This window comes from Poromitra crassiceps, assembly GCF_964638095.1.
Source record: "Poromitra crassiceps genome assembly, chromosome: 27".
NCBI classification, from domain to species: Eukaryota; Metazoa; Chordata; class Actinopteri; order Beryciformes; family Melamphaidae; genus Poromitra; species Poromitra crassiceps.
This window is the reverse complement of record NC_139650.1, coordinates 5,392,566-5,459,900: the sequence shown is the minus strand read 5'-3', so window position 1 is coordinate 5,459,900 and position 67,335 is coordinate 5,392,566. Positions and strand designations below refer to the sequence as shown.

Sequence of the window (67,335 nt, the reverse complement as noted above, 5' to 3'; positions counted from 1 at the left end):
ATGCCCAGTGGCTCATGGCAACTAGAACTTCCAAAGCGTTCACTGCACCTGTAACACCAAGAGAAAACCTATGAGTCTGTTTCACACTGTCTGCGCTGACAAACCTGCTATCAGTGTTGTAGTCCCATGCAGCACCCATGACTTGGACTTGACCACTGATGACTCGGACTCTGACTTGGACTCGAGGATATGCATTCAGACAGACCCAGAGTCAGGAGTTGGAGACGGGGACTCAGACTTGTTAATTGATAAAGACTGTTTTTTTTTGGTTAATGTTTTTTGTAATAGGCTCTAATAATCTAGCATAAGATATTGATAGCTAAATTAATACTGTGACATTATTCAATTTCGTGCAAGGGCAGGCACGTGTGTTCCACCTACATGTGGTCTCCAAGACCAAGGAGATCATTGTAGACTACAGGAGGGGGGGGGGGGCGCACCCCCACCAATCACATCAATGGCACAGTGGTCGAAAAGGTGGACAGCTTCAAGTACCTGGGAGTCAACATCCACCAGGACCTGACATGGGCCAGCCACACCGCCACTGTTGTCAAAAAGGCCCAACAGCGACTACACAGACTCAGACGCCTGAAGAAATTTGGGCTAAGGCCAAAAATCCTCAGGGACTTCTACAGAGGCACCATTGAAAGCCTGCTGACTGGCTGCTTCACCACCTGGTATGGGAACTGTACCACCATGGACCGCAGGGCGCTAAGAAGAGTGAGGCGCGCGGCCCAGCACGTAACAGTTTGTGAGCTACCAGAACTGCAGGAACTGTACAATCAGCGGTGCCTCAGGAGGTCCCTGAAGATCATCAAGGACACATACCACCCCCACAACAGCCTGTCCTCCCTGTTACCCTCAGGGAGGAGATACAGGGTCGCAAAAGCACGTACAAATCGCCTGAGGGACAGTTTCTTCCCGCAGGCCACGAGACTCCTTAACACACACAAATAAACAATCATGTAGCAGCTGCTACCATTATGATAATTATGCCTATGTTATTTGCACCTGTGCAAACAGAATGTTTAATCATGTTTTCTAGGTGTCTACGCTAGAAAAGAAAAGGAAAAGTTTACTGTTATTGCTTGTTGTTCTCTTGTTTTACTGCATCTATATGCCCTGTTTTTGCTATTTGCTGTTTTTGTTTTTGTTATACTGTGATTTGCACTATGTTGTAACGGAGCCTACAGCACAAGAATGTCACACGTGATACTTGTACTACGAAGTGACAATAAAAATCTTGAATCTTGAATTCACGCTCATCTTCAGCAACTCCAGACTCAGACTCAGACTCGGTAAGGGGGACTTGACTCAGATTCTTCTTTGGTGACTCAAGAACACTGTCTGGCAGGCTGTCTCAGAAACAAGGAGATGCTGCGGCTATCTGCTGACGAATGCTGTTGTTGATACCTCCACCACTGCCACACAAGCATCCCCTAGCTTCTTCTTGCCAGCCCCTGCTCAGCCTCCGCTCTCCCAGTCAATTCCACCGTCCCAACCTCACCACCAGTTGGCGTTGACTCAGCCGCCGGAACTTCAACTCTCCATCCACTCCGTCCAGCATAAAACCCACTCACACATTAGACCTGAGATGGACCCAAAAACCCTATTCCACAAAAGCATGCATCCACACGGGAGGTTGATGGTGGGTTTTGAAAAGCACAACAGTCATCAGTCTGATGTTCTTCTCGCAAAACTATGTGAGAAACCCTCACAGCAGCACAGAGTGGTGCAGCGAAAACAAACCCCCCCAACAATCACTCAAGAGCACTATAAACACCCAGGGGTGGAAAATAGGGGGACGTAAATTTAATTTCCCCCAGTCCGACCAATAGACCTAAAAACACCGGTTTTGCAGCACCCGCTAACAGCAAACACATGAAGTCGCATTCCTGCCGCTTGTCTTGCAGACTTTGTCAGCAAACCGAGAGGAGGAAAACATACTGTAATTACAGGAGGAGGGGGGTGAGGGGGGTGAGGGGGGTGAGGGGGGAGGGGGGGTGGGGGTGAGGGGGGTGGAGGGCAGAACAAAGGAGGGGGGAGGGGGGGAGGGGGTTAAGTGGAGGTAACAACATCACTTTACCTTTAGCCAAATGCTAACGATGAAGGAAGACTAGGCTTTCCCACGGTGTAACAAACCACAGCTCCAGAGATCAAAGGAGGAAGAAAAACACATGCTGTCATTTACATCATGTAACCACACCCAGGGGATCCACCCCACCCTACCCCCAATCAGGCCCGGTAATATGGGGGTGCAAGAGCATGCACCAACACACCCCCCCCCCCTTCCCCACCGCAAAGTGACACAAGGCTGTAGCAGGCTCGTTTTTACAGCTAGAGTGAAAATTGGCCACTTTGACCCCCCTTAGACCTCAGACATACAGTAAGGCATCCAGCCAGCAAACGCAACGGACGCGTTTCAGCGCGAAGCCTAAAAAGCGTGAAGCCTAAAGTTGGGCATGCCTTACAGACATGCCCACTTTATGCTAATCCCATGCCGTTTTTGGCACACACAAAAAAGCTGTTTTTTTTGCATGCGGTATAAATGTATTATTCTCACCTATTCCATTTGAATATTTCTGCAACAGTCTTGGACTTGCTTAAATTGGGTATGACTGGAAAGCTGTGACTCTTGTGGATTCAATGAGCCCAATTGTATTCATGTGTGATGTTCTACTATAGCAACCATTTTTGTAAACTTGACCTCATCTGTTCTTCGGGGACCCGTAACACCTACTACACTGTACAGCCTGCCCTGCTGCTACTCATCATCATGCACCCCCGCTAAATTCACATGCATACCCTAGGTAATTTTGTTCTGGAACCAGGCTTGCTCCCAATCAGTGTTGGGAGTAACTAGTTACTAAGTAACTCGTTACTGTAACTTAACTACTTTTTTCAGTAACTAGTAATCGAACTAATTACTTTTTCAAATTCAGTAACTCAGTTACAGTTACTAAAATAGTAACTGGGCTAGTTACTAGTTACTTTAGGACATGAAAATAACGGACAACTTCAGAGGATTACCCAGTTTCTGATCCTCAGACCTAGTCCGGGGAGAGAGCTGCAGCCAGAGCCCCAGAGGCTAATGACCTTGATAGGCTATAAGCCTCCCCAATAAGCGAATGTTCAATGCCACACTGTGGCACAGCAACACTAACATAATGTGTGCATTAATAACAATCAAAGCAGACTTTTAAAAGTAACGCAAAAGTTACTTTCCCTAGTAACTAATTACTTTGAAAAGTAACTGGTAACTTTAAAGTAATTAAATTACCTTTTGAGAGAAGTAACTAGTAACTGTAACTAATTACCAATTTTCAGTAACTTTCCCAACACTGCTCCCAATGCATATACACATATGTTTGAACATGAACAGTTATTTCCCACAGCGAGATGCTTGAAACCAAAATTCTCAGCTGCTGAACCGCAGCCTTATTGAATGGCATAGCCAGGCCCATGGTTTCCTCCAGTCTTATTATGGTTATTACAAAGCACCTGTGTGTGACACCCCATAAAGTAAGATAGTGAGCTCAAAGTGTCTGGCTTGCCAAGACACCCGTTGATTTATGTCCCTCCACAGGCTTTTGGGGCGGCTGTAGTAGCTCAGGAGGTAGAGCGGGTCGTCCACTAATCGCTTTGGATAAAAGAGGTCGGCGGTTCGATTCCCGGCTCCTCCAGTCTGCGTGTCGAAGTGTCCTTGGGCAAGACACTGAACCCCAAATTGCTCCCGATGGTGTGCCAGCACCCTGCGTGGTAGCCTGCCGCCATCGGTGTGTGAATGGGTGAATGTAGGCCTACCTACTGACTGTAAAGCGCTTTGGATAAAAGCGCTATATAAATGCAGGCCATTTACCATTTTGAATTCAGTTACAGTACGTACGGGCCGAGCGCGACAGTATGGTATCCAAACTCGCCCGTTTGGAGTAAAATAGACGATAGAAAAGGGGGTGATTGACAGGTCGCCTGTCCAGTGATCACGCAGCTTGCCGATCACGGACCAATAGCAGGCAGACGCCCATCTCACGTGAGGTGAGGACTCAACCCATTCCCTCCCACTCTGCTGATGAAGAATCAAGATGGTGACGGCCAACGAATCCACTCCAAACGGGAGACCAAAATGAACGGGATAGCTTTGTCCATGGCGAGACCAACGGTATGGTATTGTGATTTTTGTTAGACTGGACAGTTACAGGACGGGCCGAGCGCGACGGTATGGTATTGTAATTTTTGTTCGACTGGAACAGTAGAGGTCTCCGAGGGCAAACACACACATCAGTCATCCTTATTGAAACAGACATAGACAGGCAATGATGAAAAATCACCTCCGCCTTGCCGGCATGCCAGCTGGTCAAGCGTTAAGACTTGATGAGAAAACATTTCCACCCAAACCCAAGGCGTGCTCAAGAAGGTGTTGGGTAATATCAACACTGGACCAGCTCCATCCCCCAGCGGGTGACAGGCATGGAGAGCTGAGAGCATAAAAGTGCAAACTGCAGTGGGGAGAGCAGAAAATGAGATATAGAAACCTCCGAAACTTTCTTCATGCACCGCAAGAATTCCTTATTGGCCCACGTTGGTATCAATTGGGCTATTTTTAAAATCCCTTATGGATCTGATGAATTGCAGATTCCGAAATACAATGATATATTCATGATTCATCATAAAAACGTCAACGCTGGCTCACTCCAAGCTGCTTGTGAATGAAAGTATGCGGGGAAAGCACGCTGTTATGCCAAAGACTGTCACTGAGGAGCTTGTCTTCCATGTTTTTTTGATATAGCCTAACAGGGGTGACTAATTCAAAAAACAAAGAGCGAGGCTATTCTGCTTAAAAGGAAACATTGCCTTTCCACATGCAGAGCTGAGCACCGTAATTACCAGCAGAAACAGATGGAACCAAGCTAGGTTAGAAAGTTACGAGATGGTGGATATGAATGGACCACGGGTGATTTTAATCAAACTAGTGTAGTGCCCGTCCCCCTCCCTCCCTGTTCCCCCATTCACACATCATGCTCGAAATTTGGGACTGCACGCCGTTAGTTCCGCCTAAGCACACTCCGAGTTTGAAGTCGATCCGACAAATGGTTCTTGAGATAATGCGACGGACAAGATACAAACTGACACACATACAGACAGATCTGGAATTATAGATAGCAGGTGACAACCATGGTCAATGAGCTGTGGCATTGTGCCATATTGCATGGCAAAAAACACATGAGAATACTATGAATATGTAGTTTGTAACTAACGACCTAAACTACATGATGCAAAATATAGTTAAGGCCTACTGGTTCTTCATCACTGGTCGAGGGCTGCCGGTTGGTTTAGAACAGTTTAGGTAGGCGATAGATTAGTTACAGCCTAAGGCTGACCTGTTAGTGTTCAGGCAAAGATCAGACTAGAGCAGAGTAGGATAGGCCAGATTAGGCTGTAGACTAGCTAGATACTATGTCCCAGTTAGCTCTGGTTAATGCTTAGAGTAGTCAGTTGTCTGATCTTCCCCCCCCCCCTCTCTTTCTCTTTCCCCCGCTCCTTTCCCTTCTTCCCCTTCCTGTTCCCCACTCTCCCACATTTCCCACTCCCCCCCCGCACCCTCTCCTTCCATGCTCTTCCCTCCCCCGCCGCCCCTTCCCACGTTCCCCCTGCTCTCCCTCCCCTGCACCCTCCCACCTCTCCTTCTCTGTTCTCTCCTCCTCCCTGTCCTCTCCCCTCTCTCACATTCCCCCTGCACTCCTTCCCCTGCACCCCCCCACCTCTCCTTCTCTGCTCTCTCCTCCCCTCTGTCCTCTCGGGGGGGGGGGGGGGGAGGAGGGGGCGGAGAGGTCTGTTCCCTCCCCCGCCTCCTCCTCCCGCGTTCCCCCTGCACCCTCCCACCTCTCCTTCTCTGTTCTCTCCTCCTCTCCCCCTGCACTCCTTCCCCTGCACCCTCCCACCTCTCCTTCTCTGTTCTCTCCTCCTCTCTGTCCTCTCTGGGGGGGGGGGGGGGGATGTGGGACGCTCCCCCTGCTTCTCTACCCTGGCTCTCCCTCCCCTGCACCCCCATCTCTCCTTCTCTCCTCCTCCACATTCCTATCTTCTCCCCACCTCCCCCCTCTCCTCCGTCTATATTGCTCATTCTCTCCCCACCTCCTCCCTCCCCCTGCTCTCTTCTCCCCCACACCTCCCCTCCCTTCCCCTCTCCTGCTCTCTCCTCTTGCTCCTCCCCACCTCCTATACCCTCCCCACCCCATCACTCTCTCACATTCCCCCTGCTATTCTCCCTTCTCCTGCGCTCTCCTCTGCTCTCCCCTCATTCCTATATTTTCTATATTATCAATTGTTCAAATGTTATCTTTATTCTGTATATTCTTGTTACTGTGTGTTAGCTAGAATTAGCTAGACATACTTTCTGTGAAGCCCTCTGAGACATGCTTGTGAATTAGGGCTATATAAATAAACTTGACTTGACTTGACTACTGAAAAGCTACTGAGATTTGAATGTAGTTCAACTACCACCCAACTACTGCAAATAATTGTAATTGAAGTTGAACTATTAAGCACCCTATTGCATAGTGCTGCCAATTGGCAACAATTAATTGTCTAAATTTTACTAAAAGGCAGTAATATAAAATCCATTTTGGCTATTACCGTTTGCTTGGGGGTCTTTGATTTGGTAAGGGGGAAAATATCACATCACATGACCAGGAAATCCTTTTTGCACACCCTTTTTCCATGGACTGGTAACAAAAAAAAAATCTGTGAACCTCCAGGGCACATTTGTTGGAGCAAATCCCAAAACAGAAGTGTATCCTGGGCCAAAAATAAAAAAGAGTCAGTCGGCGTGCGAGGAATTTGCATGCAATATGGTTAACTACTCCCAAAACACTGCTATGACTCACTGCAGCTTCCTTAGGAAAACTGAACAAATGAATAAAACAAACCTGACTGGACAGATGGATAGCAGGTAGTCTTATGTGATCAGACCCAACATCTTACATCCGCACGCTTCCAGCGACGGAGGGTCGGAATCACGAGTCGGCATTTCCGGATTTTGCCAGGAGAAATTCCCTGGAGAAATCTGATTGGCTGGGCTGTTACGGAAGTCCGGCTCTCTGCGTGCACTGGTGCAATGCGTTCAAAATATACCGCCCATGGGGGTACCGCCCCACGGGTTGGGTCACGCTGTCTTTGGTTGGTCGATTCATATGCCTGTCACGTTTCTTTTTTTTGGTCTTAGGGGGTGGTCCTTAACCACTTTGTAAGAGTTGTGCACCACACGTAGATATCTATCTACGGCTGGCTACTGCTAGACTAGTTAGTTAGTTGGTTTATTTCGGTCCATTCAACAAAACATGACAATACACACATACAATGAGTTGTGGCAAGAAGGGCCGAAAAGGTGTAGGCTGAAGCCGCAGCTTATTTTGCCTCTATGTAAATAAAAGAAAATTACAAAAACAAAACATGTTAACGCAGTTTCAATCATGGTATTTAACTAAACTGCAGACAAGAAATTTACAAGTGATCGTGTTCGTATATAATACATACATATATACATTAATTTCTACATATATATATATATATACATATAATTCAATATACCATATATACACCATATTAGACAAGTCAATGCAGTTGTTACAGGTTAGTAACAAATGCATTGGTCCTTGTTTATTTTATTTGGTTTTGGTTAATCATTATACAATCTTATCTTCGATTTTATTGGTGGTTGGATTTGTTTATCATAATGTTTTATATTTATTGAGTAGCTGAGTTTTAAACATCTTTTTAAATTTGGTGACTGAAGTGCATGTTTTTAATTCTTTGTCGATGTTGTTCCATAAGTGTACTCCATTTACAGATGTGCATTTGCCTTTAGTGTTGGTCCCTGCCATGGATATCTTAAAAAGACAAGTTCCCCTGAGTGCATATAGCGAGTCTCTGACTGTGAACAGCTCCTGTATGCAAGGTGGAAGCAGGTTGTTATGTGCCTTATAGATTATTACAGCAGTGTGTTGACCAGATCTTCTACTTTTAGTGCATTTGTACCGATGAAGAGTGGATTGGTTGGTGCAAGGTAATCACTTCGATTTACAATTCTGATGGCTTTCTTTTGCAGGATGTAGATCGGTTTGACGGTAGTTTTATATGTGTTCCCCCATACTTCCACACAATATGTTATGTATGGAAGTATGAGGGAGCAGTACAGAAGGTACAGCGAGTTAATGTTCACTATATATTTCATTTTGTGTAGTATTGCAATTGTTTTTGAAATTTTTGTTCTTATGTTCTCTTTATGTGTGGTTTCCAGCTGAGTCTATTGTCTATAATGGTTCCTAAGAATTTGTGTTCGTGGACTTGTTCAATTTCAACACCTGTTATGGATAGTTTGACCGGTCTATTGATTTTCCTATTGCCAAATATAATGTATTTTGTTTTGTCTAGATTCAGTGATAGTTTGTTGATGTCGAACCATTTCTTGAGGGTTTCTAGTTCCTCTTCCACTGCACACAGGGACTAGATAGCAGGCACTGTATTAAACGGTCGATATCATCAATACAACAAGGGAGAGCAGCCAGAGGAAGCAGCAACATTCAACAACATACAGTCAAACAAAGCGAGATCAATAAACAGTAGATAGGCCAGATCGTGTCGAAAAAGACCACCACTAGTGCAGTCGTATTGTCTGACATCTGTTTTGCAGCTTGGCTGTGCACCGTTGGTTTATGTTGAGAAGGCAGTGTGTGTATATCATCTTTGGCCCGGGTCCATGGGATTTTGACAGTTGGCTGCAGGCAAGGTTGTCTGATGTGAACGTAACGTTTCAGAGGGAGAAGAAAAGAGACAAGGAGGAGAAGAGCGGAGGACCAGGGAGATAGGCCTACACCCTGCAACGCTTACGAGAGAGGTCAAACGAGAACTTGTTATAAATGTCCTCCTCATATCCTGTTGTGCAGTATTTAGCATAATTAGCAATGTTTTGTATACAGGCGAAAGTGTTACTGACATGTTTGGTAATGTGCACACGTTCTGTTTCTGCCTTTGCCATGCAAAACCCGTGTCGATTATTCCCTCTTGTTTTATGAGCGACGGAGCCATATGGAAGAAATTTGGTTCCGTCCTGGAAATTGTGTTGAAAATTGAGTCTGCCAAGATGATTTCACATCTCAAAATGGCCCTGTTCTCGCTCTGGATATGTCCGAGCTGAGCGGGAGCTCAAGAAGAGGTCAAAATATGGCCGGTTTATTTATAGGTCTAATGTTGCTTTTGAATTCGCACCAGCTTTCTGAACAGTTTGATTTATTAGCATTGCACGCCGAAGATATATCGTAAATGCCAGAAAAGCATTTATCACCACAAACTATCGCGCACGGGACGCAGGAAACCTCCTGTTTGTGGTTTGGAAAGTCACTTTATTTCACTTTCCCTTTGTATCAGACATCGATCTAGATTCTAGTTTATATGAAAACCGTTTCAAATGCTTTTGTGTAACTGACTGGCTGGTAAACACAATGTGACACGGGGCTTTGGGAGTAAAGAAACATAAGCTGTTCAGACGTCTAAATAGCAAAGCCCGTGGATTTCAACTGGGAAACATCATTGATTTTCTCCCTCGTATTTTACACCACAAGTGGCACTGCGTAGAGGAGGCTTTTCATAGCTCTGCATAGCATGGAAGTCATTTTATTTGAGCTTTGTGTTGAAGGCTCCCTGGCTTTAAGCGCTTATCATGTCTGCATATCAGGCTGTTTTGTACCTTTCAAGAAAGCGATCATCTGCAGATTTATTGTGTTTTTTTCTTGAAATAGTTACACTAACTGTTCTTTCCTTCCTGGTATGTTCTGCACGGCACTCCTGCCCCAGGCAGCCACCAAAATCAACTGGAACAGCTAGTCTTCATTAAATGTTTGGATACTGTAATCATGATCAGCTCAACACTTCCATGTCGAGACCAGAGACACACAAAAATAAAAAAACAACTGCATAGAAAGTTATGTAAAAGTTTATTTGTAAAAATAAAATAAAATAAAATAAATGATACTATGGCCAAAGCAAAACCAGATATTTATTGCTTGAAAGAAAGCAAAAATAATAATGAAAGCCAAATACAGAATTTATAATAAAAAGCAAACTTTCATTTCTGACACAGAAATGACCCAATCCTGTACCGAGCCAGGCTCACTGGACCCAATCCTGTACCGAGCCAGGCTCACTGGACCCAATCCTGTACCGAGCCAGGCTCACTGGCCAGCGGTTGTACTTGACGAGCGCTCAGCACCCTCTTTTCAAAAAGAAAAACAACACTTTCATTCAGTACAACGTGTATGAAACTATTTGCAAAAAAAGCAGGACGTGTACAAATACCACTACACTTTAGGGACCAAGTTCCCTGGGTTTAAAGAATCACTATACACTTTTGGGACCAAGTTCCCTGCGGGTCTAAAGAATCACTACACGTTTGGGATAGAGTTTCCTGGGTATAACGAGATTAAACAAGTAATGAAAAACAGCTGGACTTCTACAAACAACGTAATTGCTTCAGTGAGGAAGGTAGTGAAGAATTTGGAGCCCCGTGCAAGATGTGACATCCCACACCCTGTACCAGCCTCTACCTCAGAACACAGTCTCCGTAACTAGGTTCATATGAAAAGAAAAAAGCACCATTTCCATTGGTACCACACACATGTCTTTATATGGTCATAAGGGTCTTGTGGTCCCAACTGTTTTGAGTGCCACAAATTAACCCATATTTTTTTTAAGGATTTAAAGCACTTAAGTGCTGTATTTCACACCTTGCAGTTATAGTTCATGTGTCCCCTTGACACACACATGCGCACACACACACACACACACACACGCACGCACGCGCGCACACATGCATGCACGCGCGCACGCACACACACACACACAATATATTTACAAGCAAAGCAATGTTCCTTCTCAAACTATAATGCTAATACTAACCCTGTGGGCATAGTCCAATTAAACCTTACAGTAACTACAGTAATCATCTTAAAATATACCTGTTTTTATGTGTTTATGAAGTGTACTGTAGGCATAGGGGGAAATTGAGGTATGTTTCATAACCCTTCGCCAATTCACTGTAAATCAGCAGCACTTTGTGGCTGAAAGAGGTTGCTTTGCACAAAATGTTAAACATGTTGCAAACTACGATTGGCAGTTTGACCTGTTTCTTAGCCTGCTCTCTGGTCCCCATTCTGAATATTGCGTGAAAAAATCTTTAATTCTATGATATTACTTTTATTATTGGAGAGTTGTTTACGCACTATAACGCGACTAAGCCTTGTGCAGAGGTGGAAAGAGTACTGACGAATCCTACTCAAGTACAAGTATTGTTACTTGAGTGAAAATTTACTCGAGTACAAGTAAAAGTTATATCCCAGGAAATTACTCAAGTAAGAGTAAAAAAAAGTGGCTGATTTAAAAGCACTCAAGTAAAAGTACACTTGCGTTACTTTAAAAATGTTTTATATTTTAATTATTTACCCTAATAATTACATTTCAGTGTTACCTATGCTGTCTCTGTCTTTGTGTGTGTGCGTGTGCGTGCATGTGTGTGTGTAGCACTAATCCCCCTATTGACAGAAATATAATTCGCCCAGAGTGAAATTCAAGCAGGCAAAGTTGTTATCAATTAAATTCAACCTATATGCAATTCTGATCGGTTTGAAGCCGGAACATGTTCACATCACCATGTCCAAATCAAATGTGACTGATTTCGAAGATTTTGCTGAGAATACATCTCAAACTAGGAATGTCAATCAATTCTAATACAATGTATAATGTGTCCAGCACAGAAGAAGAGAACAACAATTTCTTTAAAAAGTGGTATTACATTTCCAATACTTTAACATCGTTCACATCTTTTCCCAATAGTGCATGACTCCATCTGACGGCTATGAGTTCTATCTTGTACTTCCTTCCTTCATTTCATTTCACTGAGGGGCAGATGTAAAAGTGGAGGGTTGAGACAGGCAACATCAACAGTGTAAAGCCCCTTTAAAGGAACACTCCGCCCATTTTCAACCAGCTTTGTATCATTAGAACATCAGTAGTATATCAGAAAACTGTAAACTGTTTTGAAGTCTGTCATTTAATTTGACAGTTATTGAGTGTTAAAGTGTGGACCAGTGACATCACTGATCCACACTAACTCAAATTAATAACTCATTAACTCAAATCAACTCTCAATAACTGTCAAACTATGCATCATTCATCTAGTTTGACAGTTATTAATTTGAGTTAGTGTGGACCAGTGATGTCACTGGTCCACACTTTAACACTCAATAACTGTCAAATTAAATGACAGACTTCAAAACCGTTTACAGTTTTCTGATATACTACTGATGTTCTAATGATACAAAGCTGGTTGAAAATGGGCGGAGTGTTCCTTTAAGAAAGCATACACTGGAATGATGGGGTGCAATTAAGACAAGTGCCCCAAATGTGAGAGGAGATAGAGTATGGTCAATAAGCTTTAGATCAAGATCACTGCAGGGCCCTGTGTGCCCATTTACAGCCTTTATTTCACTGCAGGTCCCTGTGTGCCCATTTACAGCCTTTATTTCACTGCAGGTCCCTGTGTGCCCATTTACAGCCTTTATTTCACTGCAGGGCCCTGTGTGCCCATTTACAGCCTTTATTTCACTGCAGGTCCCTGTGTGCCCATTTACAGCCTTTATTTCACTGCAGGGTCCTGTGTGCCCATTTACAGCCTATATTTCACTGCAGGGCCCTGTGTGCCCATTTACAGCCTTTATTTCACTGCAGGGTCCTGTGTGCCCATTTACAGCCTTTATTTCACTGCAGGGCCCTGTGTGCCCATTTACAGCCTTTATTTCACTGCAGGGTCCTGTGTGCCCATTTACAGCCTTTATTTCACTGCAGGGTCCTGTGTGCCCATTTACAGCCTTTATTTCACTGCAGGGCCCTGTGTGCCCATTTACAGCCTTTATTTCACTGCAGGGCCCTGTGTGCCCATTTACAGCCTGTATTTTACTGCAGGGTCCTGTGTGCCCATTTACAGCCTTTATTTCACTGCAGGGTCCTGTGTGCCCATTTACAGCCTTTATTTCACTGCAGGGTCCTGTGTGCCCATTTACAGCCTGTATTTTACTGCAGGGCCCTGTGTGCCCATTTACAGCCTTTATTTCACTGCAGGGTCCTGTGTGCCCATTTACAGCCTGTATTTTACTGCAGGGCCCTGTGTGCCCATTTACAGCCTGTATTTTACTGCAGGGCCCTGTGTGCCCATTTACAGCCTTTATTTCACTGCAGGGTCCTGTGTGCCCATTTACAGCCTGTATTTCACTGCAGGGCCCTGTGTGCCCATTTACAGCCTGTATTTTACTGCAGGGCCCTGTGTGCCCATTTACAGCCTTTATTTCACTGCAGGGTCCTGTGTGCCCATTTACAGCCTGTATTTTACTGCAGGGCCCTGTGTGCCCATTTACAGCCTGTATTTTACTGCAGGGCCCTGTGTGCCCATTTACAGCCTTTATTTCACTGCAGGGCCCTGTGTGCCCATTTACAGCCTGTATTTTACTGCAGGTCCCTGTGTGCCCATTTACAGCCTTTATTTTACTGCAGGTCCCTGTGTGCCCATTTACAGCCTGTATTTTACTGCAGGTCCCTGTGTGCCCATTTACGGCCTTTATATGGAAATTTTGGCCGATACCGATAACCAATATATTTATATGTCGATATGATCTATATAAAAACAAGTCTCTATAATAATCACATTTTGTACATACTGAAAAACAATGTGAATATGATATATCGGCGGATACCGTTATAATTGCCGTTATATCGTGCATCCCTAGCCAATATGCATAATTTTGCATCCCCCAAGTAGGCTAATCTTTCGGTTTTATTCAATTGGAGACACAACATTGCACAAGTGAAGCTGTGAAGGGGCACCCATAGTTCCAAGGAGTGAGAATAAGGAAGTAGAAAGGCATGAATGGTTTCTTTGTAACTGTTTTTGGAAGCAACCAAGTGGGCCAATTCAGTTGCACAGATGAAGTTGCTTGGAATTTCTTTGAATATTGGAGTGGAAGTAATTAATTACAAGTACTCCAATTACTGTGCAGTACCTGTCTCTAGCCTCCGCTTTTCACATCGGGCCCTTCTCATAGCCAGTGGCGTGCCTGACCAAGTTGGTGCCCTAGGCAAGATTTTTGCTGGTGCCCCCCCCCCTCCCCCAAAGAAAATATAATAAAAATTATATCGCAGCTAATCCAGCACTGCAGTGCAGGCTCAGAATCGCCCTTCCCCAGTGGCGCTGGAAGTACTTTTAGGTAGGGGGTGCTGTAAGGAAGGGTCTCTCGGTGCTGCCCGCGAGGGCAGCGGCGAAGAAAATTTTACGTTTTTTGGACTTTCATCCATATTTAGAAGAATATTTAATTTTAAATTAACATTAGGATTATACTGTTGTGATGTCATTATTCATTATCTTCTCCTCTTCTCACTCACTTTCATGTAAGCACCTGCTCTCCCTTTAGTCGTTTTACACTACAACAGACAGAAACACAGGCATAAACACTGAACTTATTATTATTATTATGGAAAACCAGATTATGATGAAAATCAAACACAAAAGAGAGAGCGTATGAAATAAGATTAGAGCTGGGAAGCACAAACTGTTTTTTAATGCATCTTGTTGGTGGTATAAACACAAGACAGCCAAATCCAACAATTTCGAAAATCCATTTCTTGCCACCAGGGGGTGCTGCAGCACCCTCAGCACCCACCTTCCAGCTCCCTTCCCCCACTCTGGGAAAAAGCTCCGAGCAGGTAGAAGGGGGCGCGGCCGTGCAGGGGTGGGGTGGTATGGATTAGGGACCATGGTGAAAGTGCTGCAGCCCGGGCAGCCAGAAAGCCAGAATTAGAAAAATGATTTCACTATTATTTAAAGACTTAAGACGTTGTTCTTCTTATTTTTGTCTACTATTGTAAAATAATAGTAGGCCTATTATCATGAAAAAGTATTTGTAAAAAAAAAAAAAAAAATTTTTTTTTTTTTTTTTTACCCTCTCTGGCGCCCCTAACGGCTCAAGCGCCCTTAGCATTTGCCTAGTTCGCCTAATGGACGGCACGCCACTGCTCATAGCGTTTCAGATGTCTGCTCTGTCATGGATGCTGGATAGGTAGGGAGTGAATTGGCATAAATAAAAGTGTGGCAAGAATTTAGGGTAACACTTTCTACGAAGGCCATGTCTATAATGCATTATGAGCACAGTCATAAGACATAATGCAATTATACGGCCACATAAAACTCTTTATAAATATTTATAATCATGCATGGCAACTTATAACAAGGTTGATAAAGTATTATAAGTGGTGAACATAATGTATTATAATAAACATCAATAATAAGCTATACTGTAGCACCACTTTGTGAGCTTTAAGTCAAATGACAGCACTATAAGGTTATTAGCAGTTGTATGATACTATATCACAGTTAAGAGGACTTATGAGCAGTATTTGCTGGCTGCAAGTAAAGTGTAAAATAAAAAATATTCTTCTATCAAACACTGTTGTCACTTTGGCATGGAGGTATAAAGCATTCTGAATGCTGAACTTATGATGCATTATGACCACCACTTATAATTAAGCAATATATCACGAGAGCAAGTGTGTTGTGGTGAATATATCCCGCTGATCAGCTGTTATCCCACGAGGCCGCAGGCCGAGTGGGATAACAACTTATCAGCGGGATATATTCCACAACACCACGCAGCTCGAGTGCTATATTGCTTTTATAAAACGGTTTCCAAGTATAATAATATAATAATAATAACACTATAAGTCCGACTGGCATTTTATTCTGATAGAGTCAGTTGAAACACTATTGTAAGGCGGGACCTCTAGCAAGAAGATAGACGTGCGGGTGATTTGATTGGATCGTTCTGGAGACTGAAGTCGACATTGGCCAATCCTGGCGCTTGCTGAGAGGTTTTGCATAGCCCGACACCAGAGCCGTATGCGGACACCAAGTAACGTTACGTCTTATTTAGAAATGCGGGGTTAAGAGTGAGGGCGCGCGAGAGAGGGGTTAAGACATTAGCCCGCGTCTATTCTTGTACAAAACATCATTTTCTGCGAAGTATTAGTAAAGTTATAAGCGAAGATCGATTCACAAGGATCTGAAAGTTGTCTCCGCCATTTTGTTTTTGCGGTACTTTTAGTAAGAGAGTTGCGCCATCATGCGTCCATAATGACTCATTGTACAAAGACTTGAAGGACTAGTGACCCTCCATACAGCAGATCAGGAGAAAGCTGTTTGGCTCGAGCGCAGCGCTGCCTTTTAGTAAGAGAGTTGCCATGGCAACCAATAACCCATGGCCATGGGTTATTGAACTCGGTTACTGGAATTATACAATGGCTGTGAACCAATCAGATTGCTTGATTTGAGAGAGCCGTTTTATAATACTTTATAAACCTTGTTATTAAGTTGTCATGCATGATTATAAACACTTATAAAGAGTTTTATAAAGCCTTATAAATGCATTATAATGTCTTGATGAATGTGCTCATAATGCATTATAGACATGACCTTCATAGAAAGTGTTACCAAATTTAGTTTTTCAGCTTCTTGGAGACGACCTTTTTGAGCGGGGGGATCTTCTGGTCCTGGGTAGTGTCCTGGTCTGGGTGGGCTTGCGGCGTCTCCGAGTCATACAGCTGTTTGAGGCTGAGGGTCTGCTGCTCCTTGGTCGTCTCTCGTTTGGCCTGGCGCAGCAGACGCTTCATGTTCTTCACCTTGTCCCTCAGGTGGCCATTGGCTTTCTCCAAGGAGCGCACCTTCTGAGAGAGAGTCCTCACCCGCTCCTCCTCCTCAAACAGAGCCTTCTGCACAGTGGAGCACAGCAACTGTGGAGAGACCGTCAGGAATTCAGTTTGGAGGCAGATCAGGCATAAGATTGTAGCAGACATGGGCAAAATGAGTTATGTTTAATACATTTGGGTATAATATACTATATATAAAATACGAGGAATGCTTGATCAGACAGTTCAAATAAGTCATGTGTAGGATTTTGTTCATGTATGAGGTACTGTGATGAGTTCATGACAGCTTTTGTCGTTCTAAACAACTAAAAGTTGTATGCTTTCAATCGACAGAAGCAAAAACAGCAGCAGAAGAAGAAGGTGAAGCAACAACAGCAGAAGCAGAAGAAGAAGGTGGTAGAAGAAATATAGGAAGTCCCCCAGTGTCTTTATTATTACAGCATGTTGGACCAGTGCCTAGCACTTTACCCCCCCCCCCCCCCTCATTTTTCTCCCCAATTGTACTTGGCCAATTCCCCCTGTTGTCCCGGCCGTTGCTCCACCCCCTCTGCCGATCTGGGGAGAGTTGCAGACTAGCACCATGCTTCCTCTGATACATGTGCAGCCGCCAGCCGCTTCTTTTCACCTGACAGTGAGGGGTTTCACCGGCAGAACGTAGCATGTGGGAGGATCATGCTATTCCCCCCCAGTTCCCCTCCCCCCAAACAGACATCCGACCAACCGAAGGAGGCACTGGTGCAGCGACCAGAACACAATACCCTTAATCCGGCTTCCCACTCGCAGACACTGCCAGTTGTACCTTTATGGACGCCCGATTAAGCGGTAGAGAGATTATAGTCTCTCCCCAGACTCAAATATTACGTTGAATCGCTGCGCTCCGTATACTACACCAGCCCTCTGAGGGAAAGTGTCCCAGACCCAGAGAGAGCTCTGCAGCATGCAGTAACGTACAGTAGTGTATCAGCGTAAGAACTCTCATGGGTCTGGCGTTGAGACTAGTAGAGAGTGCTTGAACCTGCGACCTTCGTGTTGTAGGCAGGGAATCTACCGCTGCACTACTGGACATCCAGCAGTGACCACTTTTAACCAAAGCTGTCCCCAAAACATTCAAAAGATATTAAGACAATATTCTACGCATTAGTATCGTCCAATCAAACTCTTGATATTATGAGTTTATGAAAGCACTGCTGAACGGTGATGCATCTACAAATATGGTGACATATTGCAACATGCATTTAGTGCATTAAGACAGCTTACAGCTATTCGTTTGGGGTGCTTAAAAAGTGAGGATATTCTACCAAAGTCAACCATTGTCACCGAAAGGCCCAAGTAGAGGATGTCATTGGATGTGATGCAGTGCGGTCAAGTTAGCAAACTTACTGCTAGAGCTAGCATCAGAGAATCCCAACTGAAATTCATATAGCCCTGCCGTTGGGAGTGAAATCATCTTCAGAGTTTTAGCCGCTCATACTAAGTGTTGATGTCAGATTTGCAATATACTTTCATAACATTGACGATATAGCGCCTGCCAGGCGGTCACGCCTGCTGTGTCTGATGGTCAGAGGAACCACACTTCCTTGGGACCGCGCTGGAGTGAGAGAGCACCTCTGGAATGTTCTCTGGGCTGACAACCAGTGCCAGCAGCTCATATGTCTTTCAGCATGCTCGTGTTTGCGTACGAGTTAGCCGCGGCTAACTGTTAGCCACAAGAGGACAAGAGGAGTTTCTCCCCCTCTAGCCTGAAGGAAAAGAGAAGGAAAGGAAAACAAAACAAAACAAAACATGTAATTTATGATTAAATGTATCTGAGATGGTAGTTTTCTCTCAATGGAACCCTGAAATGTAAAGTAGGCCTAACCTAAAGACAGCAGTCATACTATACTATGGCCTGCATTTATGCAATTACTTATTTTTTTTTATCTTTTTTTCCCCCTCCCCAATTGTACTTGGCCGATTCCCCCCTGCGTCGTTGCTAGCCGTAGACTAGCACATGCTTCCTCTGATACATGTGCAGTCGCCAGTTGCGTCTTTTCGCTGAGAGCGAGGAGTTTCACCGGAAGGATGTACAGTAGCGCGTTCCCCTTTCCCCCCGAACAGGCGCCCCGACCGACCAGAGGAGGCGCTAGTGCAGCAACCAGATCTCATCCCCCACTGGCTTCCCATGCACCCACAGACAACGCAAATTGTGTCTGTAGGAACCGCTGACCAAGCCGGAAGTTCCGCTGCCGGGAACTGAACCCAGGTCACCATGGTAAAGATATTAAGATCAGGAGAATTTCCACATGCTACACGCACTCAATTGTAGGGTGTGGACTCTGGAGACGATGAACCTGAGCACACACAGACACACAGCTCTCCAATTCTAGTAGTAGGATTAGCTACAGATGGTGTATGCTGATGTTATTTAACCTCTGGCCCTGGATTTGTTTGAAACGGTCACTGAAGAACTAAATCTAGGAAGTGAAAATAAATACATGTACCATCCTTCAGGTCAGTTTTGGTGGAGCACAAAATCCTTCGTCACTTGTGTTATAGGGAGTCAGTGACATTTTGGGGGGCACGTGCTCAAGTGGGAAAAAAGGGTCCCACTCTCACAATTAGGCTATTTATAATAAATGAAGTTACATACAGTCGGGCCTGGGTGACCACACGAAGTGCTCCCCTCCTATTTACATGTTTAAAATAGAATAGCATAGAATAGGTGAAAATAACACATTTTAGTCCACTACAGCCTCTGAAATAGTAGGGTAACACACATGCTGCCTGCTGACATATACTAGGTTTCGCCTATTTTTTATTTTTTTTGGGGGGTGCACCCCCCCGTGGACCCCCCCTTCCGCACCAGATTCATGCCAGACCCCTGAAAAGTGTTTTGGCAAATCTTGGAGGCCATCGGAGCAACAGCACATCTTGCAACTCCGGACAGACACACAGAAACACAGACAGGCACGCCTCAAATTATACAGGAGGAGTAGGATTCGAAGACTATTAAACTTAGAAGATCCCCTCCAAACATTTCAGATGTATAAAAAGACTATACTTTTATTAATAATTTGTGTGAGATGTTTTTCCCCACAAAAAAGGTGCATATGATGCGTGAAAGCTGGGAGGGAGAGCGTGAGATGAGACAGACAGACAGACAGACGTTACGTCAGGCTAAAGCAGACAGACAGACGTTACGTCAGGCTAAAGCAGACAGACAGACGTTACGTCAGGCTAAAGCAGACAGACAGACGTTACGTCAGGCTAAAGCAGACAGACAGACGTTACGTCAGGCTAAAGCAGACAGACAGACGTTACGTCAGGCTAAAGCAGACAGACAGACGTTACGTCAGGCTAAAGCAGACAGACAGACGTTACGTCAGGCTAAAGCAGACAGACAGACAGACGTTACGTCAGGCTAAAGCAGACAGACAGACAGACGTTACGTCAGGCTAAAGCAGACAGACAGACGTTACGTCAGGCTAAAGCAGACAGACAGACGTTACGTCAGGCTAAAGCAGACAGACAGACGTTACGTCAGGCTAAAGCAGACAGACAGACGTTACGTCAGGCTAAAGCAGACAGACAGACGTTACGTCAGGCTAAAGCAGACAGACAGACGTTACGTCAGGCTAAAGCAGACAGACAGACGTTACGTCAGGCTAAAGCAGACAGACAGACGTTACGTCAGGCTAAAGCAGACAGACAGACGTTACGTCAGGCTAAAGCAGACAGACAGACGTTACGTCAGGCTAAAGCAGACAGACAGACGTTACGTCAGGCTAAAGCAGGGCTGTCAAACTCATTTTTAGTTCAGTTTAGTTTAGTAATTTGGTCTCAGGTGGGCCAGAAAAAGAAAATCCATAATAACCTATAAATGACACAACCTCCAAATTGTCCCCATTTCTTTGAGTGTAACACAGATAGATTTTAAGAACATGTTTTCACATAGGGTTATCTCACCATAAAACAAACTATCAAATCTACTGTCTATGCATTACAATTGACGGCAACTGTGCAATTCTCTATAGTCGAGGGTTACGAAAATTAATTATTTTACTATTAGTGATTAGTGAAAAGAGAAAACATGAATAGGCTACTTAATATGCAACTTTGCATAGTGCATCATATTGGATTGAAGTGTGCAATTTTCACACTTTGCAAAGTCATCCTTGGATTGGACCCTTTGGTGGGCTGGTTCTGGCCCCCGGGCCATATGTTTGGGCTAAAGTAACTAGCCCGTTTCTAAAATGTAAGTAGAAAGTACAGATATGTGTTTTCAAATGTAGGGAGTAAAAGTAAAAGTTGTCAGAAAAGTAAATACTTAGTAAAGTACAGATACCCGAAAATCCTACTTAAGTACAGTAACAAAGTATTTGTACTTAGTTACTTCCCATCTCTGGTGGGAGCTGAGTGCTTTTACCTCGACACTACCCAGACGCCCCCATTTAGGCAATTACTGAAAATACACTAACATTAGCCAATTGATCTGAAGCAGAGATAATACATAGTAGCTCTAGGTAAAGACTGACATAATACATAGTCTGGCTCTAGGTAAAGACTGACATAATACATAGTCTGGCTCTAGGTAAAGACTGACATAATACATAGTCTGTCTCTAGGTAAAGACTGACATAATACATAGTCTGGCTCTAGGTAAAGACTGACATAATACATAGTCTGCTCTAGGTAAAGACTGACATAATACATAGTCTGGCTCTAGGTAAAGACTGACATAATACATAGTCTGGCTCTAGGTAAAGACTGACATAATACATAGTCTGGCTCTAGGTAAAGACTGACATAATACATAGTCTGGCTCTAGGTAAAGACTGACATAACACATAGTCTGGCTCTAGGTAAAGACTGACATAATACATAGTCTGGCTCTAGGTAAAGACTGACATAATACATAGTCTGGCTCTAGGTAAAGACTGACATAATACATAGTCTGGCTCTAGGTAAAGACTGACATAATACATAGTCTGGCTCTAGGTAAAGACTGACATAATACATAGTCTGGCTCTAGGTAAAGACTGACATAATACATAGTCTGGCTCTAGGTAAAGACTGACATAATACATAGTCTGGCTCTAGGTAAAGACTGACATAATACATAGTCTGGCTCTAGGTAAAGACTGACATAATACATAGTCTGTCTCTAGGTAAAGACTGACATAATACATAGTCTGGCTCTAGGTAAAGACTGACATAATATATAGTCTGGCTCTAGGTAAAGACTGACATAATACATAGTCTGGCTCTAGGTAAAGACTGACATAATACATAGTCTGGCTCTAGGTAAAGACTGACATAATACATAGTCTGGCTCTAGGTAAAGACTGACATAATACATAGTCTGGCTCTAGGTAAAGACGACATAATACATAGTCTGGCTCTAGGTAAAGACTGACATAATACATAGTCTGGCTCTAGGTAAAGACTGACATAATACATAGTCTGGCTCTAGGTAAAGACTGACATAATACATAGTCTGGCTCTAGGTAAAGACTGACATAATACATAGTCTGGCTCTAGGTAAAGGCTGACATAATACATAGTCTGGCTCTAGGTAAAGGCTGACATAATACATAGTCTGGCTCTAGGTAAAGACTGACATAATACATAGTCTGGCTCTAGGTAAAGACTGACATAATACATAGTCTGGCTCTAGGTAAAGACTGACATAATACATAGTATGGCTCTAGGTAAAGACTGACATAATACATAGTCTGGCTCTAGGTAAATACTGACATAATACATAGTATGGCTCTAGGTAAAGACTGACATAATACATAGTCTGGCTCTAGGTAAAGACTGACATAATACATAGTCTGGCTCTAGGTAAAGACTGACATAATACATAGTCTGGCTCTAGGTAAAGACTGACATAATACATAGTCTGGCTCTAGGTAAAGACTGACATAATACATAGTCTGGCTCTAGGTAAAGACTGACATAATACATAGTCTGGCTCTAGGTAAAGACTGACATAATACATAGTCTGGCTCTAGGTAAAGACTGACATAATACATAGTCTGGCTCTAGGTAAATACTGACATAATACATAGTCTGGCTCTAGGTAAAGACTGACATAATACATAGTCTGGCTATAGGTAAAGACTGACATAATACATAGTCTGGCTCTAGGTAAAGACTGACATAATACATAGTCTGGCTCTAGGTAAATACTGACATAATACATAGTATGGCTCTAGGTAAAGACTGACATAATACATAGTCTGGCTCTATGTAAAGACTGACATAATACATAGTCTGGCTCTAGGTAAATACTGACATAATACATAGTCTGGCTCTAGGTAAAGACTGACATTGTCTGGCTCTAGGTAAAGGCTGACATAATACATAGTCTGGCTCTAGGTAAAGACTGACATACTGTAGTCTGGCTCTAGGTAAAGACTGACATAATACATAGTATGGCTCTAGGTAAAGACTGACATAATACATAGTCTGGCTCTAGGTAAAGACTGACATAGTCTGGCTCTAGGTAAAGACTGACATAATACATAGTCTGGCTCTAGGTAAAGACTGACATAATACATAGTCTGGCTCTAGGTAAAGACTGACATAATACATAGTATGGCTCTAGGTAAAGACTGACATAATACATAGTCTGGCTCTAGGTAAAGACTGACATAGTCTGGCTCTAGGTAAAGGCTGACATAATACATAGTCTGGCTCTAGGTAAAGACTGACATAGTCTGGCTCTAGGTAAAGACTGACATAATACATAGTCTGGCTCTAGGTAAAGACTGACATAATACATAGTCTGGCTCTAGGTAAAGACTGACATAATACATAGTCTGGCTCTAGGTAAAGACTGACATAATACATAGTCTGGCTCTAGGTAAAGACTGACATAATACATAGTCTGGCTCTAGGTAAAGACTGACATAATACATAGTCTGGCTCTAGGTAAAGACTGACATAATACATAGTCTGGCTCTAGGTAAAGACAGACATAAATCTCTGGTAAAGAAAAGGGTTCCACAACACTCTGTCACAGCTATGCGGCACTTAGAGGCGAGGAAAGTGCTCAAAACCCAACCTAGGAGGAAGGTGAAAAATGAGCCCCAGATGCGTTTGAATGCATGCGTGTCTCGCTGAGTGTGAGTCCAACGCTTCCACACGGAGCAGAGTGAAACATTGATGTCAACTCCCTCCCATCAGATAACCACTGCTGTGGCTTTTGAGGAAATGTTAAAAATGTGCTGCCGGCTGCCGGCCCACATCACTGCTTAGTACATTAGCTTGTGTAATATTAGCTCCCCATGCCCTCTTACTTATGTCCTATAGGGACCTCGTATGGAATGTTATACTGCAAAAGGCCCAAGTTTAGGAGCAGGGCCCAGTTGCACAAAGCACCTTAGGTTAGGACAGGGATACTCAACTTTGCTTTGCCCGGGGGCCACTTTCGTGAAATGATAGAAGGCCAGGGGCCAGTTTATAAACAATCAATATACATTTTTCTGTAGCGGATTGTAGGTTTTTGGGGTGTCAGCCGGAGTTTAGTCTGACAATGTTGTGCACACCGGATAGTTAGTTGGGTTAAGTACATACATAAGTGCCTGGGTAGCGAGCAGACGGCGGTATTTGACAATTTAGCAGCTAAATCATAGATTATTGAAAGATATTCCATATTCCAGACTGAAATGCTATAAGTATTGGGCAGGAGTATTGGCCAGAATGACATGAACATTTGGACACTTATTCAGCGGGTATCTTGCATGTTGCGTTCAGGTGCACTGTAAATTCCATCGCGGGCCACACAGGGGGCGCCGCGGGCCGCCAGTTGAGTATCACTGGGTTAGGATTTCCCTTAGATTCAGAGTTAAGGTGTCCATAAAATAGAATCGGCTGCACAAAACACCCTTACACTTTCTCCATAAGGTTAAATATTTAAAGGAAAACATAAGCACAAGATTTAAGGGTGTTTTGTGCAGCCGATTCTATTCTTTTTTTAGTGGGGGGGGGGGGGGGGGCATATAATGACTCAACTTTATGCAATTTGACATATATTCAAAGACTTTGGGGGGTCATTTAAAAACATTACTAAATCAGTTTGTGTAGCTCAGTAATCTCCCACTTTATATTATTAGGGTAACTACTGTCTTTATTTCGAGATTTTTTTTGGTCAATTTGTGCTTTTGTTCACTCACTTATACACTCACTTCTACTCTACATGTAGCTGTTATACTGCTGCCCCTTTTCTTGAAGAAGAGCTCAATCTTGTCTGCTTCACTGAAAAGAAATCTGGCATAAATTCACATAAAAAGACTGCCAGTATATCCACAGGTGAAAGAGCCTGCCAACATGGTAAGAGCTCTTTCAAATACAATGCAAAACTTTCTAAATCCTTATATCGGCATACATTTCCACAAAGGAAAAATAGCCTATCACTCTGGAATAGCTGGAAACATACGACAACGTCAGCCTCGACTTGGGGCGTTGCCAACAACAGCTAGACATATATACTCAAACGTCAGCTTGACGAGGGGGGTCGCAGCGGGGGTCCACAGCAAAATTAGTCACTATGATTTCAATGACTAGAATTTAGCCCAAGGAGTAGTCTGACTGCCTGGAAGCAGGCTGTGGGTCCAAGCTCTGCCATTGGCGCCGACCATTTATGGATTTCCTTTCTATAGTCGCTCTCCGCTGTGAAACAACAACGCTAGCTCGTTGCGACACGACGAAAATGGCAAGTTTTGACGAAGATTTGGATTGTGCAATAAAGCAGGCCTGCTTGTGCTTGGTACTTTCGGTGGATGGTTGTAAAGATAACGGAGCCTTTTTTCGCCGCTATACCAGAGTGAGAGTAAGTCTCTCCTGGAGAGACAGTCGGGCAAGCGAGACTACCCAAGGAGAGAATGTCGTGCATATACTTTAATAACTTTCACTCTCTGTTATATACTTTCGCTGTTCACGTCAGCTGCATCGAGTCATATTTTCGGGGAGCTGCACGCCAGCCGCGGCGCAGCCCACCAGCGCCTACTGCGAGGGCTTATCTTTCTATATAATCTCCCAAAAATGACCTACGTATTGCATCAACCCCCTGACTGAAGATATGGCTAGGGTTTTCTAAAAGAAAAAAGGAAAAAAAGTGGGGCACGCCCCCAGACCCATCCCCCCCCCCCAGGCTTGAATGGGCATGACGCCACTGGTCCCATCCATATATTCTGCAGACCCAGGTATGAATTTCACACAGATGTAGACACCTTCAGTCAGTTCCTGTTTCCACTTCTACAATGTCCTTCCAGACTAAGCCCCTGTGTGGACAAATACTTGGGTAATTGCCCTTGAAGAGGTCTGGAGCCGAGATTGAGATCTGATCAGCCACCTCTCACAGACGTAGCCTACAATATAGACCTGCCTCTGAATGGCAGACTGATAAGCGTTTCTGCTATATCAACATCACACAAACTCTCCAAACAGGGAATAGAACACAGCATGTCAAGCTTATATAACACACACACACGCACGCACACACGCACACACACGCACACACACGCATGGCAAGAACACCAGTAATAAGAAGCTTAAGGACGAGCAAGACTACTGGAATCATCTGTCATCCCTGATGGAGCTCAAACGCCATAGAAACGAAAACAAAACATGAAATGGATCAAGCCTCGCGTTGTGTGAAGACGTTGAGCCCTAACCTAAGTGACATTTTCCCATCTCAGGAGAGGCTTGTTTGAAAATGTTTTGACGGAAAACAGATGCGCGTCTATATCATTTGTGCATTAAAGCCAAACTAAGTCTGACCAAGTTAATTGCCAACTATAATCTCTACAGCATGTGAGCAGCAATTACCATATGCTGAGCACATGAAGATTCAACATTTGTTACAGCATAGATGGCAGATATTTATATATATTTATATCTGTCTTCAGGCATAGAATTAGTTACGTACTGTCCAGCCATCCTGGCCAGTACAGTGTATTTGCTATCATACACACACACAAAAAACTGTTATTCCAAATAACAAAATCTTGAATGGTGAAAATGAACATGTCTTTGGTTGACCCAGAACCGCGTGTTAAATTGCCTCTATGTCCATAATGCAGGCTTGTTACTTAGACTTGCATGGTAGAAAGTGTTCTGATGTGAGTTTAGGTCAGGTTGTGCGGCACTACCAGTAAAAAACAAATTGGTTGTTCTTTTGCTAAGGGGAAGACTAATCATAGGAATGATGTAAGAAGGCCGCCTGGATTCCAGCAGCGCTGATAGCTAACAGCTCTGTCATTATAATTACACTGACCTAAGCGTTATATGAACCACGTTTATTATTCTCTTTTGCCATGACAGAGTTTGCGCTTTTATGAGTAGTCGGCAACTGATTGGAAACAGGCAGAAGAAGAAGACTGGTCTAAAACGGTGAGGATTATGCCAAAGCTTTAGATTCATTAGAGGGAATAAGGCCGGGGTGCGTTTGATTTATACACTCATACACAAATGAACAGTGCTTCCTTGTCTTCTCCTAACTCAGCTAGTGATTTCTTACATTGCAACACCCCCCCCCCCCCTCCCTCCCCGCCAAAAAGAAAATGCATTTCATTCAGCATCCCCCAGAGAGTGAGCCTGAATTTTGCATTGTCAATTGGTTATAGATGGGTGCAGGTGGAGGTAGAAAGTAACCCCGGTGTAGCTACCGGATCTACTCGCCCCGACCACATCGCCTCGCTCTCCCTACCGGATGTGCTCGGCTCAGGGGTCGACAACTACAGATGAAGTTAAACTCTCACAATATTTATTTTTCGAAAAGTAAGGCTCGTGTTTATGAGAAATGGCCCTGTAACACTTGAATCAGGATCACTGAATGTTTGTATGATTCATTATTTTAATGTTCCCAAATGTCCGATAACATCAGTAGCTTAGCTTGCCAAGCTGTCGGACATTTTGCCCACGTTAATCCCACGTGTCCGACGTACAGCCAATCACAATGTGTGCCCGAGCCGATCTGGTAGGCGAGCCGAAATTGCAGCGACACCGGAACACGTTATAGCCAATGCTGGCTAGCAAGTTTAGTTGGTTTGTTTTTGGCTGAAGAAAAATACAAGTTTCTCTGAATATGTAACGCCCGCTCACTCTCCAGCACCACGAGTGTTACTTGAAAAAATGTTAACATTAACCAGATTGGCCGACTCCTGGACGGTCTGACAGGATTACCTACTGTGGATGAATGACCAGGCTACCTGATAGAAACCAAACAAGAACCTGAAGGCGTAGAAATCTTTAGATGCCAATAACTGAATGGGCATGTAGTCTACAAGACTTGAAATACAGATGAGTTTTGTGTCATGTGATCCAAAGTTCTGCCTAGCCAGTGGCAGACAACCAAGTATTAGACTTGGGTTAGGCTAACGTTACTGTAAACGGAACAAAAGGCTAACGTTATGTCTTGACGGCAAACTGTACTTCCATGACTGGATAAGTAACCGACATGATATTTGAAAGTGTTTGTCAACCATTAAGTTAACTACAGAGGTGATTCATCATGTTTGTCTCCAAAATTTCATGTGTTTTGCCTCCAGTGAACACCGTGACGTATACGTATTTGGGTGGAGCGAGCAATCGTTTTGTTTTGCTGTAAATATCTCCACCTGTGTCACATCACTACATTTTGCCACCCATCTATGGGGATAAGAAGAATACACCACCATGACAACAAAATGGACCCAGAAATGCAAGTTACATCACCAACAGCTCGTAAAAACAAACAAGAAAACATGATTAAAATGTTTCAGGGTGGAATTTTCCTTCTGACTTCTTCTAACTATGTCTGAGCAAACCGCAACAAATTTATGTTTCCCAATAACAAGATATTTCCCTTGCAAGCTTCACCATAGTCTGTCTTTGAAAACCACTGAGTATGTTTTTTTTTCTTTTTCTTTATTCGGAATTTTCCCTCATTTTCTCCGCAATTGCATTTTGTCCAATTTCCCCCTGCTACACCCTCTGCCGATCTGGGAAGAGCCGTAGACTAGCACCATGCTTCCTCCAACACATGCGCAGCTGCCAGCTGCTTCTTTTCACCTGACAGCGGGGAGCTTCACTGGCAGGACCTAGCACGTGGGAGGATCACGCTATTCCCATCAGTTCCCAGTGTTTCCCCTACCATTCTACAGGCCTGGCGGGCCCGCCAGGCCAACGACGCCCCCGCCAGGCCAGAAAAGGAAATGCAAAAAAAAAAAAAATCTCCTCTCCCCAAAATTTCAATAAACCCTTATGGCATATTATTACAATACAACAATACTGGTGTTGACAGTAATAGAAGATGCCAAATCATTCAAAACAATAAGCATTTTGCTTTTAGGAGTGCGCTGTTCCAAAACGTGTCAATGTGTGTCATTGCCTGGGAAACGCACATCCCATAACACAACTGTTCGCATTGCATCCCATAATAGTATGATGATACTTGGGATGCCATTGCGAACATAGATGCGAACAGGTTAGCTAAAAGTTTAGAGTCGCCAGCGATGCTAAACTTACCCGTTGCGGTAGCCTGTTGCGGTACCCCCGAACAGGTTAGCTAAAAGTTTAGCGTCGCCAGCGACGCTAAACGTACCCGTTGCGGTACCCCCACCGTTGCGGTCGGGGTACGTTTCGGAATCCCTCCAGGCCTGAATTTTTTCCTAGGGGAAACACTTGATTCCCTTCCGCTCCAAGGAGGCGCTAGTGCAGCGACCAGTTACACCACCTGGCTTCCCACCCGCAGACACAGCCAATCGTGCCTGTATGGACGCCCGACCAAGCCGGAGCGAACCTGCGACCCTCGTGTTGGTAGGCAGGGAATCTACCGCTACACTACCCGGACGCCCCCACTGAGTGCCATGTTGAATCCATTTCTATGCAGCACAAGACTTAAGGCTATTAGGGATGTCAATGCTTCATTGCAATCTTTTCCCCAAAGCAAGGGAAACCACAATGGATTTCCAGCAACTGAATCAAAGTGATTGTTCTAGTCTGAAAGAGCTGACTGGAGTGTTCCATCACCACGCACTAGCCATCTGTGTTGTTGGTGCTGCTGTTGATGTGGCTACGCACCCGGCTGTCCTCCTGGGCCTCCCACTCCGGGGTGAAGGTGTGGACCTGAGTCCCAGGCGTGCAGTTGGAAAACTGGAAAAGGCTGGCGAACATGCGGTGGTTGTCTGCAGTGTCGGGGAAGATGGCGTCCTGGAAGTTCACTCCATGAGGGATAATACTGTAGTTCTCATCCATCCTGCACGGGAGAAAGGGAAGAGATGGCATCGACACAGCTGTGAACAAAGGCACAACTGAACACACAGGCAAACACATAGGCAAACAGTTTCACACACACACACACACACACACACACACACACACACACACACACACACACACACACACACACACACACACACACACACACACACACACACACACACACACACACACACACACACACACACGTGAATACACACACTCAACTCAACATTTGAAAGCAAAGCAAATGACACAATCAGGGGCGGAGCGACCCTATCAGCCCAGAGGGGGCGAAGCTCTTAGGGGGGCCCCATCAATTTTTTTTATTATTTTTTGCGCGAAGAAAAATTTGCCTTTTTTGCATGTTTGAATCGGTTTTAGCCATATTTAGTGGAATATCTCATTTTAAACACACCAATGTTATTGTCTATTGATTGAATTCCTCTCACACTCACACCACTGACTTTATTAAATAAAGTCATTTTAAGTCACAACTGTAAAATAGCTGATAGCCCCTATATCCGAAAACACAATTTGTCACTCATTGAGCCAAGTAATATTATGTCCAAGAAAGCCTACAGTGAAGCCACTTTACAGACAAGCTTGTTCTGAAGAAGAAAATGAAAAACACAGGTTGCCAGCCGGGCCCGGTGGCCTGGCCTGGCCTGGCCTGCAAAAAAATAAAAATAAATTATGGGCCCCCCTGACGAGTGGGCACCGGGGCGGGCGCACCCTCTGCCCCGGTGTACGCTCCGCTACTGGACACAATCCATCATCTTTACGGAGAAAATCTACTGAAATTGAAGTAATTGGTAATTGAAGGAATTGAAGGATTTTTCTTTTTACTATTTTTTCAAGATTTCACTGAATCTGAAATACAGAAATTGTGGCTAATTAAGGCAAGGCATTATAGAGTAACAATCTCAGTATTTTTGGCAGTGATGGATTATGCCTCTTGAACAGCACTGAAGTGGAAAACATGCTACAACGTCAAAACCCTCGCCGTATGCGCCGCAGGTGTGCAGCTCCCTGAAAATGTGACTCCACGCAGCTGACGTGAACAGCTGACGTGAACAGCTGACGTGAACAGCTGACGTGAACAGCGCAAGAACAATATTCCCACACGGTCACCATTAGAGAATGAAAACACACCCAGTAAGACACTATATACAGTAGAGGGACGTCACAATGCAACAAACCCATATGAATAATATTGCATTCTCAGTATCTTTTCACTGTATAATTCATCGTTTAATTACACATTAGCCCTAAAAAATGTATCAGCTGTCCATGCTCATTTCATTCAGAGTACAAATATCCTATGTGCAGAAGATTGTTCAAGCTTTACTTGATATTTTTCTTTTAGCAGTCTCTGTCTTGTTGATGAAGATAAGTCTGGATTCTGGAGATGAGTTGCACTCGGGTTTAGTGTGTGCGCGCGCGCGCGCGTGTGTGTGTGTGTGTGTGTGTGTGTCTGTGTGTAATCCAGCAGATTAGGATATTAATTTCAATTTCAAGAGTAAGGTAGGCCATCATTAATATGTAACATATTACAATTTGAAAGTAACTTTCGTCCGTGTGTGTGTGTGTGTGTGTGTGTGTGTGTGTGTGTGTGTGTGTGTGCGCGTGCGTGCGTGCGTGCGTGCGTGCGTGCGTGTGTGTGTGATCTTCTTTTTTAGAGAACTCTGCATCAAAACGTATTATCAGCCATTAACTGAGCCAGGAGGAACACCCCAGATGATTGTCCGGACACGTGCAGAATTGTCTACAGACACTTTTATTCAAATTCAAGCATTGTGTGTGTGCATGACTCAAAGCAGCGAGTTACAAGCCAGGGGGATTTAGTGCGTATGGTTCATATCTCCTCTCGCTATGTCAAGTGTGTGTGCGAGAGGAAGTGTTCTCCATGCATCTGGATTCCATCTCCAGTCCCTCGAGGGACATCAAAAGTTTGATTATCCCTGTCATCAGAGACTTCATGTGTGCGGGTGCACGCGCGCATGTGTGTGTGTGTGTGTGTGTGCGCGCGCGTGTGTGTGTGTGTGTGTGCGTGTGTGCTTGCTTTGCTTGGACTTTTGGGAGGTGGAGACGACGTGATGTTTTGCTTCAACAAAACGGGTCAGAGGGTGAATGTAAGCAAAGCGGCGAGGAGGTCAGCAGGAGTCGTGGATCCAGAGGAACCAGAGGAACCAGAGGAACCAGAGGAAGGGGTCTCGGACTGGACTCATACACTGACTGCAATAACAGAAGAAGAGCTAACAAGAACCCTATGAACTAAAATTAAAACACAAGAAGCGAGAGAGAACCCTTCTCCACACACAGGACACATCTGTAGTCCACAGATGTTTTTTTGGAATCCACTAATATCTTCAGGAAGCCAAATGTTCCCCATGCAACACAACACACATTGTTCCCAAATCTGACTTTGTGTGGCTCATTTGTGTTCCCAAAATGAGGACTATTTGGATACTCCGATGTCTAATGTAAGAATGCAACAACTTGAACCCGCTCTTGAGTAGAAGACATTTCCGTCGTCGCCACTGTTTGGGTTTCGCAACACTTTCTTTTGATAGAGAGCTTGAAGATCTTGAAGGAGTCAGATGATGCGGGTTCAACTTTTCATAGGCCAAGTTCAAACATATGGCACGGACAGACAGAACGCTCCATCTGTCTCATTTAACGGTCCCGGGGGAGATCCGCAGTTGCATTTTTCCCCCCCCCCCTCCGTGCTCAGCTCCGATTCGTCCTGTCCTGGGAACTTGTACTGGTGATTGATTGGGGAAGGTTATTTTGGTCTGAGACAATGTTGTTAGGGCTTTTATTACAGGAAGTGGAAGTCCGCTGGAGACTACGATGAGAACTTTTCAGCGTTGGCTTGCTCGTGCGATGTCTGGGACTCAGTGTTGCAGAGACGCCACAACAACAACACTGTTTAATAGTAACGTGTTTAAAGTTCACGAGTGGGAGCCTTGAATTACAAAAGAGGCATTTAGTTTGAGCAATCTCAGTTCTTGCACCCCGAATGATGGGCAGCTTCCATGAGATCTGCGGTAGTTTAGCAGTAGATTCCCTGCCTACCAACATGAGGGTTGCAGGTTCGAGCCCCCGTGTTAAATGGTAAATGGCCTGCATTTATAGAGCGCTTTTATCCAAAGCGCTTTACAGTCAGTAGGTACATTCACCCATTCATACACCGATGACGGCAGGTTACCACGCAGGGTGCTGGCACACCAATGGGAGCAATTTGGGGTTCAGTATCTTGCCCAAGGACACTTCGACATGCAGACTGGAGGAGCCGGGAATCGAACCACCGACCTCTTTTATCCAAAGCGATTAGTGGACGACCCGCTCTACCTCCTGAGCTACAGCCGTGTTACCACCGGTTTGGTCGGGCGTCCATACAGGCACAATTGGCCTGGTGTGTCTGTGGGTGGGAAGCCAGATTAAGGTTCTGGTCACTGCACTAGCACCTCCTGTGGTCAGCCGGGCGTCTGTTTGGGAGGGAGGGGAACTGGGGGGAATAGCGTGATCCTCCCACACGCTACGTCCTGCCGCTGTGAAACTCCTCGCTGTTAGGTGAAAAGAAGCGAGTGGCGACTGCTCATGTGTCAGAGGAAGCATGTGTTAGTCTACATCTCTCCCCAGATCAGCAGAAGGGCTGGAGCCACGACCGGGACAGGGAATTGGGGAAAAACTAGGGGGAAATCCAAATAAAAAAGAAAATAAAAAAAGAAATGCAAGTCAGATTTTATGATCCCATAAAGTACAAAGGAACCACAATATATCTGTGAGGGTTTGAGCGTGTTGTTGATCGATAGCAGTGACTTGATGATGACTTCAGCAGGCACTGAGATTTCTGCCTACAAAAACTCCCTTTCCATACTTTGTTTTGGAACAAAAACTGGAAGACAAACTCAATGAGATTCTGCCGGATCTGTGCTCTAATTAGCTCGCTGATTTGCTTCTACTGGGCATCTCACGCGATACGCGCGCTTGATTCCTAGGCTCACCGAGCTGGCCGTGTACAGCTTGCATACGCAGTTCGGCCGCTGTGTGGCCTCGCCTGCTCTTGTGACATCACTGATGATGATGTCACAATGTCTATGACATCATCAGTGCCTATGACATCATCAGTGTCTAGCTTTTGCTAGTGTCCTCTAGAGAGAGAGTGGCGTCAGCGGAGGACCACAATGCGAGACTCATTAGCCAATGAACAGCCAGGAATGGGTCTCGCGCTACTTTTGCATGCTAAAATAAAGCTGATAATGTACAATTTGATTCAGGGGATGAAAAACCCTTTCAGAGTACAACACAAACTGTCTATTTTCCTGCAACTCTGACAGTGCTGCTTAATCCAGAACCTTACTTCATGGAACTCTTGAGAGGAAAAAACTGGTCCATTAAAGTAAATGGAGATGTCGGGACTCTTCTATCTACACGGCTCTGGCTTTTGCTACCCTTTAGCAGTTTAGTATTGTAGCATCTTTTTTGCATTGGTTTATTGCCTCCTGATTATTAGCATGATGTCTGCATGTTAATGGGGCCTGTTTGGTTTCAGGGAGTTTTCAGGGGCTCGCCTGGCTGATTACAGGGTGAAGGCCCGGATGTCTTCACCATCACAACAGGGGGCAGCAAAGTAGTCCCAGGGGTGTAATTAACTGAAATTGGTTACAGTAGAGAGTATATCATCTTACGTAAAGCCTTTTACGTGTAGTTTCCCTTACAGCATCCTTGTGTGTGTGAGTGTGTGTGTGTGTGTGTGTGTGTGTGCGGTCGCGCACGGGTGGGTGCATGTGTGTGTGTGTGTGTGCATGTGTGTGTGTGTGCGTGTGCGTGTGCGTGTGCGTGTGCGTGTGCGTGTGTGTGCGTGCACGATAAACATAGTGCTATCATTGCTCTTGGCACTGCTGCAGACCCCCATGCGGGATAGCTGACTATTTTGTTTCAAGATGGCTCAGGAATGCCTTTGAAAGACCACCTCTGAATAATCTAACTGCTAATGTGTTTAAGAGGAACAGGAGAATGTGAGAAACATCAGTCAGACGACCTGTCTGCACAGGTCCATTTCACCCAGCAAGTAGACTGCATTCGTCCAGCAGAGGTGCCTGGGCAGACAGGTGCCAGGTGGTCTTTTGTACCCATGGTTGGTGAGCTGCTAAGACCCCTGAGTGGTGGTCTTTCTGACCCATGCTTGGTGCGCTGCTAAGACCCCTGAGTGGTGGTCTTTCTTACCCATGGTTGGTGAGCTGCTAAGACCCCTGAGTGGTGGTCTTTCTTACCCATGCTTGGTGCGCTGCTAAGACCCCTGAGTGGTGGTCTTTCTTACCCATGGTTGGTGAGCTGCTAAGACCCCTGAGTGGTGGTCTTTCTTACCCATGCTTGGTGCGCTGCTAAGACCCCTGAGTGGTGGTCTTTCTGACCCATGCTTGGTGCGCTGCTAAGACCCCTGAGTGGTGGTCTTTCTTACCCATGGTTGGTGAGCTGCTAAGACCCCTGAGTGGTGGTCTTTCTTACCCATGGTTGGTGAGCTGCTAAGACCCCTGAGTGGTGGTCTTTCTTACCTGGTTGGTGAGCTGCTAAGACCCCTCGGTGGTGGTCTTTCTTACCCATGGTTGGTGAGCTGCTAAGACCCCTGAGTGCACATTCTTTGTAGGTGCACCTTCAAGCTGTTGGGAAGTGTCTGGCTCTGTAATTGCACTGGCTGGAATGCATTAGGTTTCCTGTATAACAGCCTTGTTCCTGTCCAACACAAAGATGAAGAAAGCTGCCAAAAGACTTTTTGAAATGTGAGTGGGAGCTTTGCCATTCTATGAAATATATTCCAACCCTGACTATAGAAATCAATATAATGAAGTATGAAGTGCACGGATACTAATGAAAAGTGGATGTCTACAGTACGTCCCCTGCCTGATTGCTCCCAGACTCCTTCCCTCCTCTCATCACTGCTCTGCACCGGTCAGCACTGTCACTACAGGTCAGCACTGTCCCTACAGGTCAGCACTGTCCCTACAGGTCAGCACTGTCCCTACAGGTCAGCACTGTCACTACAGGTCAGCACTGTCCCTACAGGTCAGCACTGTCCCTACAGGTCAGCACTGCCACTACAGGTCAGCACTGTCCCTACAGGTCAGCACTGCCACTACAGGTCAGCACTGTCCCTACAGGTCAGCACTGTCACTACAGGTCAGCACTGTCCCTACAGGTCAGCACTGCCACTACAGGTCAGCACTGTCCCTACAGGTCAGCACTGTCACTACAGGTCAGCACTGTCACTACAGGTCAGCACTGTCACTGTTTTCCTTTGTAAAGAAGGCCCAGGAACACATGCAGTCACAGGTCAACACTGTCACTGTTTTCCTTTGTAAAGAAGGCCCAGGAACATGTGCAGTCACAGGTCAACACTGTCACTGTTTTCCTTTGTAAAGAAGGCCCAGGAACATGTGCAGTCACAGGTCAACACTGTCACCGTTTTCCTTTGTAAAGAAGGCCCAGGAACACGTGCAGTCACAGGTGAGCACTGTCACTGTTTTTCTTTGTAAAGAAGGCCCAGGAACACGTGCAGTCACAGGTCAGCACTGTCACTGTTTTCCTTTGTAAAGAAGGCCCAGGAACATGTGCAGTCACAGGTCAGCACTGTCACTGTTTTCCTTTGTAAAGAAGGCCCAGGAACACGTGCAGTCACAGGTCAGCACTGTCACTGTTTTCCTTTGTAAAGAAGGCCCAGGAACACATGCAGTCACAGGTCAGCACTGTCACTGTTTTCCTTTGTAAAGAAGGCCCAGGAACACATGTAGTCACAGGTCAGCACTGTCACTGTTTTCCTTTGTAAAGAAGGCCCAGGAACACATGCAGTCACAGGTCAACACTGTCACTGGTTTCCTTTGTAAAGAAGGCCCAGGAACATGTGCAGTCACAGGTCAGCACTGTCACTGTTTTCCTTTGTAAAGAAGGCCCAGGAACACATGCAGTCCAGGTTTATATTCTACTTTTAGAAACAAGCAGGCGAACACGTTGCATTTTGTCCAAAAAACAACACATTGACTGAAAATATCAGCTGGCATCACAGAGCCGGATGATTCTGAATCATAGAGGCTTCCTAACTACAAACAAGGCTAATAAAGACAGTGAGTATAAATTGTTAACTACACTCAGTGTTGTAATCAAGTCACTATTGACTCAAGTCTGAGTCGAGTCTTGAGTCCCTAGTGTTCTAGTCCAAGTCTGAGTCACCAAAGAAGAGTCAAGAGTCGAGTTCACCTTACCTGAGTCTGACGGTATGTCCCGGCGGCTATATTTTATCCCAGGATGGTGAAGGCATAAATGCTCATAAACAGCTTAAATGTGCGAGAAATGGAAAAATCGTCGTCAGCAGTCCCTGCCTATGCCAATACTGTATATAATATAATATAATATAATATTATATTATATAATATTATATAATATAATATAATACAATACAATATAATATAATATTATATAATACTGTATAATATAATATAATATAATAAAATGCCAATACTGAATATACCCATGTGCAGTTTCAGATTGACTCGCTGGGGAGATACATGGGTTCAGACAGGACAGGCAGAGTTAACTTCATTCTATGGTAGGATGAGTGTCAATCCACATGTAGGTGGAACACATGTGCCTGAGCCTGCATGAAATTGAATGTCACAGTAGTAATATAGCTACCAGTACCATATGGCAAATTATTAGGGCCTATTACAAAAAAGAAAACAAAGAAAACAAAAAAGAAGTCTTTATCAATTAACAAGTCCGAGTCCTCATCTCCAACTTCCGAGTCTGAATGCATGAAGCTCAAATCCAAGTCCAAGTCGAGTCAGGAGTCCTGAAAATGAGTCCGAGTGCTGGAGTCGAAGTCCGCCTCGACTACAACAATATAATTTAATAATATAATAATATTAATTAATAATATATACTGTATTTGTCCAAATTAGTTTCAGACTTTTTTCGTTATAATGACATTTGACAAATGTGTGGGTCTGTGCTAGCAGAGTTTCATGACAATATATTGTATGCTGATTCTCCTGAGTCTCAAGCACATTCTCATTCCAGACACTCTCAAGCACAATGTCACCCAGGGCAACAGTCACACTACATTCTACCACCTTTAACATAGAGATACTATTCACACACAGCCTCGTGATAGAAATACAGAAATAGGCCACTGACTGCACCACTGCTTTTATCTTCAAACTATGGGGGTCAGTGACGTTTTAGGGAGCAGGGCAGGGGGGGGCGTCGCGTTGTGTTGAAAAGTGGTGGGGGCACAACGGGGTCAGATGGGGGGTGGGGGGTGGGGCGCTGCGTTTTAACGGTCTGCAACATATCAAGGTCAAACAGCATTGTGGGAGTTTGAGTTGTCACCTAGAATGAGTCAACACAGTGGCCCCACTTCACCAGTGAGGTGAGCTGTCTTAGATTACCACTTGCACTGTTTAACACGCATGCACAGTCACAGTGTGGGAGATGAAATTCAGCCCTCTGTCTGTGCAGCAGAAGCAGAAGACAATCGACAGGCTTCATTTATTCCGGATGGGAGATTATAACCCCCCCCCCTCCATTTAGGCAATGTAATGGGGGGGATCTGTATAAACGTAGATAATTACTGAGAAACATGCCATAAAGGTGCATTGAAAGAGCCTAGGCACTTTCAAAGTGGGAGGCAGGCCTATCCTCAGGGGGGGCTCCAAACAGTTTCAGGGGAGGCTTAGTTATTGCACAGTTATTATCAAAAGGAGATCACATAGAATATCCTAAATGAGTGATTTGGTTAAAGAGATAGTTCAGAGTTTTGAGGAAGTTTACTGTAAAACAAAGATCTGTTGGTGTAGTCTGAAGCCTGTCAACAGCAATATCATATCTTCTTGGCTCAATTTGAGTGGCAATATGCAATGGGATCAAATAACATTATTATTCGTGATGGGGGGGGCGTGGCTTGTCCAAGCTTTGTCTTGAGTGCGGGGAGGCCCACAGTCTCAGACTTTGAAAACCTGCAGAGTTGACAATGAGAAAATACTCACTCAGCATAAAATCCACAAGGTTGACTACTACACAAGTACAGTCATGCATTTATGCATCGCATCCAAGTCAGTCAGTCCCAGCAGCTAATAGCAATATCCAATATCACTGCCCTAAAATATAACAAAGTAGTAGAAACAACTGAATTGTTGGCTATACTTTTCCCCGCGGCTCACCTTAGAAAGAAGTAGTAGGAGTTGTTCTCGGTGACACTGTAGGAGAAGCAGGGGAAGTAGCCCAGGCCGGTGACATTAAACCTGGAGCCTGCGGGCACCTCCAGCATGCTGCCCCACGCCTGGTCGCACAGCAGCTCGATCTCCGCGGAGAACAGCAGGTCCGTGTCGTGCTGCCACGGCAGGTAGTTGTACAGGGCGCTGTACGACTCCTTGTGCAGCGCCAGCACCTTGGCGAACACGATGATCTCCGCCAGCTCGGCGCGGCACGCTTCTGTCTGCGGTCTCCAGTCGTGGGCAAGCTGGCATCCCCGAGCCCCATCAGGACCGCCGGCCGCTGCAGCCAGAAGCAACGCCAAAATAATCCACATGATCAGATGATGATGGGTGACGGACGAGTGAGCCGCACCGAAAGTTTTGTGCTGGGGATGGATGGATGGATCGGATGGACGCAGGAAGTCACCAAACTGTAGGTTTTCTACTCCATACGCCTGCTGCTGCACGCATATAGACTAATGCAAAACTGAGTATTCTAACTACACTAGGACGAGTTTAAGATGTTGAACCTAATATAACGGAGAAGGTATTGTTGCCAGGTTGTCTTGCTGTCTGCCGTCAGTCCTCCTCCCTCCTCCTCCGCTCACGCTGTTGTGATCAGACTGGATCAGACCAAACACTTCACCAGCATCCCCATGCACAAACTTTGCCTCGCACCTTTCAGAGGAACCATTCGCAATTTAGGCCGGTGTGTCGAATTTCCAACTTAAAATCTAACGGTACCGAAACAATACAATCCAAGGTCCTATACGTTGTGAGATTAGGTGACATCAATGTAGTCCAAATAAAAATGACTTGAAGTAGGCTATATACCCAACAAGAAAATGACAAATTAAAGGCAAATTAGAAAATGTATTTTATGAAAGATCATTGGCGGCCCCTAGTGGTGATGCAAGGAGACGCAGGAGTCATAGTGGAATAGGTACATTCAGAAGACTTTATTCATCCCTGGGGGGAATTATTTCAGTCACAATTTCTCAAATTCAAATTAAAATGTGCAAGAAGTAAGAATGAAAGAACATGTTGAATATTACAATAAAAGACAGGATTAATAAAAGGTTAAAAAGGATAAAGTGAGTGTGACAGTACTAATAGGCTTCTATTGCACAACCAAGAAGTAATTTGAGGAGGTGATTATTGTGTGAAAGTGCCCTAACCCTACCGTTCGCCAACATATAATTTCTGTAGATCTGTAAATGTGCCAGTGTTAACCAACTGGCTATTTTTCCACCCAACTGTAGTCCCTATGGCCAGGTGTTATTAGACAGATAGATTTCACATGCAAAAGTGTTTCAAAACTAAATTCAACGACGAATGATTGTATCCCACACTGGCTTGCACATTCGAGATGACACAATGTGCCTCTAGGTGGCAGTGTCATCAAGCTGCAAGGCATACGCTTAGAATCCTTGTTTGTCCGTATTGCCCACTGCTTCTGATGAAAGGGAAGACTATTAATTGTTTATGATTAAAAAAAAACATACTAAATCACCACATCATATTTTACAACACTGTGATGGCAAATTCAAATTTGAAGTCAGTTTCAAATTAGTTGAAGAATTTTAAAATGTCCTGACATGGGGAAGTCACTTTGTGTTTGTTGATTAAGGATTATCACTTCAAAATTGCTGGTCTAATCTGTAAAATCATCCACTGGTTTCACACAAACATATTCAGATTTCTTCTGTGGGCCATGCGCCAACGGACAGGGTCAGTGGCAGGTGGGTGGTGGTGTGGCAGGTGGGTGGTGGTGCATCTGACATCACTGAGTTATAGCTCACTAGATTGCACAAAAACTGCCTCTTCAGTGCATTTGCCAGTAGCCTAATTCAGTGGTTCTCAAATGGGGGTTCTTGAGGGGGTTCCAGGGGGTCCCCAGCCAAGAGGGGGGTAATTTATTTTCGCTATAATTCCATTCATAAGTAACACAATGACTATTGTGGTCATGGCTTTTATACACTTTCTGTAATGAAACATCTAACAGCATCAATCTTATTATCATATGGGGGACCGTGGGACAAAATCCTATCAAATGGGGGTCCGTTGTCTACCGTAATTTCTGTCAGTTTAGGGGTCCTTCATGTGAAAACATTGGTTTCTAACTGCAGTGGCTTCCAAATGCAGTATCACAGTTCTCAGGAAGAACCTATTTTGGAGGAGCAAATTAGACTTGTGATCTCGCAGCAGCATCTGACATTTTCTCTATCTCTCTGTCCCTATCTCACTCATTCACTTTGCCTAAATGCTCTCTCCCCTTTCCTCAGGACAAAAGCACACACACTCCCCGCTGTCCCCTGGGGAATGTTGTTGAGATGGAGGAGGAGGTGGGCGTGGTGATTCCTCAGGTAACACTAAGTGCCAGCAGCCTGTTAGGGGCACAACACTGTAGTGTGTGAGAGAGCGAAGATATGGCTGCACCACTGCTGACTGTGATGCTGATGATTGGCTACATCTGTGAGGGAAGTAAGTCAGTCAGTCAGACTTTTCCCGACACAGACTGGGGAAATAAATGACCTTCAAACTGCAGTCAGCAGGCATCTTGGTAGTAAAAAATTATGCATTTTGTGTTTATCTGTTTGTTTCATAGCACTGCTGAGAAAATCCACAGCGGCCGACTTCCTTCGGCCAGTGAGAGAGAAGCGAGCGTCCGAGTGTTTTCCTGAAGGCTGCAGCTCAGAGGTCCACGAGACGGAGGAGCTGATGGAAGCTGCGGCGGGCAACGTGAGTTCTGAGCCCCGTATTTGTCGACGCTTCTCAAAGTGACATTTTAGTCTTAAGTGCGGAGAATTTCTGAAATGTTACTCCCACTTTCAAACTGAAAGCAACTTATCAAGTTTCTTAAAGCTAAGAAACACTCTTACACGAGAAGTCTCTCAAAGGGGTTAAGAGTTACCAGTAGGCGCCGGAGATGGCACTGTCCTCCCCCAGGATGTGCTGCATCACCTCACACAAAGTGGTTTGGCTGGGGAGTGTGGATATCAGTTATAATATGGATTATAAGTAAATAGGGTATAGGACTGGGTAAAAACCACCACAGGTGTTTTCAGTTATAATATGACTATAAGTAAATAGGTCAGGGCTGGGTAAAAAACCACGCAAAGTGTTTTCAGCATCTGCAAATTCCAAATCTGCATCAGCGAAGGAGCATCAAGATTGGTTTCCTGTGGTGATCAGAGATCAGATCAGAGAGTCTTGGCTCTCTTGTCTTTAGGTTTGGGAGATACAGTACTTGATCATTTTGGCAACACTTCACAGACCAAGGACATAGCAATAATATATATTTTTTTTTTCTGTGGTTTGGTAGTCCCTTTAAACTCATTCTAAGTCAAGATTTCGTACTAAACAACACTGAAAAATATAACAACAGTTTGGGTTATTTTCATGTTTGAAGGTCAACTGAAGGATCGCAAGATCCTCTGTAGAACGAGGAAATTCTACAAAAATGCGCTCAAATGCAAAATTGTCAGGCTGTTTTTGTGAGTTCTTCAAAAGTTGGCGTTTTGGAGATGCATGGTTTTCATCTGACACCAGCGGTGGGGCTGCGATAAGAACGACGATTCTTTTAGGATTAATTGTTCATACTGGAAAATCTTTTGTGTAACTTCTCATTTTTCAAAACAAAATTCAATGTCAGTAATCACAGACAATGTCAACAGGAGGATTCTATTTAAAATTGGCCGTGGTTCTTTTTGGGCAACAGGGAGAGATTTTATCCGAGTGAAACTAAACAACACTTCCAGAAAAATCCGTGTCATTGCACGGACTTAGCGCTGAGAAGCGCTCCTGTGTTCGTCCGGGATAAAGTGTAACCTAATCGAGCAAGTCACTGAGGCGTTTACCATCACTGTGCTCGGACATAGCAGGCTTGCAATCTGAAGACAAAGTGAAGGCAGGCCATTAACATGGACTTTGTTACTTAGTGCACCTGCTGCAAATATCAGATGACGAGCATGAAAGCCAACAGAGATGTGGAATGTGATCAACTAGGATTTCAGTCATACTATAGGTCCAGGACATTGAAGTATATGTTGTTTCTTTGTCCTGATGTAAGGCATAAACCATTTTCTCATCAGTGGGGACCTCCACTGAAAAACATAGCTACACCGATTGAAATCGGAGCCGATATTGGTGGTGTATTATGCACCGAGTTTAGGTTTAAATAATGATTGAATTACAACTCTCATTTACAGGCGGAGAGTTCAAACCTGCAGTATAGGCCTGCTGGAGGTGGTAAGCAAGGAGGGAACTCAGTAAGTTGTGACATACATGATTTGGAAATACTATACACATCTCTCTCTCTCTCTCTCTCTCTCTCTCTCTCTCTCTCTCTCTCTCTCTCTCTCTCTCTCTCTATATATATATATATATATATATATACACACATACACACACACACACACACACACACACACACACACACACACACACACACACACACACACACACACACACACACACACACACACACACATATATATACATATATACATATAGCCTATACATACATACATGTGAGAACATGTGGGCAATGTTTCTCTGTTCTCTCTGTTTCAATTTTTGTCCCACTGATGATGTCACAAGTGATGTCACTTACTTGAGCAATTGTTTATTGTGACATCACTGATGATGTCATCAGCTATGACAGCTGCAGGGCCAGCTCGGCGAGCTGCAGGCCGTGCAGTGGGCAAGCTAGAAATCTCTAGGCTCGCCCGCTGTGCAGGCTCGCCATCTATATATATATATATATATATATTTATTTATTTGTATGCATGAAGTTTATGTTTAGAGCCAGTGCAACACACCCACCTGCCTAAAAACACCTTTGTTTTGCTGTAGCAGCACACTGGAAATGAGGCTGTGGTGGATGAAGGCTCTGGGATGTAGCCAAGAGGGAGAGAGCAAGAGGACAACGCTGATGCTGGGTGGAGGAGAGGGAGAGAGCAAGAGGACAACGCTGATGCTGGGTGGAGCCAAGAGGGAGAGAGCAGGAGGACAACGCTGATGCTGGGTGGAGGAGAGGGAGAGAGCAAGAGGACAACGCTGATGCTGGGTGGAGGGAAGTTTTCCCAAAACAGAGACATTGGTGCTAAAATGCTTTCGGGGAAATTGGATAATCTGATTGTGAACAATATGATGATAGGATTAATTATTTGTTTTGATAATTCATGCAAACTCTGCCTTTCATAATAATTTCTTAATTACTGGTGATGAAGTATCTGAATGCAGGAATTATACAACTGTAGGGGTGATTTGATGTAAGAATGAACTGAATATCATGCCTTTTCTCCTTTGTTCCATGGATTTAAGATGCCTGATGATATAGCCTAAGAGTAACATTAAGAGTAACATAGTTCATTTGTTACTTCCAGTCACTATTGTTGTATTTTAGGTACTTAATTAACCATTACGTTGGAAGTAGAAAAATAGGTCTTCGTTCTTTTAGTCTAAAATATAATTGTGAATCTTTTGTTGACACCTTTGTGCTTCAATACAGGCCCATATCCAAATAATAGTATTTTTCATTTTGTCATGATTTTGATCATACCATTTTGTAAATTTTGTATCATTTTAAAACTAGCATTAATAGCCTAATATATCCCATTAGACCTTTCATGATGCGTAGGCTACACATGTTAAGTCCAGACTAACAGTACTGTATCTCTAATGTGAGTAGACCATTTTTATAAACATTTCAATAAAAGCATATTGTATCCATGTTTGCTCAGTTTCTTTCAATTCGATTTAAATAGCACATGGTTGAAACGCGGATTAAGAGCCCTTTTCTTTAGTGCGTTGACTCTGCATGTGCTCACAGACAAAGGATATCATTGTCCTCCATGTAGAATTTATTTAGTAGCCTACTCAAGATAACTCAGGACACACACACACACACACACACACACACACACAAACACTTGTGGTGTGTGTGTGACCATGTAGCCCAAATGAAACTTAATGATCAACTTTTCAACATGTCTACAGTTAATATTCGTAACTGTTAAATGTACATTTGAATGCTTTTTGTTCCCATGTCACATGCTGATCACGGGCTTTGCTCCTTTTTTAGACCTACATAGCTTAGATCAGTGTGGTTCAATGTGGGGTCAGGGACCACCAGGGCTCCTTGAGGGGGTTCCAGCCAGAACCCCAGAGTAGTGAGTGTGAGAGTGAATTGATAGCCTTCAGCATTATCTTATTTACAGGAAGTTCACACAATTAGAGAATGTCTTCCTATTTGTGTGACATATTTTGACATATTTTCACTGTTATGTCTCTGCCTAAACAATAGAGATAGTCATTGAAAGAATTCTGGACAAAATCAAATCTAACAATAGCTACAAACAAATATTCTGAGATTTGGATTCAAGAGCTAAAATCTTATGGGATGGATGGAGTCTGTGTAGTCTCGCAGTAGAACGTTGAGGCAATGAGAGGGGTGAAAATACACATAGCCTACCAGGTACAAGACAAGACCTATAACTGGTATATTTAAATGGATAATTTAACTTTGTGACATATTTCCAATTATGTTTTTTTTGTTTTCATGTTTTGTAGTTCAACCATGGACATATCTCAGTGAGTTCAACAGGCTGCTCAAGCTACTATATTAATGCTGCCTTCAGGTGCTCCTCATAAGTAAGTGGAGCTGTATTGAAAAATGTACAATAGAAAGTTTCTACTGTAGATGTTTCACATCATTGATACGACTTCAAGCGCTCCAAGTCGAAAATAATAACAAAAGTATAATAGAAGTAGTTTTTAATACATGTTTTATTTTAGAAACCAAGCACAACACAGCAACAGAATAAAGATGAGAAACGCTCATTGACCATAAGGAAGAAGGAAAAAAATATATATAGTACCGGCATATTTAAAAGTTATTCCATACAGCATCTTACATCACAAATCGAGTATCAGCTCCCACTTTCCTAGCTGTATTTTGTCGGGTCATCATTGCTTTTATGACTAATTCCAACTGCACAGGAAGTCAGCATAATGCACAACGGCAGGAACGGCTTGACACCATTAGCCTAGCCTGCAAACCAGAAACTACGGTGGACATCGCTTTAGGACATTTCACTTCACTATGTAAGTCCATCGTGCGTTTACCTAAAGCAATTAAAATCATACCTAGCTAGGTAATCGATTACACTTTTGTATATGCCTCGTCTTTTAAGTACTTTAGTTAAATTGGATTACAGAAGAAGCAAACAACGCCCCAAACTTTGCTAACTTAGCATGCAACAAGTGGTAGCACAGTTAACGAAGTTAACGTAAAGCGGCTAGCTTACCTTTTAGCTTTCGAGCTTTTCGCAGTTTCGGTAACTTCACGTAACCCTAAGTGAACATTTTACTGACAAAATAGTTACCGAAAACGGAACAGACGCGATAGGCTCGTTTATACAGCTGCTAAAAACACGACTGAGTTGGACAACAACCTAACTAGTAGTTAGCTAGTAATGCTAGGAAGCTAGATAGCCCAACAACAGGCCAAATCACGTTATTCTTCCAGCTGGTGTTTATGTTGTAGCGTTAGTTAGCTTAATTTACAGTCCAATTGTGATTAAATGCCAGGCAATGTAAATCCATTGTATCCTTAACGTTCTTATAAATCCTGTGAGTTTGGACAGTTCACATTGAACGTGAATAATCCACAGCTATGTGTGACTGTTCTGTTCACAGTGAGATGGATTTTCATAGTTGTTGGAATTGTAGTCAAGTGATTGAAGCTCATTAAGATGTTGGATGATGAAACAATCTGTTTCCACAAAGTCGACTCATTTTAAATTGAGAAACTCAAAGTTACTACTTGATGACGTCATCGTTTATGTAGGGGGCTTTACAATTGAAAGTCTTGGAAGTCCAGTGGCGAATTGGCCATGCGAAATGGCAAACTGTAACAAGGGTACAAAACCTGAAAAACATACAAGTTGCAGGGGTGTGCATCCATAGCTAAAAGTGATTGCAAACAACAGCTGACCAGATTACAGTACTAGTGACCACCATGCTAACAAAAAAGATGATATCTGAACGCACCATCAGTCAGATGTATGAGCAAGGCTACACTAATAATTCCACTCCCCTGCCTCTGGCTGGGACAGTAGGTCAGAGTTCTACTTGTCCCTAGTATTTATTTCGCTGGCTCAGAAGGCAAAATGAGGGGTGAGAACAGAAGAACTACTACAGGAGAGCCAAAACCAAAAATGGAGGGGTGGTATTTGACTTCGTCCTCCTGACTTTGTTTATTAAATTCAAACTTTAATATGAAACATCATAACCATGTCGTGGATCATAATATACTTAATTAACAATATTTTGACATTCATTTATATAAATCTTTATTTGGAAGAAAGGGCTTACACTTTTGGCCCCAAATAGTTTTGTGTGTTCACTGTTCAGTGTTAGGTCTTTTTGTTTTTGATGAATAACTCTTGATTGGTTTAGATTAGAATTCACATGTGCACAAAGGGCAGTAGAAAGAGCTCATCAAGACCAAGAGGTTTCATTTGATATATGTATAACTCATTTTTGCCAAAATGTCACTTAGGCCCCTCTGATGCTCACCCCTCAAAAAGTGAAAAATAAAATAAAGAAATAAAAAGGGACTTTTTCCAAATTGGTTGGTTTACTTAAATTTCTGAAAAAGTGGAAATTAATGTTGGCAAATCAGCTACGTGACCTGCTTTACCGGCTCCTATCGTGGGGGATCCAGAGTGTTTGTTTAGTCATTTAAGTACATTTAAAAATCAATTGGCTGGACTTGTTTTTGTTGGAGATTGTCTACAAACTATAGAAAACATTCTACAAATTAATTGATTTATAATTTTGTGTTCTACTATTGGCGTCATAGCTAGGCTATGTGGGATCAATTGGTCCGTAAAGAATAAAAGTGTACACATTGGACAGTGAAAAGTCTTCAGGCCAGTTTAGCAACAAGCATAAGTCACACATATTGTCACACGTAGTCTAAAGTCTAACTTCTTTGGTTTTGGTGTTGTCAGTATCTGCCTGTTGGCAGGATTTACATCATGTATTGTATTCTTCAGGATGTTAAGATTACATCAGTGCACATCAGTGCAGATTCCATCTAGTTGAGGCCTAAAAAAAAAATAAGTTTGGTTCCTGTTGGTTGTCAGTTCGGTGATGGGTCGGTAGGGAATTTATTTTATTTTATTTTTTTATTTTTTTTATTTTTTTCCCAGTGGCAGCAAGGGATAGATAGGAAATATATATATTTTTTTATTTTCCTTAAAATTACAGCAGCGATGGATACTTTTTTTCATAACATAGTTTACATGTACTCGACTACCACTGTGCTCTACACACGTTTTTATATGAACAAAATATTTAAGTCAATATGAATGCTTTCATATCAAACATGTTTGATATTTAGGACTGAAAATCTGCGTGAATAGCCTACATCATCCTGCTGCTGTGCAAGCCTCCCGTCATTATCGTTTATCTCCCCTAGAATCTCAAACATGCACACACTACAAGATTTGTAAATGTGGCGCACCATGCACTACAGGATATTATTAAGATTATCGGCAGGATAATCACCTTGACGCCCGGCCATACTCGTTTTTGGGGTTCCAGCAGTGACCAAAGCGCTCCGCCCCCACCTCACCTCTCTCTCTCGTTTCCTCATTTTCATGCCCGTCTCGCCAAACAAATGAATCTCACGGTAGTTAGCATGCGTGTAAACAACGCGAGTCTATTGTCTGTACAAGTGAGAACACAAACACATGGGTACCAAAATATATTCCCCTGCTGCATGTCATGAGATCGGCAAAAGTTTGGATAGACTGCTTCCCGCAGCAGCATGCCTTTTCCCCCCCACACTGCTCGATAGACAGGACAGCCTCTGACTGGCAGGGGCTCAAAACTACGATATAACAACTTTTTATTCATTGGTCATTCATTGTGATATAAATTAGTGACATTTTCCCCCAAATCCTCATGGTTCTGTGCTGTTGGTATTTGGTAGCCTATCTGATGCGTGCTGCAGTGCAGCGCATCAAATGAGCCGCGTCAATTAACGATAATAACGGGAGTCTCGCGCAGCAGCAGAATGATGTATTCGCGCAGATTTTCAGTCCTAAATATCAAACATGTTTGATATGATCGGGACGGCCCCGATGAGGCTGTGAGCAGATCGGGAGGTTTAAGATTGGATCTGCAAACAGCTCACACTAAAATCCTGTAGTGTGAGCCAGCCATAGCGCCACCGTCAAATCAACATGCTCATAAAATAAATTGGGTCGCACGTAAATTGACAGGGTCGGTCGGCAACCGGAACCGAACTTTATTTTTTTTTAGGCCTGACTGGGATGGATGTGCTGCTCCTGTCTGTGTACTTTAAACGCAGGCGAGTTGTGTGTTCAGCATTAACTGACACAGACTAGGACTAACTGAGCTATATTGTCTCATTCATAGATTTAGGCTATAGTTAGTTAGGTAGGAAATCAGCAGCAGCCGTAAGCCAAATCCTAGCTCTGGCAAATGTAGGTGCTCTGGGATGTTTATATACTCTCCTAGCCAACTGGCAGTCTGTCATGAGCGTGCTAAGTTTCAGGATGAACCAGCCACTGTGTGTTTGTTGGACAAAATTGAGTTTGTTTTCAGCCCAGTGGCCCCTGGCTGTACTGCAGTGTCTAACAGGACTCAGCATACTACACCTGGCTGACGTCTGTGTTATCAAGGGGCCAAAAATGGCATTTCCAGGAGGTGTGCTGTTTATACTGTGTATCTCCTGCCGTTCACAGCTGATTCGATAAATTGCCACGTCGTTTGGAGGGTCGTTCTAATCTAGCGGCTAAACTAAACGGCTTGGTAACTTTTAGACCCAAGAAAAGCCGGTAATTTGTGGATATTAGTGGGTCATTTAAAAAGGGGCTTTAGTTTCTCTGTTAAGTCCATATTTAGCTTAAATAGTAATGCAACAATTGTGTTTGTAGCTTCGTTTGGCCTTTTTTTAATGAATGAATGAAAGCTTTATTTCGGACAAATAATAATAAATAAAAGAATGTATATACAATAGCATGAAATACCAAAGGAAGAAAACAGAATAGTTAATCATAATACAATGCCATCCGGCAAAAGTCAGAAAAGAAGTAGGCTGAAGTACAATGTACTTATATAGTCCTACCTCCAAGTCCATAATTAATTTCCAAAGTTTAATCAGTTGACTTCCGGGCCTTTGGGAAGAGTGAGAAAATGTAACTGGCCAGAGAATAGAAGGAAGCGTCTGCATCCTCACCCACCCATGTCCGCGGACGTCTGTTCTCGTATTGTTCTCAAAAGAAAATATACACTTCTTAATATGTGAGCGCGCGTGTGATATATTTTTCTTTTAATTGGTCCAAAAATAACATTTGACATATTGTGATTTGGATGAGCTGAATTGTGCAGCCCTACCCTCCAGCTCTGCCCTGATGAGAGAGACTGTCTGACAGAGTCACTCTGACAGTTTCACAGTGTGTGGATATAAACGACAGAGCGCTGCGAGCTGTGTGGCTTAGGGGACAGTGTGGCTGGCACTTGGCAGCCTCATGCGAGATGATAGGCGACACCGGACAGATCTGGTTAACAGCAGAGTGTTAAGAGATCCCTTCAACTCTGCTGTATCATTGCACGTTCGTTCACCACTCTGCTTCTTCTCGGCTCATTTGGCCCTTGCTTTTGTTCGGTTTCTTCTAAAGCACATGTTTACCACAAAGGCCTTTAGAATAAACCAGCTTGATCTACGCTCACTTTTCCTTTTGGATGACAGCCACCCACCTCCTCCTGTGTTGCAGGGAAAGAGGAGCTTACCTGAAAGCTTTCGAACATGTGTGTGTGGAATTTGTGTGTTTGCATTTGTGTGAGTATGCGTGTGTGTGTGCGTGTGTGGGTGGGTGGGTTTGCCTACTTGCTGAGTGAAAAATAATTTTTGCATGTATCTGTAGAGGAAAATGAGGGATTTTTGTCCATTTAGACTTGACTGCTTTCTATGTGAGTTGAGTCAGTAGCACTAAAGTATATACTTGAGTCACACACTTGTCTAATCCCTACGTTTGCCTAAGCACATTCTATCCATTTTATTTCTTAGGGTAATGCTCTGTCTTGCCAGAAGGTGGCAGCAGAAAACCACTGTAGCAAACAGGGCTGATTGTGGTCCAAATGTAGTCTTAACAAATGCCAAGTTTGATAGGCTGATATTCAGACTGAATCGTCAACTCATAAACTCCATTAGCCAAATCCACAACTGTGTGGAGTGGGCGTGGCTTAAAAGGTCTGGAGCCAGGCTACCAAGTTGTTACTGTCCTTATGAAGAACAATATTCCCGGGTTGTCATGGAGATAAAGAATGTAAGAAGAACACGAGCACAGAGCAGCATCCTCACAGTTTGGCTTTGAGCTTGAAGTTGCATGCAAGACAGCTGTTCATTTTCCCATCTGTTTCACTCAGCTCTGTACTATAGAGTGTTGCACTATGACGCATAATGCATTGTGAATGTGAATCCTCCATTCTCACGTTCTTTTGATTTGGAATCCTAATTCAGCCATTAGATATAACATCGTCATCATGGAAAACACAAGAATGCAGAAAAACATTGTGAAGAATAGCAATCAAAACGTTGAAAAAAAACATTGACTGTGTATGTCTGTAAGCTATAGGGCTAACAGAAGCTACTGCTTCTAGCCTAATCCTGATTATTGTTGTCACATTGACATTAGTTACTAATAATAATACTAGTTAATAAAATGTGTACCTGTAGCCTACAAATAAATATAAATGCATCTCATTATATTTATTTATATCATAATTGTATCATTTAGATCTGGACTAATTGTTGCTGCCCTGAATGCCTGGAGTAAATCAAGTTGTAGGCGACATCAGAAATAAACAGTGAAAGTTGTTATGGGGCTAATAGCTGATTAGCTGTGTGTGTGCGCTCATCTGTTATTTTACAACGGCCTTGAATGTGACTCGAGCAATCTGGACCAGAACTATCTGCTTTATAATAAACCACGGCCTATTATATTAAAGTGTTTCGCCATAACTTTAGTTACACTACAGTGCAATAATGTGTGCAACTGCTGTTAGACCATATATAATAATCCAGCTTATAATAGTCTAGGCTTCCAGCAATACAAACACATTGTGAGGTTAGTAGAGTACAATTACACGAAAGTGCTAGTGGATCCCTGCAAGTTCATGATGGGAATTTTATTTATTTATTTAAAAAAATATTGATATTTTGCAACTGTTGTCTATTGATTATGTCTGTATTAATAATAGTTTTGCAAAGTAAATTTCAGAGACATTTGACATGAGGCTCATATCTGATCTGATCATTCTACCAGGTCTACCGTGGGTCCAGAAGGTCCTGGCGCGGCGCCGGGAACCCGCCGCTTGCAGCAGACCCAGGCCCAGGTGGATGAGGTACAGTGCCTTTAACCTTCATTTACTGACCCCCACGGTCAAGGTCATGTTGTTCTAACCTAGGGCTGGAGCGTATGGCCAGAAAAATTATGGCAACGTATTTTAACATATTGATCGATTTGATAATAATCACAATATACATTTAATAATGCTTATGACAAAACCATGAAGAAACCAGAAAGTTAGAATAGAAGACACATTCAAGTAGAAGACACTCAGAGTGCAAATATACAGTGTGCGTGTATACACATTACACACACACACACGTTTAAAAAGTTATGGATTTTCATTTTCTTATTTTTTTTTACAATCATCAAATGATGGAACTCCCAGATCAGCTGTTGCTTGGCCCAAGGCCCATCTGTCCACCAAGTCTAATGTAAATCTGTGTTTGAGATATCCTTCTGACAGACAGACAAATAAACAGGGCTGATAATTTACACAAATTAAAAAATAAACATGTGGAGCTTAAACTAAATTATTTGGGCAGTGGCGTTGGCAATTTCCTGTTTCTCTTAAACGCGCGATTGTTTGTTTCTTAGGCTGAACTCCTGCATTGTTGGCAGTCGAAGAACCATATGTTGACTACTAGTGTTCAAGGGACAATTGAACTGAGGCTAGCAAGATAATGCAAACCCGTATTGTCTGTGGGATGGTACCTTATGTTGGAAGAGGTCGGCGGTGTATCCATGTTTAATGCAGGCCGTCAACGTTGTTTGCGTTGAGTGTTGCTCTGTGCTTTTCAGACTTGAGACAGCCAGAACCCCTTTCCAATATGATAGAGCAGACGTGCCCAAATTCTTTCCTATGAAGGGCCAAAAATTAATCTGGATGGAGTTATGTGAAATTACATATTTGATATTTGATCTACAATTTACATTCAAAATCTAAAATACATTTTCAAAATGATAAAAACCCTACTCTTTTATTTGTTTATTTAAACGTAATCTTATTAGAGTTAGATTTAGAGTTATAAATGTATGTAAATATCAATAGAGTTGATTGTAAAAAAAACCCATAAACATATTTAAAATGAAAGGCAACCTTTCCAGGAGCAGGTAGTTGGTAGAGAAGAAATTGGAATGGAAATAATGACCCCCACCTCCCTCTGCCAATCCCCTTGTTAAGCCTACGCCTACTCTTCCTGGCTCTTATATAATCACTGGCAGAGGTGTCCTCAATGTTACTGTGCTCCGTCCATAAGTCTGTAGTTACCAGAGCTGATGGATGCATGCAGAGATAGAGCTTATTGATTACACACATACATGTAGGTTCAGACACACAGACATGTAGGTTCAGACACTAGGGGTGTCACAATATATCGTCCCACGAAATTTCGTGATAGTAAAACGTCACGATATGTATCGTTGAGATGAAATCTCATATCGCAATTTTTTTTTTTTTTTTTTTTTTTTTTTTTTTTAATAGACAAAGAAACGTCTTTGTTTGTTGAAGTTCAATGTGTGGAAAGTAGTTCAGTTGAACAAGTCTCTGAAGAGACACATGAGAAGTTATACAGGAGAGAAACCATTCAATTGAGTTTCTGGCAAAACTGTTTACTTGACAGGAAAAACTGAAGATGCATAAAAAATAGATTAAGAAAAGTCTTGTTGTTTGAGTTTGAAGAAAAACTGAAGATGCATAATGAGAATTTATACTGCTGAGAAACCTTTTAGTTCAAAGTAAATCTAAGTGACGGTGTAACTCATTCTATTTCAAGATAAGCCTTATCTCCAATCTCATGTTTTTTCTAGTTGTTATTGTAATAACAATTTCCCACAACAGCATGTTTTGTATTTGTGCATTTCAAATAAAATACTACTTTTCCAGTCATATATTGTCATTATTCAAGTTTAAAAAAATATTGTTAAAATCGTATCGTATCGTTATCGTGAACCCAGTATCGTGATACGTATCGTATCGTGAACTGAGTGTATCGTGACACCCCTATCAGACACACATACATGTATACATGTAGGTTCAGACACGCATACATGTAGGTTCAGACACACATACATGTAGGTTCAGACACGCATACATGTAGGTTCAGACACGCATACATGCAGGTTCAGACACGCATACATGTAGGTTCAGACACACATACATGTAGGTTCAGACACACATACATGTAGGTTCAGACACACATGTAGGTTCAGACACACATGTAGGTTCAGACACACATGTAGGTTCAGACACACATACATGTAGGTTCAGACACACATACATGTAGGTTCAGACACACATACATGTAGGTTCAGACACACATACATGTAGGTTCAGACACGCATACATGTAGGTTCAGACACACATACATGTAGGTTCAGACACACATACATGTAGGTTCAGACACACATGTAGGTTCAGACACACATGTAGGTTCAGACACACATGTAGGTTCAGACACACATACATGTAGGTTCAGACACACATACATGTAGGTTCAGACACACATACATGTAGGTTCAGACACACATACATGTAGGTTCAGACACGCATACATGTAGGTTCAGACACACATCCATGTAGGTTGAATGAATGAATGAATTTATTTGGTGATAAGATAAAAAAGAACAAAGAAGAGGACAAGCACCAAATATCAAACATAAGTTAAGAACAAACATCACAGGAAATCACCGAGGATAAAAACACAATAAAGCCCTAGGGCTTATTTCCAAATTGTTAATAACAAAACATAGAACACTGATTAAAACAGAAATACGATGCAGCAGCAGTGTGTAAGGCGAGTGCGGTTCCATTAACTTGCATTAAGAAATTAATACAAGATAAAAAGAAACATAGCATCAGGGGGGTGAACAAATCAGTTAAAAAAAATAAAAAACTATTAAAACAATATAAAACTAATAAAATAATAAAATTAATCTACAGTCTGGAGCAATCTCTTTAAGGTCCTCTTAAAACCACTCAAGGAGGTACTTTCTTTAATTTCCTTGGGTAAGAGGTTCCACTGAACAGCTCCACTGTAGAGGAAGCTGTTCTTCTGTGTTCTGTGTGTGCCGTCTGTAGCCTGCCTTTCAGGCGCTGCGTTAAACCAGTGTACCAGGAGGTGGCAGCATAGTCAAAGTGACTTTGTGCTAGAGCTCCAGCTAAAATGTGCAAAATAGAACTATCTAAAAAAGCTGCTTTCCTAGCAATGAACTTTGTTTTTTGGTGAATTTTAGTTAGGGCCGACAAGGCCATCTCCTCCCCAGAGAGGCAATTGGTTCAGACACACATACATGTAGGTTCAGACACACATACATGTAGGTTCAGACACACATACATGTAGGTTCAGACACACATACATGTAGGTTCAGACACACATACATGTAGGTTCAGACACACATACATGTAGGTTCAGACACGCATACATGTAGGTTCAGACACGCATACATGTAGGTTCAGACACACATACATGTAGGTTCAGACACACATACATGTAGGTTCAGACACACATACATGTAGGTTCAGACACGCATTCTTTACAAAGGGCAACTTCAAGAGGAACCACTTTTCCAAAAGCTGCTTTCCTAGCAATGAACTTTGTTTTTTGGTGAATTTTAGTTAGGGCCGACAAGGCCATCTGCTCCCCAGAGAGGCAATTGGTTCAGACACACATACATGTAGGTTCAGACACACATACATGTAGGTTCAGACACGCATACATGTAGGTTCAGACACACATACATGTAGGTTCAGACACACATACATGTAGGTTCAGACACACATACATGTAGGTTCAGACACACATACATGTAGGTTCAGACACACATACATGTAGGTTCAGACACACATACATGTAGGTTCAGACACACATACATGTAGGTTCAGACACACATACATGTAGGTTCAGACACACATACATGTAGGTTCAGACACACATACATGTAGGTTCAGACACACATACATGTAGGTTCAGACACGCATTCTTTACAAAGGGCAACTTCAAGAGGAACCACTTTTCCCAAAGTTCCTCATTCTCTCACCTAACCCACTTGCATACCGCACAGACAAATTCCTCCTTTGTAATCTGATTACTTACTATACCAATGAATCTTGAATTCCACTGACTCGTATGGCTCTCTTTCCTCTCCCACTCATCCTCTCTGTGTGACTGCCAGCCCAGCCTTTCCCCGTGGCGTGAAGTCTGTCCCTAGTGGAGACTTGCATAATCACTGGCAGTGTCTTCAAGCAACCACAATATTAATCAGGAGCAGCTAGCTAGTTCTCTAGCGCCAGGTATCAGTTGACATGCCAGAAGTACATTGACAGAAAGCCAGTGTGTTCCTCTCCTTTGGGCTGGGGACACACCACACAAAAGGCCGTCCCATCTACACTAACCGACTGGTTTCTTCTGCAGATTATTTTATGACGACTGAAAAACACACACTTAACGACTAGCGCTATGCCAGATGAGGGATCACACACTCGACTTGTCACTGCGAGCTCTCGCGGCATGCTTCGAGATGTCCGTAGCAAAGCAAACACGGGGTAAAATGACTTGATTTTCCCATTTTCTCCTTTGTAAAACAGAATGAAATAACAATTTTCAAAGCCCAATTTGAGATCGCAACCTGAATATAGACAGAGCTGCGTGTCCTTCAAGACCATCAAGGCCTGGAAAGCGGAAAGGAATCAGAATCAGAAAGACTTTAATGATCCCCGGGGGGAAATTGGGAAATTGGGAGAGAGAGGCATAGAGACAGAGGAAAATAGAATGACCAAAGATTGGCCACGCAGACTGCCCTAAAGGTCTGCAGACTAGTGCAGACCCAGGACACACTCTGCCTGATAGAACCCTGGCTAAAATCAGGGCAATAGTTGTCCAGTGTATCCCCAGCTTTACTGTGAGACTATTCACGACGGAAAAAAGGCTGCTAGTCACTTTCTCAATCCCATCCGCTGCTCTGCCTCTCTCAACAGTTGAGGTTAGCCCCGCCTACACAGAACTTTAACCACAGCATGTCACACAAAGCTTCTGATTGGCTGCGAGGTGCTTATATAATCACCATCTGAATGGTTATGTAAGAGCCACATGGACCCACACACCTCTCGTCTCCGCCCTGCTGCTGCTCTGTCTGGGAGGAGGGGCAGTAGCTGGGTCTGTGGATCAGTGGAACATGTGTGTGTGTGTGTGTGTGTGTGTGTGTGTGTGTGTGTGTGTGTGTGTGTGTGTGTGTGTGTGTGTGTGTGTGTGTGTGTTCGAGCAAACTCGGTTGTTATTAACCTGAGGTGTGTGATTGTGCTTAACACGGTGTTGTCTTCCTTCACTGAGGGCTTTGTTATGTAGCAACCTTGAGGTTATTTCCAGTCTCATTGTTGTCCTCCTCATGCTGTGTTTGTATTGATGGATTGCAAATCTGTGTTCCTCTGTTTTAAACCCCCCCCCCGCCCATGTAGTTTTTCTCCTCTTTTCACCTTTTTGTCAATGTTGCTGGACTTAATGTTCACCTATCAGACCCCCCTCAAATTAAATAAATCAATCTAAATAAATTAAAATGTATTATATTTGATAGACAATTACATTCTAAATCGAATATCGAGTATTGAACACTGAGCTTCTTTTTGACGTCTTTGGACAGAAAGTGCATTCAACTCAAGGTGCTATAGAAAATTCAGATGACAGTATTGGCCACCTTTGTAATCAAGAGTGGAAACTTGACTTGACCAACTGACATCTTGAAAGATTGACAGAAAATACTAAAATACACTGAATAACAAATCGGTATTGGATGTTAGGTTTACATTGAGCAACATTAAGATATAGATCATCATCACAATATGCCACCATATATTGCAGACCTTGTATTCCTTTCTTCAATGCATTGTAGACTAGAGTCATGTATCACATCACTTAGGCCATGTTCACATTACAGGCAAATCTGATTTGCTGATAAAGTCATGAATCATCATTATCTTGAGTTGATTGGTTTCCCAAATCTGATTTGGGAGTGTGTCCGCACTGCCACAAATCTGATTCTCAAGTCGGATCCGTGTGTCCAGACCTAAACAGCCTATCTGCATGGGTTGCTATGGTAACGATGTGGGCGTCAGTAAATACGTACGTTGGTGACGTGGTTTTCCTGCGCAGAAGCATTTGTTTGAGTTGCGAGTGACGTTCAAATCAGATTTGGTGGATCTGCGCGTCCGCACTGAAGTTGCATCAGTCGAAAGCAGATTGGAAACTACCTCCATGTGGTTTGGGACAAGTGACACAAATCAGACTTGGAGCATCCAGACTCAAAAAAACAATCTGGATAAAGTCATTAATAGATCACTAAAGTTCACAAATCAGATTTGGCCTCCTACTAGTCTGAACATGGCCTTACAATATCAGTAGGAGACATGAAGCCTGTCTTTCAACATGGCAGCGGACTTACTGACAGAGTGAGGTGGTCCTGGAGGTGAGAGGACTTACTGACAGAGTGAGGTTGTCCTGGAGGTGAGAGGACTTACTGACAGAGTGAGGTTGTCCTGGAGGTGAGAGGACTTACTGACAGAGTGAGGTGGTCATGGAGGTGAGAGGACTTACTGACAGAGTGAGGTGGTCATGGAGGTGAGAGGACTTACTGACAGAGTGAGGTGGTCATGGAGGTGAGAGGACTTACTGACAGAGTGAGGTGGTCATGGAGGTGAGAGGACTTACTGACAGAGTGAGGTGGTCATGGAGGTGAGAGGACTTACTGACAGAGTGAGGTGGTCATGGAGGTGAGAGGACTTACTGACAGAGTGAGGTTGTCCTGGAGGTGAGAGGACTTACTGACAGAGTGAGGTGGTCATGGAGGTGAGAGGACTTACTGACAGAGTGAGGTGGTCATGGAGGTGAGAGGACTTACTGACAGAGTGAGGTTGTCCTGGAGGTGAGAGTCAGTGAGGTGGAAACATGGAATGGAAACATGTATGAATCCATCCTGAAAATAAATGAAACATTGCTAAGGACACACTAATTGCAACTCTTTCCCTCTTTGGTGTGTGTGTGTGTGTGTGTGTGTGTGTGTGTGTGTGTGTGTGTGTGTGTGCGCTTGCCAGGTGGTGGACATTATGCGTGTGAATGTGGACAAGGTGCTGGAGCGGGACCAGAAGCTGTCTGAGCTGGACGACCGAGCCGACGCCCTGCAGGCCGGAGCCTCCCAGTTTGAGACCAGCGCTGCCAAGCTCAAGAGGAAGTACTGGTGGAAGAACTGCAAGGTGCCTATTAAACACATGCCACAACAACAACACTACAACACACTTGTCCCTCTCGTTAAGACACACAGGTTAAATACCTAACGCTTAATTGACCTTGATTGGCTGTCACCCCGGCGGCTACAGCTGATGATAGACAGCGGTCACAGTATTCACAGCCGTGTGGTGACTGTAGGAATTGACACTGATTCTCTATGCTTCTGTCCCTTGCAGATGTGGGCCATCCTGATAGCTGTCATCATCATCATCGTGGCCATCATCATTAGTAAGTACCAAACCTGTGCTTAAAGGTTTTCACATCGGCTTTTCTTGTTTCACGATTCTAACGCTATTTGAAGTAGGGCTGGGCGATATAGCTCAAAAGTTTATCGATATGAAATATTTCATATGAGTCTCTATCGATCATTATTGATCATTTTTAATTACCCGTTTTTATTAACAACTAAAAATATGAGAAGGAAAAGTTTGCATTTACCACTTTAGTTTGAACCAGCTTATTTTCAAGGCACACGGGTAATGATTGTAATGCTAACACTGTCACACATACACACTCTTGAGTGCAAGCAGTCATTTACAGACATGCCAACGTTTTATTTTGATGTCATAGCCTAACGTTGCCAGCCTTCTCAAACAAAAACAAACGTTTGGTAACGTGTATTTCAGGGTTGTTTTAACGTTAGGTGATTCAGTGAAGGAGCTTCCCCGCATTCCGCAAAGTAACGTTGCAGACGTCCGCACGTTATTGTAAAACATTGTGATTCGGTCGATACCAGAAGCTTGAAAATATTTTGCGGCCGACTAGAGGGGCGCCCCGAAACACTGAGTTACACTTCCCTAATAAAACCAATGGGCCTTTTTCACAGCAGCCATTTTGTGTCTAAAAGGCGGGGGTAAACACAGTTGCAACCAAAACATTAATGAGGGCCTCAAAACTGGAACACCTAAATTGATTAGAAGTTGGAAACCCTCATTGTTTTGGTTGCACCTCTCTGTTTACCCTGCCTTTTAGACACAAAATGGCTGCTGTGAAAAAGTGTCCAATCAATCCAGTTCAAATAAGTCTTATCTCTACAATTATTCATACTAATCTACCCCTTCCTTCATTCTCAGTTTGGAATGTTTCATAAAGCAGTAGCAACAGGAACAGGAAGAGGAGGAGTCGAGGAAATGATGAAGAAGAGGGGAGGAGCAAAGTGGAAGAGGTCGTATGGTTACCGCTACTGAGCTCCACACCAACTTTCACTCCTGCTACGGCTCTTCATTCCTAGTCCTGTGTGCGTGTGTGTGTGTGTGTGTGTGTGTGTGTGCGTGTGTGCACAAGTGGGTCTGTTTTATAAAGGCTTGTCACAATACCATGAATTGACCCTGCAGGACTGTACCATAACAAGTATCACAAATGCAAATAGAATCCCAGTGCCATGATGCCATGTGCCAAAGAATACAGAAAACGACTCGTACAGGAACAGACCGAGTCAACTTGGAAAGTCAACTGTTCTTCAGGATGTAATTTAACTTCTTTCCCAGTAAAGATTTTTAATCAATTGACACCTTGATGTTTTAGTAATTGTGCAACCTAGGTTCCAGCCTACCTTGAGGTGTCTGTCACCTTTTTTGATCATCCCAAAATAGAACACTTTGTAAGGATTTCTGAGTGGTTTTGCGTCTGCCCTGCTATCTGTCGCCTTTTTCACTATCCATGAGTTTGCATCCCCGCTACCTATTGTATGATTATAATCAGCTGAGATGGTATGACCGAGGATATACACACAGACACGCGCGCGCGCACGCTTTGGCCTCAGGACTAGAAGTGAAGAATATTGTTATGAACTCTCCTCAACATGTATTTTCTTTTTTTTTATGTTTTTATTAAATAGCCATTGAATTTGTGTGCCAGGCTAAGACAAGTACCTTTGTGATCAGCCGTTTTGTTTTTTTGTTAGTCTTCACTGTAGCGGTAATCCGACGTATCAAGTAAGCGATGGCCCTTTCCAACAGATAGGCTACGTTCTCACCGCAAACCTTAGCGCTCAATTCTGATCTTTTTTGCTCGGATACGATTTTTTGTTTGTTTGGCTGCTCACACTTTTGTTTTGCGTGTGGCCAATATCCGATAATACCAGTATTGTGCAAAAGAACTATAACAAAGGAACGGTCAAGCTCACTGTAAAAACGGACAGGTGATCTGACCATGACCGCATCATTGGTTTGAGTCTTTAGCTTCTTTAAACTGTTACACACCAAGAGCGATGCGAATATACGGCACGAAATTGCGATGCGAGTTTTGACCCACCTGTCAATCACAGCCACAGATGTGTACACGTCGGAAGCGAATTTCTGAAAAATCGACGGTGGTCCGAAAAACTAAACGCCGCAATAACGCTCAGCGAAACTTCGCCGTTGGTATGCACGGTTGCATTGACTGATATAGGTTCGGAAAATATTATTGACGTGCGAATTAATCGCACGAAAAAAACGCTCCCGATGTGTAAGGACCTTAAGGCTCTTACCTTTTCTCTGACACTGCAGCCATGTTCTCCTTCTGCCATTTCTTTCGATATGCTTTCATAACACCGAGCGGTTACGATACGACCCCTCAAGTTTTTCTTGTACAGAAAATACTTAACATGGTGTTAACAGGTTTAAAAGCATCCGATTTGGGCCACTTTTGCCTGCAGTGTGAACATAGCCAGATACACACTCTTCAGTTTCAGTTGTCAAATAATTTCTGTATACTCGTAAAAGCGTGCTTGTGAAATATTTTGTGAATGGCTACAGTCGACCTCTGAATGGTGGGATACAACACATTATTTTATTTATGCACAAAGTGGAATACCGATTGCGTTAGGCGAGGTTTTACCTTGTTGTTTCAATGAGGCTTTTCATCGGCCACCTCACGTGGAAAAGCTGATCAGGGACAGGCTATTGAATCATTACCACCCGATACCATGACTGTCCATGGCATAATGACTGTCCATGGCATCATGACTGTCCATGGCCATCCTCCTCTGAGGCCGGGTTTGCTGTACAGTATAACATAGTATGCTTGCTTTTAGAGATCTACCTTACAGCCTCACAAGGGCTATAGAAAAGCTGTCCTCTGCCAAGTTTGCCTTTGATTGTGATATCCAAGCACAGAACGATGATAAGGTGTATATATAGCCTTAGATAGCGGCCTTAATTATGTTTCTCCATTGGAGAAGAGCCAAAATACACACAAACCTGTATTTATGATACATTTATTCCCAGCCTCTAAAAATAGTGCCTCTGAATGCTCTCTGTCCACACAAATATTGCTTGCTTTGGTCATATGAGCAGATTCAGCTTTAATACACAGTCTTCTTCACACTGTCACTTATTCCATCGCCAGGTCTAACGCTATTCTCATTTGATTTATGTTGAACCCCCCCCCCCCCCAATATATATATATTAATGAAAGCTTTGTCAACTAGTATTAGTAGCGCTAATCGTAGGAGATGATTTTATGTTTTTGTGTTGATCTGAGTGTGGAGGGGGTGCTAGGCAGTACTGCTGCTGAGCATTGTGGGTGTTTGAGTTTGGAGGAGGAATTCCAATCGGCAAAGTCAATGTGTAATACAACAGACCAACACTGGATGATTGCATACCCTGCAGTTGCTTAGAATTTATTAAAAGTGTGTGTGTATATATATATATACAGTATATATATATATATATATATATATTCTCTCTCTCTCTCTCTCTCTCTCTCTCTCTCTCTCTCTCTCTCTCTCTCTCTCTCTCTCTCTCTCTCTCTGTGTCTCTGTCTCTCTCACACTCACTCACACAACTTTTTGGGAGTACTTTGCCTCTATGGGATTGAGTTGAGTCCCTCCAGGTCTTCACTTTTTCTGTGATTATTATGACCAAAACTCTTGATTTAGCATTTTGCAGCATTTTGCAAGGCAACTAGCAGTATTCTGTGTTAATTGACCATTTAAGTGCCATGGATGACTTCGATCACTAGCTGTGATTGTTGAGATGAAATTGACACTAGTTTGGGCCCCTTTCCATGACTCCTTTGCTTTTAGAGTACAGATGTAATTAGCCACAAAGACAAGGTTGTTAATATTGCAATATTTACAAAGACGACTCAAAAGGCTTTCACAGGCCCAGTGGTCCCGAGTCACACAACAGAAATGTATGGAATTGTCATCTTCCAGTCTACACCAGAAATGTTAACTGCCAAGCCTTGCCTATGTCTACCTTCTCAGAGTGTATATTGGAAATAAGTGCAATTCTACTCTGGCCCTAAATGCCTTTTGCTTGAATAAAACTGATTAAACTTTTATCACAAAACCTTGTCTGTGAGTTTGTTTTTCATGTCCGAGGATTTCAATGTTAGAATGGGTGTCAAGAGGAGTCTCTTCCCACAGCAACTGTCTCACAGCCAGTCTCTGTCCACTTTAATGGATAGAAATCAAAGTTCTCCATGTTTCCTCCAGTGGAGTCTGATATAGCGGTACCACCTCCTCCACAAGACATGTCAGCTGTCCACCAAGAAGAAACTGCTTGACACCAAGGCAAAGAAAAGGTCATAAACGGTTGTGACAAACCAGTTATTTCATGATCTTAGTTATTTGTTTTAAAAATAATACACCAGAATGGTAGCAATCTGTTTTAGCCAGTTGCTATTGCCATGTTTCCTCAATAGCTTCCTCCTGTGTGCTGTTGACCTATTTGACGAGCCCTTTGAGACCCAGCAGTACCTCCAAACCTACATAATGAGACCCAGCAGTACCTCCAAACCTACATAATATGAGATCCAGCAGTACCTCCAAACCTACATAATATGAGACCCAGCAGTACCTCCAAACCTACACAATATGAGACCCAGCAGTACCTCCAAACCTACACAATATGAGACACAGCAGGTCTTTGTATTTGTAGTTTCTTAAGAGGTGTGCGTTGCAGTGATATATGCCACACTGCTTGTATGCACACAGCTTGCCTACAGGAAGTTGAAAGTACATGTCTAGTGATATCTCTACGCTCCATGTTTTGATTGTCCTTTTAAATGTGTGTGTTGGGTAATACTCTCTTGTACTATCTGTGTCAGTATGTACTGTTACACCCTGTATAAGTGTCATTATGTCCCCTAGACAAATTATGGTCCTTTATTGTTCCTGGAAATTGCCTTGCCAATTTACATTTGTGCCACAATTTTATGTCAGTTTCTGAAGTTGGATCATTGTTCCTCTTGCCCTACCTCTACTACTTTACTCATTTCAAAGGCAGGCTCATGTAGATATTTTACTCCTCCATATCAAACAAACTATATACAGTAGATATAGATAGATATGTGTTAATTTTATCTCAATATAAATTGCCTCGTGACATTCCATTTATGAGATAGATCAAATGCTACAATTGCACTTTTTTACTCTCTCCAAATGAACTGTCTCTTGTCCAATGAAAGCAAAGAGCTTGATGCGTCTGGACGTGAACGAGTGCCTGTGTTCTCTGTTGTGTTATGTAATAACAGTGAGATCCACGTGAATCCCCCTACCACCGGCGTCTGTACACGCCCACTGTCGGACGCTGTGCCCAATCAACAGTGTGAGATCCACGTGTATCCCCCTACCACCGGCGTCTGTACACGCCCACTGTCAGACGCTGTGCCCAATCAACAGTGTGAGATCCACGTGAATCCCCTACCACCGGCGTCTGTACACGACCACTGTCGGACGCTGTGCCCAATCAACAGTGTGAGATCCACGTGAATCCCCCTACCACCGGCGTCTGTACACGCCCACTGTCGGACGCTGTGCCCAATCAACAGTGTGAGATCCACGTGAATCCCCCTACCACCGGCGTCTGTACACGCCCACTTGTCAGACGCTGTGCCCCAATCATGTGACAAAATGCAAATTTCATCTGTCCAATCGGCATACGGTGGGCGTGGCCTATCAGCACCGGCCTCACGTTGCAGAAATGTGTCAAACCCTCCTGAATGGGTGACGGTGTGCCAAACTGGGACATGATCAAAAAAACAAACTTTCAGTACAATTCGACTATTCCCTTTGGTAGTTTTTATTTTATTTGAGTGAAAAGAAGACGGGAGAAGAAGGATTGAAGTGGACTGATGTTAGCCTATCCAAGCTATAACCAGCCACCTCGCGCACACCGCACAGCACCAACGGGGCAGACGGTAAACAATGAATGTAAACAAATTAAATTATATCATTATCTTGTTGTTTCGTTTCGTTTTAGTAACGTTAATTATGTATTTATGTATGCCGTTTTGAAATTCGTGGGTATAGCTTGCTTGTTAATGTTAGTCAAGTGTGTGTCCTCCTGACTGGTGCCAAACACCTATAGGTCAACGTACCTGTCATTGTGGGGGGGACAGTAGTAGTAGTAGTAAACCTCTATTCCGCACTGCTGCACGATTACGTTAATAATGTTACTCTGAGTGACAGATATGTCTGCAGTGCACGAACAACAAATACGATTAATAATAGCGTTGCACTAGGCAGTAACATTACTATTTGGTACACGAAACATAATGGTTATGGATGCTTGCTTTGCTTAGTGTTTAACCTTATAGCAGCGTGTCCGTGTGTGTAGCGATGGTGTCAAAAGTGTGTTCATGTCACAGGGTGAGGGGAAGTGGGCTATGCTGTGGCTTGGGTCGCTGGGTTCATGTGAGGAGGGGTCTCACTCTCACTCTGACCTGTTTTGAATAGGAGCGGGTCATGCAGTTGCTCACGAGTCAGTCAGTCAGTATTTGTGTATTATTGTGAGTGACCTATATCTTTCAGCACCCAGACTAGTTTAACTATCTGCCGTGCGTACCTCAACCCATGGCATGGATACTTATACTATAGCCTACCTGTAGTCAGAAGTCAGCAAATTCAAGTTCACAGAAATCCCTTACTTTTTTATGTATTTATTTAATCCCATAAGACATCTTCAGGTGAACTAGGCTAGATAGATAGCTTTCTCTAAATCAGGGATGGGTAACTTTGATGACAGAGATTTTTATTTATTTATTTTTCATTTATTTGCAACAGTATCGATACCAGCATGTTTCTCCGCCTCCACTAGCCACACACACACACACACACACACACACACACACACACACACACACACACACACACACACACACACACACACACACACACACGCACACACACAGTTGCCCACAGCCCCTCCCGTCACTAGTAGCGGTCAGCTGGGCTTCCCCTCTCACAAGTGGAAAGAGAGAGAGAGAGAGATAACATTGACTGTGTGCCATTGCCTTATCAGATGTGTTTTAGAATTGTGGCAGGACTAGAACATCATCATCCACCATAGCAGTGAATGTGTGCGTGCACGTGTGCGTGGTGGTGCTCCCACATGTGTGGTGTAGGCATGATGACTTGAGTGCTGGTGATTTGATTTTATTTGATTTTATTCGGCAATT

The 67,335-nt window shown here is 43.4% G+C and overlaps 2 protein-coding genes across 2 annotated transcripts; one reads left to right on the top strand and one right to left on the bottom strand.

Moving 5' to 3' along the window:
- Positions 1–9,972: 9,972 nt before the first annotated feature.
- ccdc3b (coiled-coil domain containing 3b) lies at positions 9,973–39,871 on the bottom strand. Its single transcript, XM_083661900.1, has 3 exons — positions 39,246–39,871; positions 29,848–30,022; positions 9,973–16,881 (listed from the first exon to the last, which is right to left on the bottom strand). The coding sequence occupies exons 1-3, from the start codon at positions 39,611–39,613 to the stop codon at positions 16,588–16,590; spliced, it is 837 nt and encodes a 278-aa protein (XP_083518026.1). The 5' UTR covers positions 39,614–39,871; the 3' UTR covers positions 9,973–16,587.
- A 6,432-nt stretch (positions 39,872–46,303) lies between these two features.
- Positions 46,304–62,471, top strand: vamp3 (vesicle-associated membrane protein 3 (cellubrevin)). The gene is made up of 5 exons (XM_083661910.1): positions 46,304–46,388; positions 52,649–52,727; positions 59,754–59,912; positions 60,123–60,174; positions 61,020–62,471. Coding segments are annotated over exons 1-5 (309 nt in total). The 5' UTR covers positions 46,304–46,386; the 3' UTR covers positions 61,037–62,471.
- The last annotated feature ends 4,864 nt before the right edge of the window (positions 62,472–67,335 follow it).

What these genes read in the sequence shown, in the direction of transcription:
- vamp3 (XM_083661910.1), top strand. An exon ending in CCCAGGCCCAGGTGGATGAG is followed by an intron (nt 52,728 to 59,753) that starts GTACAGTGCCTT and finishes TGCGCTTGCCAG; the next exon opens with GTGGTGGACATTATGCGTGT. An exon ending in ACTGGTGGAAGAACTGCAAG is followed by an intron (nt 59,913 to 60,122) that starts GTGCCTATTAAA and finishes TGTCCCTTGCAG; the next exon opens with ATGTGGGCCATCCTGATAGC.
- ccdc3b (XM_083661900.1), bottom strand. Translation starts at nt 39,613, where the DNA reads ATGTGGATTATTTTGGCGTTGCTTCTGGCTGCAGCGGCCGGCGGTCCT. An exon ending in TCCTACTACTTCTTTCTAAG is followed by an intron (nt 30,023 to 39,245) that starts GTGAGCCGCGGG and finishes TCTCCCGTGCAG; the next exon opens with GATGGATGAGAACTACAGTA. An exon ending in AGGCCCAGGAGGACAGCCGG is followed by an intron (nt 16,882 to 29,847) that starts GTGCGTAGCCAC and finishes GTCTCTCCACAG; the next exon opens with TTGCTGTGCTCCACTGTGCA.